Raw genomic sequence first — 70975 nt, 5'->3', positions numbered from 1 at the left:
TTCTCTGGAAATAAGTTCCTTGATTATTTGAAAAGATTGCTCAATAATTTTAACTCAATCTGATCCCAAGGAAAACAGTTCGACACTCCCGAAGATTATGAACCATACTCCTGTGTTAAAAGATAGGAATATGGTTCATAACTTCGGGCACGTCGAGTTATTAACCCTCCGTATACTATGAGGGGTAGGTGACCGACCCCAGAGCTATATTTCGATTAATTGCGCCGTAGTTCTTAGCGGTATAGAACCAAGCTTCTTGGAATAGGTTCCTTGGTCATCTGAGAAGATTCTGTAAAAATTTGAAATCACTAGAAAAGCAAAGAAAACTAGAAAAAAAAGTTATTATAACGAAAATGTAAGAAGAGAGAATTCAAAAATTTGTATAACGGTTAATTTTATTCTTTTTTCTCATCACTTTGCCACTCTTTGTTTCTTTCTAGACGATTCTAACCCCAAAAAACTCATTGCAAAAATCATCAAAAATCCATTAAAAATTTATTTTTGTGTACTAAAATCGACAAAAGACTACATAGGGAGTACCAAAGAGTCTATTAAAGCTCATTTAACTGAAAGAATTTGCTTTTTTTGTGAAAAATTCTATGGGGTCGGTCAAATACCACAATAGTAATGCGCGTAAGTGTTTTGGTCACAGTATACGGAGGGTTAACAAAAATGTAAAAACCAGGAATTTGAAAATTGGCGTAACGGTCAAATTCACTTGTTGTCTTTCACATTCCTATAAATACTCTCACATTTTTTTCTAAAGAATTTTAAGCTACTAAAAATTCGGGAAAAATTGCTCTTTCTTCCTCGACTGTTCAGTAAACTTTACGAAAATTCTGTGCATAACCTTCCTTTAGAAAAAATCACTAAAAATCCATTTTTGAATTCAGTTTTTTTTGCAGTAAAATATGTAAACAGAAGTCTTAGATTTGTCCAAGAAGTCAATCAAAATTCATTTAATCGAAAAAAATCCTTAATTTGCTATAAAATTTATAAGGTCGGTCACATACCTCATGGTAATGCGCGTAAATGTTTAGTTCCCAGCGTACAGAGGGTTAATATTAAAATACCTGCTGTGAGATTGATTTTATTACCTAATTAATTTTTAGAAGTTATTTTTTTTAAGAGTATAAGAATGAAAAATTCTTATTGAGGAATTCAAAGATTCATAAAAAGAATCCTAATGGAGCTTTCAATTCAAAATGAGAGCTTTTCAATTTAATTTTCCCTGAGAGAATAGAAATCTCTCACACCTTATTCTAGATATTATTCTAGAGATCATTGCGCCATGCAATAAAATCTCTCATCAAGCAAGCAATATTAATGCGTTCTATTTTAAGTTAATCCATACAGCAATAAATTTCGCAATTGGCTTTTGGCCTTATCTCCCCAGTTGAGATTAGCAATGCAAGTGAAATCCAAAGTGTTTGGCGCACAAACCGTCTCTTTGGTTATTTATTCTGTGCCATGTCAATTTCATAATCAATTCTATCATATTTGAGCATTATTGATTGCACTGGTAAAAGTACTTTGAGTGGCACCAATTTGGAAAATTCCGACTCGAATGTGAATCACGAGTAAAGATTAAAAGACAGAGTTTTTTTTTTCCTTCGTATAGTTGGTGAGTTATTTGGCTTTTGGGATGGATTTTAATCGAAAGGGGGGTTTGTGCGACACTCTGTTAAAAAAAAATGAATCAATTGAAAGTGTCGTCAACGAGCATGAAAATTGGTTTTAGCGATATAATGCTGCGTTATCGGAGCCGTCTACTTGTCAATTAAATCAAGAACCATGAAGCTATTTTCCAGGTATATTCGAGTGCTTTTGGTGGCTTTATCTATCAACGAGAAATTAGCCGACAAAGCATTCAATATTTTTTTTCCGCTCTCTTCCACAAATATCGCATTTGTATTTGATCGCGACATTGCCCACCGTCCCTGCCCCGCGTCTGGATAATGTTTCAGAGAGAAGAACATGGGCTATATACCCAGTGGATGGTGCGAGTTTTTTTTTTACCAAGAGGCAAACCAATGAAATTATTGAGCGACATAGCAAGACGCGAGAAGGTGAAAATGTATCAAGAAAACACGCGGGAGAATTTGATTTTCCAAGCAATAATTCCTTATCTGTGTGCTCGCACGGTGAATTTACATCGTATGGCAATTGAGGGGCGGGCAGGTGGGTTTACACCTAAGCGGGGTTGACGCGGGGGCCGGGAAATGGGGCACCGGGAGTACCTCTATTAATGTGATTTTCTCCTGCGCCGAGAGCACCATCGCACTTAGACACATCGGCAAACACGTGAAGTGTTGTTGTTTTAATAAATCAGAACACGATGGTATAGCGCTAAAGCGATAAATCAAGGTTTAGTTAGATCATCCACGGCGAGATATCGCTGGAGTGGCAATAAATGGCGCGATTGTGGAACAATAAAATAATTAAACTTCCGTCGCTGTCGTAAAAGATCCACAATACTGCTGAGCTAACAAACTTCTCTCACACAAACTGCCCACTTGAGGTAGAAAAAGGAGCGACAACTGTGAGAAAGTTTAAGCATAAATATTGCTGACATATTTGTTTTTACAAAATCTCTCACGTGGGATATATTTGGACCTACATGTAGTAAATCCTATTTGAAGAAGTCGCCATGATGTGTTAAATTGGACCCAATGGGCTATCTTTACATATCTTCGTCCTTTTAGGGATTTTAGGGATCAAAAGATGGTCCAGGTAAAGGAAGTCCCGACTAGCTATTAAGCTAGATATTGCAAAATTTAAATAATTTAGGATTTTGAAAAATTAGAAGCCTAATTTTTTATTCATTGAAAAGTTCAAAAGACATAAACTTCCAAAAACATTTCTTAAAATGGATATAAAGAAATCAGAAGATTTTTAGTTTTTTTTTCATAATTGAATTTTTGTTATGATCGGAATAGAATTTAGGCTTTCCGAGCTATACTTTCGATTTAATAAATTAGGATTATAAAAATAATAGATTTTTCTTTTTTTTTTCAGTCCAAATCTTGATCTAGCTTTAAAAATTTGTTCTTTTTTTTCAAAAAATATGTTTTTATTATGAAACAAAATGCATTATTGCTTTATTGCTAAAGTGGTTTAATGCGGTTCAAAGTACGTTTAAGGGTTAAAGGATTACCGATGTGTGGAGGAAAATACTTTCAAATACTATTGATGACTAACGACATGCTAATGATATATAAAAGAAAAAAATAAAAAAATAATGAAATAAAAATAATAATTAATTAAAATAATAAATAAAAATAAAATACAATGGTTCGAAGGCCTAATTTGCTTGAAATCTTAAAATTTCAGTACAAAATTCAAAGATTTCAACGGTTTCTTGGTCGCTAAATAAGGCACATTATTAGTGAAATAAACTCAGTGATAAAATTTTTCCATTTTCCTCTAAAATTTCTCTTTTTTCATTTTAAGGCAAAAATTGTCCCTTTATGAAGATCTTGAAGCAAATTAATAAACAAATTAAATTAATCTTAAAACATACATAAATATAAGTAATAGGAGTACTAATTCTGTATCACTTACAGTACCATGTACGTACATACGAAGGATCCCTTCTATCCTTGCACCTTTGGCTGGTTTTTGTAGGTCCTGTTGTGACCTTCCTTATTGCTTAGTCCTTCTGGGTCATTTTTTTGTCCTTCACTTTTCGGGAAAAGTGATCCTCAGCACATCCATGCGCTTGTGCAATAAATAATGCGGCCATTGTAAAAATCATCCCATTTGCCGTGTTTAACTAATCCCTCGAAGGTATATATACAAAAGTCACCCGAAGGAAGAGGATGGGAGAGAATGAAAAATTTACCTGTCTTCAATTTCTTGTTAAATAATCTTTTTATCCATTCTTTAGTAAAAGGAGAGAACAAAGGTCGGAGTGATAAATTTTGACTAAAGTCAATCCTGTAATCCATTTTAACAAAAAATCACACGGTGAGTTTTTGATGGTTTTTGTGAGGGATTTCTCTCATTCTTGGGGACCCTTTTTGAGGGCTATTTCTGAGGTATCCTTGAAGGGAAACACACCAAACGATGTATAAATTTTTGACTTTGCTTTACCTGAGGGATTGTCCCTGTGTTCCTTCTTCTTTTCACCCATGCGCTGAAGGTTAAACTAAATTTTCGATAATCGCTGTGAGCCTTCAGGAGTTTACACATAATATTTCAGCTTTAGCCACCTTTTCGTCTCAATTCCTCAAACATTTTTTTTTCAATACTTCTTATGTGCACAAAATCATCTTCGGCGGAACTTCTTTTACATTCCCATATAGGGTTGCCTTTTGCCATTGAGCGCCTCTTTCTTTTCCCTTCTTGGTCTCTCCCACTCCATATTCTGTAGTTCCTACAGGCAATGGGTAGGGTGTGGGGGATCGTCGTGCAAGAAAAAAAACCACCCCACAATCGAATTTAAGAAGCAAATCGCCTGAGAAAATAGCTCGATTTCCGCGAGGGTGGAAATGGTGAGGAAAATTCCTCAAGTTGAGAACTTTTCAACTGGTCACACTTTGTGGGATAACTGTGAATGGGACATAAGGGGGCGGTTTTTGCTTGGATACACCCCCACGGAGATACTCCGTTGGAGCAGGGATAGCTGCTTGCGCGCGCACACGGATTCCTCCCGCCACCAAAACGTTTGCCCATGTGATAATAAATATATCCTGGGTGAGAAACAATAATTGCCAAGTCCCTTTTGCAATTGCCAGCAATTGCAATATTTTCCTTACCAACTCACAAGGAGCCCTCAGTGTGTGAGAAATTTAAATAAGAATTTCTGCATCCTTTTTTATTACAATTGCAGCATATAGACGACCAAGTAAATGAAGGCAAAATATTCTTTCTCTAAGCGATAATTTGAGAAGTTTTGCATTTTCCAAGAAGACAATTTTGGGGGTTCAGCCTTTTCTTGATTTTCCTTGAATTTTAAGCAAACGATTCCCTGATTGTTTCCTAAATTGGGATGTGCCTAACCTTAAAGGTAAATGCCGCCTTGCAAATCACAATGATTTACGGTTTAATGGCGTATTTACCGTATTTACAATTGGATAGGTATGTACCTGAAAAAATGTAATTTAGCTATTCTAAGACTTGCCTTTAACGAAATGAATTACAGAATCTTTGCATTAGGACAAATACTTTTGTTAAAAATAAAAAAAAACTGAACAGAAAAATCTAACGAAGGTTGACTTTTTCCATATTTTTTTGTTTAATGGTTGATTAAAAATATAGATGAAATATCTTGAAAATAAATGAAAATTCTTTCAATTAAATATTGGATATTCCATTAAGAATTTCTAATGATTTTTCCTTTTAATTGAAAGTTTTCTTTTTAAAGTTACAAATTTTTTTTAATTCTACAAGTCACTTTAGTTAAAACGGTTTAACATCTCTGATTTAATGACATTTTTCTAAAACAGTTTAACCGATAGTTAGAGATTTTTAAAATGATTAATCAGTAAGGCTTTAAGAATTAAAGATTAAAAGTTTCTTAAGCTTTATTGGTTAATTGTTTTAAAATTGTCAAAATATAAAAATCGATTAAACAGATTTAGCAAAAAATAAGAGTCAGAGGTTTAACAAACAGGTTTAACTAAAATAATTTGCCAAATTTAAAAGATTTTTGTAATTTTTCTAAGTTTAACTAACAAGCTTTATACTCGAGTCCTTTAAATAAGGTGATATAAATTAAAGACTTATCTACATTACCGTTCCTTTAAAGATTCTATCAACTTATATTTTAAGCTGAACCTCGTATGTGTGATAGGCATAAGTAGAAAAACTCATGCGCAACACAAGTGCGTATACAACTGTAATAAAGGTATTAGGTAAAAATTCCCTTAGAAATTTGCAAAATTTAACGTACTTACACCATAAGTTTATTGCGGTATTTTTATCGTTTTATGGTTTAGCCTTTAGCAGGTAAACAATCTCACCAAAGTTTTAACTTTTTTTGTCATATTAAACTGCTAAAAAATATTCTTTTTTTTTTCTTGCTTTTTTTTTCTGGAAGTTAGAAAGGTATAATTGGATGTCAAAAGAGACCTTTTTGAGCTTTATCAGATTTCTAAATGATTTCTTGGCGGTAAAAGCTCGTTAACCACATATCGTGGAATCTTTAAGTTTGTGCTTTGAAGTGGTGTGTACTTAATTAGTTTGGGGGAGGAAAAAGGGAAAAGGCAAAAATCAAAAAGCCGCCCAAATGTATCGGTTAAGAAAATCAACAATTAGCTCGCATTTAATCGTTTTTTTTTCCAAGGAAATCAAATATCTCCAATTCGAAAAGAGATATGGACGAGTTGCTTTGCGATTGCCGTCCGATAGGGTGGTAAAGTGTATTAAATCAATTAACGTGGCATCTTTAAAGCATTGCTCGCATTGGTACAAAGTGAAATATGGGAAAATGTGTCGCCTTTTTTCACATTTTCCAGCACACCACCACAATGGCAAATTCACTGCGTACGAGGAATTTGTCGTGTATACTCTGAGGGATGTGGTGGGTTGGGGTGTGAGACGTTGGACGACAAATACGAGACTTCCTGCCGAAACGGGGAGTTTGCACACGGAGGTAGGTTATATAGACATACATATATATCGTAATATGTACATAACTTCCTTGCGCGGGTGAAATTTGTAATTTTGACGCATTTCCAATGTAAACACTGAACACATACAGGCAACGCCATCGTGTTCCTTTTATCACACAGGTAGAGTACAAAGCTGCATTACCTAATTAAAATTAATTACCTGCGTTATCAGATCACTCAAGATTAGATTATGGCTTAAAAACGAACACCTTTTGCCGTGTGCGTCGTGTTGATGAAACACGAGAAATTTTGGTGTCTTTCCTGTGTGTTTATATTAATAAACATGCTGCCATTGACTGAGGCGAGGGGGGCGGCAGGTGGTGCGAGGGGCGCCCATAGCACTGGGGATGGCTTAAGAAAATAAAAGGAGTCACTGCAGTGGGTGGTTATGGGTGCGCGAGATAATTGGTATACAATTAACCGAAAAAAGTCCATATCAAGTTTGTTGTTGGAGCAAAAGAGCCAAGAGAGATGATTATATTTTTCTCCACTCCATTTGGCTGCTATTATCTCTGTAATACCACAAGCAAATAAGACATTTTATTTCACACAATAATCTAAATTCCTCGGGCTAGAATTTTCGAGGTCCACACAGCGCATCATCACAGCCGAATTGCGCTCTCATGTGGATTCTTCATCGTTTCTTTTTTTTTATTAGAGGTACTCTACATACAAAATTTGTGTCGACGCGAGATGGGGAATTAGGTAATCCCTGCGTGAAAAATATCAGGATTACCTAGCACTTGCCTTATTACACACAATATTGACACGACCTTATAAAAATTATGTTATATATGAACGGGGTATGATGGTGGAAGAAGAGCAAGAGATGATGAGTGTTTTAGGGTGTCACAATAAACGAATCGCAGTTTGAGAGTTTGAATCATAAAAAATATAACTCCGTCGTATTTTTTAGCTGTGTTTCTTTCAGACACAGCTTTTGTGTACCGAGCAAAATCGAAAGTCGTCAGATCGGGCTCAAACTTGGGATGAGCACGAATTAGGGTCCCTACATTCCAAAAAACGTATGCGCCAAAAAAAAAAATTGTCCGGCCGGCCGTCCGGCCGGCCGGCCGTCCGGATTATAAACTTAAATTGCAAGAGAACGGTAATAGATAGAGACTTGCGGTAAACGGCAAAGTTTAAATATCGACCGGAAGAAATCCGATTATGAAGTCAAATCCACCCCCCCACCCCCCCGTCCGCCATTTTGAATAACCTCAAAATTTTGTTTTCGCTATATCTCAGCCCCAGTAATAGCTAAAAATCTGAAATTTTTATATGTTGTAGGGGACATCAATACCTTTTCAACGATACCTCATTTTCGAAAATCGGTCAAGCCGTTTAGCCAATATGGCCGCCACAATTTTTCATCGAAAATCGACCATAACTCGAAAACGGCTTGACCGATTTTGATCAACCCGGGGTCAAATGAAAGATCTCAACAAACCCTACAACTCTCTAGAACATCCGAAGTTTCAAAAGTGACCGCTAGGGGGCCAAAAATCAAAAACAAAATTTTCGATGAGTTTTCGATTAATATCTCGAAAACGCCATTATCGATTTGCTTCATTTTTTGATATGTTATAGCTGACCATATTATCTAGCTCCATGCCAAAAATGAAGAAAATCTATGTCTCCGTTCTCGAGATATAGCCTTCCAAAGTTGGCATGTCATATCTCGGGTTCTACAAGTCCGATTTTGATCAACTCAAGTGCAAATGAAAGGTTTCATGAAGCCATACAAATGTGTAGAACATTGCAACTTCGAAAAATGACCGCGAGAGGCGCTAAAGTCAAAATCAAAATTTTCGAAAGTTTCGAACTCGAATATTTCGAAAATGCCATTATCGATTTACTTCATATTTTAATATATTATAGTTGAGGTTAAGACCTTTCCAACGATAGCTCAAACTCGAAAATCTATGGAGCCGTTCCCGAGATATGACGTTTTAAAGATTTCTTGGGGGATGACTTTTCAACTTTTTCGGACTTTGCGCGTATTTAAATGAATTTGCGTTATAGTTTGCTCTCACAAAATTGGTACACTGAAAGAAACACAGCTCTCGTAAGCTTGGTCAGCTTACCAGTACATTTCTTCTTCATCTTTCTCGGAGTTTCTTCGTCAATTTGTGTGTAGACAAATCCTCATCATTTAAACGAGGTAAAAGATACCACAAGGTGAGCTAGGAGAGTGGGGAGGGTGCTAATAAATGAATGAGAATTTTTGTGGATACGATAGAATCTGAATTAGATTAAAAATCTATATTATATATAGGAGAAACTCTCGGGAGGTTAGTAAACTTTCATTAGAATAATTTTTATTATAAATTTTCCTAACAATATAGAGAATAGGATCGATTCTGTCAAAAATCTTTTATTTTTTTAACCCTTTAATTCATTTATTTGTTCTTTTATTTTCTTACATTATAAAAGTTGTAAGATTTTGACAGTTAATGGGGTTGATTCTGATAAAAATCTTTTCTTTTTGAACAGAACTTAAATGCTTTTGTAAGATTTTTAAATTTTTCTATTGTCGTTGTATAAAAGAAAAATAAAGAACTTGTTGTTCTAGAAAACAGTCAGAAAGATCTTTAATCAGCACTGAAAAAGCAATTTTCTTTAAAAAATTGAATAAAGAAACAAAGATAATGTTATAAGATTTTATAAGATAAGATTTTTATAAGATTTTATGTCTTATAAGATTTTTTCCAGAAAACCAAAAATCTTATAATTGACGAATTGTAAGAAAAAAAAAAGATTCGTATTAGAATCAACCCCAATGTTTCTTTTTAATCGTTCTAGCCATTCTATGGAAGTAACACAAAGGCTTTGATCTTACGGAAAAAAATCATTTTGATTTTTAAAGATCATGAAAGATTTTTCATATAATACGAAAAAAATCTTAAATCTGATGATAAGGAAATAAAATAAAAGTTTTTTTTTAACAGACTCGATCTAAATAATTAAATTTGAAAGAAAACACATTTTAATTGAATTTTTTTATAATGAAAAATGGATTTTTCTAGGCCATTCAATTATAATTCAATTCTTTTCAAATTTCCCAATATTTGAAGACAAGATATTGAATACAAAGTAATTTTCATAACTGAAAAACTAGAATTTATTTTTTTTCTTTTTATTTTTTTTGAGAATGAAAAATTTGTTATTCAATAATAATTTTTTTCTGGAGGGTAGTATGAGGAATTTTTATTTTCTGTATGAGTAGGACTGCCAAAACATCTGTCAAGGTCTGCAACATTTTTTTTTAAAAAGAAATAAATCTTTTAATAGACTCCTTAAGTTGTTAATTACCTATTTGTATTTCTGTTTTCTTTGGCAGTTTTATTAAAAAAATTAAAGAAAATTAAATTCAGAATAATTTGGAAATTGTAATTCTGAAAACAATAAAAAGGATTTAGTAAGTTAAGTTAAGGAAAATTTTTATATTTTTTCCATTGCAAACATGGAACTTGCGGGATTGAAAATAAGTTTGAAAAATTTAAAGAAAAAAAAATATTTTCTTGGAAAATAAGACCTATTTCTTAACATTTATGAGTCATTTATTATTTAAAATTATATGGTTTTGAAAATTTGGAAATTTTTTGAATAAAACTTTTTCAATTGTCTTTAAAATCTTTAATTTTTGCATTTTAAAATTTAATTCCGTCTGTTCAGACGGTTCAGACTTTCAAGAAAATTACTCTGATTAATTAATTTATGTAGCAAGATAATGAATCTTATGAGAAACTCATCGGTTGGCTAATAAGAAAGAAACATTTCTGAATGATTCATCAGAACTTCTTGCCGCTGAGTTGTTTTGTCAATAAGATTAAAGTCGGGGCTTTATCATTCCCTTGAGTTTTAATTATTAGAAAAATATGTTCTAAATACGATTCTTTAAAGAAGATTTCTGCAGAGTTCTGAGTTTTATTTCAAACAATTTCTAGCTTAAATTGCAATGAATTCTTACTTTACACATTCAACTAAATAAACGTTTCATTATGACTTTGATATAGGTTCTATATTCATACAACATGGAACTTCAAGAGCTTTTACCAATCCTTACGGAGAAAAGCTAATTAAACTTTTCATGAATTCATGAGTAAAAGGAATTACGGACAGAGACGTAGTGAAAATTTCAAACAAAGAATTACTGCAAATTACACCAAAGCTCGTTGTGTGTGTAATAAGATGAGCTTTTAATATGGGTTCATCATAATTATGTATTCATGACTCGTTCTTCGGGGGGTGATTTTGGGAATTTCCAAAGATTTTCCCATAATTCGGGGCACCTTCGACGACTGCTGATTCCCACATTCCTGGGAAATGCAATAAATTATTGAGTAATTTTGAGAGGATGTATATAGTCTACGGAGGGAGAGTCTTGGGGGAGGTGAGATCTTCTGTGAGGAAGTCCCTCCATACAGCAAGTTGAGGGAAAATGGGGCAATAAATTTCCAATGTGCATAAATGTCGTTTAGGGGGCAAAGTGATGGCCATACCCTCGAAGGAACTCCGATGAGGTCGCACGGAGTTGTTGCGAAAGCTTCTCTCTCTCGGTGCTGTGGGGCAGATTGCGAAAGCTCCGTACGGGATAAAATGCAAGATGTTGTGAGCTTTACCCAATATAGCAAGATGATGATGTGCAATAAAAGCGTCTTCCCTTATAGTCCAATCAAAATCGATGGGCGGAGCTTTTTGGCTATCATAAATCCAAGAAAATCTCCTAATGTCTTTTATTTTCCTTTTTCCCGCAGTGCCAATTGGCGAATTTCACCTCCTTCGTGGTCCTCGGAGGTTTTTTTTCGGGGTAGTTGCACGGAGCGGGGGAGATTTTTTTTTCATTGCGCTGGGGGGATGTGGGGGGTGCCGTGTGGTGGTAAATAGTTGATGATTTTTCAGCTCCAACACTGCTTATTCGCGGGCGGGGGATGCAGATTGTGGGAACGTGCAGAGTGCGAAAGAGATGGGCTTTGAAGCGCGCGGGGGAAGCATATTCTGTGTGTGAAGCCCCCCATACCACTGGGGTGCTAAAGGGGGGTTGTATGGGGCAGTAACTTTTCTCAGTGTAATGCGCGCGCATTAGCTGGGTACTTTGGGGTGGTTTGGGGTGATCTTATCCCCGACTGCCGGCCGATTAGGCACCGATTAAGCACCGAAGCACCCGCTGGTGTCGTGCTCTCGCGCACATCGTCCCTCACCATTCTTCACCGGCTGCGGGAATGAGATGGCGCGCCATGGAGTGTGGTTTGAGTGCGCCTCAGCGGAGCTCTGGTTAGTTGCGCGATAACTTCCGTGTGGGCTAGACGTGCCTGTGCTCCTGGTGTGCCGTATTCACTGTGCAATGCGTGCCAGGGACGTGTGAGAACATCCGAAAAATCAACCCTAATCAACCACACATTTACACACGCGGGGTTGGGGGTCACTGGCATCCCCAACATCGGGACATTCGCTGTAATCCCAGCTTCCAGCAGTTTGCTGCTGGATTTCGCATGCAGTGGTTGTTCGCTCCAGCGCTGCCGTGTGCTTTTGCCCAACAACCAACACCCACCCCTCACAATATAGTGCGATAGCTTTTTGCGTGGGATTTTGGCGCGTTTCGTGTGACGAACCCCAAAAAAAGAATTTTTTCTTCAAGAAAAAAAAAATTAAAAGATTTTCATTTTTGAGACTGAAGTGATTTGCTGAAAGCTGTGAGTTGTGGCATCAGGAATCTTAGCACTTCACGAGGCTCTCTCCCGGGCGGGTGGCATGGATTTTCAGAGTGCAATGGAGACCTTTGCCGAAGCGTGGGTCGCCGCAAATGCTGGACAGCAGGTGAGATTAAGCTCCAACCCACTAAACCCTCGCACTGCTGTGGGGATTACAAAATCTAAAAAAAAAACTCAATTCGTTTTCTTTATAATCTCTCCCGCCCTCTCCCCCGTTCAAATCTCAGCCGTTAATCCGAGATGACGTTCAGAATTTCCCAAAAAAAAAAGAAATCCTCATCACGATTGTTGCACCTCAGTGTGGTGATTTTTTTTTGCAAAAGCGCTAGAATCAGCACGACAGTGAATGTATTTTATCTATCTAAATGAGTGCTGTATGAGAGAGATTAGGGTGTTCATTAGCGTGCTTTTCAGCTCTCCTTGGAATTAGCTCTACCACGTACCCCGCGTGCACCCGCGAATGGAATTTAATTTGCTTCCTCCACCCGAAAATCCACATTCATCGGCATATTGTGGCAGAAAATCCATTTCTCAAGCGCGCCTCTCTCGCGGTCCGAGGAAGAGTGAGAGAGAGACGGGCGTTAAATCTGAAAATAAATTTAATCCGGGATTAAGTGTTTGAGAAATGCCTCGCAGTCATTTTATTAGCATTAAACACAAAAATCACACAGAGTGAGATTTCTTTTTTTTCATCATCTTCAGTGCGATTTAGAGACGGCGCGGAATCATTTGGAATCGCATTTATTAATAATTTTTATTGTTGGTCTGAATTACGTGCCTCATCTCTTGGGGATCTTCCTTCGTCGAGGCTCACGAATTACGCGCGGGATTTTTTTTTCTTTCACATCTTCTTCAGTAAAGTTCTTTTATCTCACAAACTTCTCACCACAAAACTCTTTTCTCAAAACGGATCAAGCTAAAGTCTTCTCCTCCCCTCCCCCCCAGCATAAGAGCCGTTGGAAGATGTCGAAAATGCAATAAAGAAATTAATTATTTAAATCCTCATCGGATTAAGACAATTTATAATGATTATTCGTATGCGGATAGTTTTGTAAAAATATTTTGTACTCACATTCATCCCAATGTATTGGATGGTGCGGAGGTGATGGAACAAAAAGAAAAATATATATGTATATAATCGCAATTCTGGCGGGATTTGACGACAAAATTATAACTATGATTTATGCTTCGCATCAGTGGCTCACCACACACAGGATTAATCTGCCCGTGTGATGCGTATTGCGCATCTCAAAGGTATGACCGTAAAGAAAATTAATAAGAGAGAAAAAAACCCACCTGAATCCACCACAATCGGTGCATTAGTTGGTATAAACCAAGGTAAACCATGGGGCCAATAAAATTGGCAAATCCATAGGAAAATTGGTGTGTACTTAGCGCGATATCTCAACCTTCTTAATACCCATGCGGATAACAGTTTTATAGCCAATTTATATTGGTAAATCTTCAACGGGGGAATTAGCTACTTCTCTAGATAATATTTTTTTTTACACCACAAACACCATCCACTGCGTCAATAAGTTTATGATGGGGATAGTGAGGGTTTCGGTCACGCCAATTTTTCGGGAATCTTTCACTTGAGCGTGATATCGCCGTGAAAATGGGATCAATGTTCAGTGGGTTTTATGGGCTAATCTCTACTGAGATAGACAATTTCCTGTGACACCCATTTTAACGCATTCCACGAGAATTTTCGTTGAAAGAAATATCTTATTTAAATATATTATTGTTCTTTGGTTTTCTTGGGGGTTGGGCCACCTACCAAGCGCGTCCCCGGGTGGTGGATAGGGGAACGGCTGCGTTGGGTTAATACCGTCCGCAGTTAGCATTAGGTATAGCTAGTAGTACGTGTTGGTGAAGTGCTCTTCACGCCCACGATAAACCTATGGTCAAACCTATGCCGCGAACCAGCCCATTTCCGTCCACGCCGGATAATGCAGGTTTAGCTTGGGGCTACCTTCCCCTTCTTGTAAAAAAACCCCTGGTGAGAATGAATTAAGGAGCCTCGGATCTGGACTGATACACCGACGACGACCAAAGCCTAGTAAACCGGACAATGATTTACGCATTTTCTCATGGAACGTGCGCTCCCTGTATAGAGCTCGCGCGGCAGCGCAACTGGCCGATACCCTGTCCCAATATAAGGCTGACATCACCGCCATCCAAGAAATGCGCTGGACAGGACAAGGTGTTCTGGAGAAGCGTGACTATAATATCTATTATAGTTGCCATCCTAAACATCATATGCTCGGCGTGGGCTTCCTGGTCAGCCGTAAAGTGAAGCCCGCGGTAATCGGCTTCAAACCGATAAGTGAGAGGCTGTGCACTCTGCGCGTGCGAGGCAAATTCCAGAACATCAGCCTCATAAATGTTCATGCCCCTACGGAGGATTCCAGCGAGTCGGAAAAGGATAACCTCTACGATTTGGTGGAACAAGCCCTCAACGCCTGCCCAAGATATGATGTCAAAATCGTTCTTGGGGACATGAATGCAAAGATAGGGAGGGAACCAGTCCACAGGCGGTATACTGGTGACCATAGCTTGCATGAGAACTCCAATGACAATGGACAACGCATCATCAATCTCGCCGCTGCACACAACCTGGTGGTTGGGAGTACCCGGTTCGCGCGGAAAAACATCTACAAAGCCACTTGGGCTTCACCGGATGGAATAACCTTCAACCAGATTGACCACGTGCTGATCGACCGCCGACATCAAACGTCCCTACTGAACGTGAGAACGTTCCGTGGAGCAAACGTCGATTCTGACCACTTCCTCGTTGGGGCTGTGTTCAGAGCTCGGGTGGCCACCTTCAAAGGGGTGGCAGCAACAAAGTCGGTGAAGATCAACATAGAAGCACTGAAAAATGAGCAGCTTCGTGCAAAATATGCAGAGGAAGTTGATGCCGCCCTTGCAAATAATGCAAGTGGACCTGGAGACGGGATGCCCATCAACGACATGTGGGAGCATGTTAAGAGCGTCGTCATTGGGAAGGCCTCCACCACCCTTGGCCTCGGTCGGAAAGCAGATCGGAACGACTGGTTCGACGATGAATGCAAGCTAGCCACTGAGCAAAAGAATGCAGCATACCGAGCTATGCTGAGTTCAAGAACACGATCACGCGTGGAGTCTTATCGGGATCTCAGAAGAAAGGAGAGAAAAGTTCACCGACGGAAAAAAGAAGCTTGGGAAAAAGAACTAGTCTGTGAACTAGAAGGATACAGGAAGCAGCCGCACCAGGCGCGGAGATTTTACCAGCGTGTTCGCGGGATGAAACCGTATACACCGAAGTGTTCATCTTGCAGGGACAAACAGGGAAACCTGGTCTCCGATCAGGAGGGCATCCTGGAGCGTTGGGCTGAGCATTTTGATGAACTACTGAATGGGCAGCTCGAGGACGAGGTGACGATTCCACACCTTCAAGCCAACAATGACATGCTGGATCCACCGAGCATGGATGAGACTATGGCTGCGATTCGGCGGCTCAAGCACAATAGAGCGCCGGGGCCTGACGGAATCGCATCAGAGCTGCTCCAATGTGGGGGGGACCGTTTGCACTCAGGTCTCCATCAATTGGTGCTCAGAGTGTGGGACGAGGAGGTGATGCCAGCGGATTGGAAAATAGGCGTCATCTGTCCTATATTCAAGAAAGGAGATATCACCAAGTGCAGCCAATATAGAGGTATCACGCTGTTGAGTACCGCCTATAAGATATTCTCCTCTATCCTACTTGGTCGGATAGCCCCATACGCCCAAGCCGCAATTGGAAACTATCAGTGCGGCTTCACCCCAGGAAAATCAACAGCCGACCAAATCTTTTCCCTGAGGCAATGCATGGAGAAGATGAGAGAGTATGACCAAGTTCTCCACCATCTCTTTATCGACTTCAAGGCGGCCTACGACAGCATAGCCAGGGTGAAACTCTACGTTGCCATGAGGGAATTAGGCATCCCTGAAAAGTTGATAAGACTGACCAGAATGACCATGACCGATGTGAGGAGCAGAGTAAAGGTGGACGGATCGCTTTCAAGGGAGTTCCACGTCAAAAATGGACTCAGACAGGGGGACGGACTCTCGTGCGTTCTCTTCAACCTGGCACTTGAGAAAGCGATTCGAGACTCCGGCGTGCGCATGAGGGGGACCATACTCAATAAGTCCACGCAGCTTCTCGCGTATGCTGACGATATAGACATCATGGGGCGCAATTCCCGTGATGTCAAAGAGTCCTTCACCCAGATTGAACGCTCTGCGCAAGATTTGGGGCTGCACATCAACGAGGACAAAACAAAATATATGGTGGCATCGTCAGCAAAAACGCCAACTACGACTCCAACTTCATCTACGGAGAACATTGGTCAAGTAGAAGTCGGAAACTACAGATTTGAGGTCGTAGAATCCTTCGTCTACCTTGGGTCCACAATAACAGCCGACAACAACACCACCACCGAAGTCCGCGCGCGGCTGTTAAAAGCAAACAAGGCCTACTTCAGTCTATCAAGACTCTTCAGATCCAAACACCTGTCCATCAAGACAAAGCTCCTGCTGTACAAGGTCATGATCTTGCCAGTACTCACATACTCATCCGAGACCTGGCCACTTAGCAAAAGTGAATGCGAACTCCTGTCCGTATTCGAAAGAAGGATCCTGCGAAGGATTTTTGGCCCAGTATGTGAGGGAGGACAATTCCGCAGTCTATACAACCACGAGGTGTACGAGCGCTACCGAGAGGTAAATGTCGTCAAGCAAATACGCCTTAATAGACTGCGGTGGGCTGGTCATCTAGCACGTATGGATGAAGACGACCCAGCTCGGAAAGTCCTCTGGGGTAGAGTCTATGGCACGAGGCGACGAGGAAGGCCCAGCCTCAGATGGATCGACGGCGTGGACCAGGACGCCAAGTCAATAGGGGTGCCGAACTGGCGGACAGTGGCGCGGGATAGGGACAGATGGAGGAGGATCCTCGATCAGGCCAAGGCTGGAGACCAGCTGTAGTGCCGGTTAAGTAGTAAGTAAGTAAGTAGTTCTTTGGTTTTTGTGGTCTTGGAAGGTTTTAGAGATTATCTCGTAACAATTCATTTCCTTGTGGGGAATTAAAGCTTAGAGGAAGATGGCTAATATCGGACAATGAAAAGTTTTTCTAAAAGAATATTTTATGTACACTCTAAGTCGAAATATTAGTAAACTGCTACTAAAGTCTGTAGTAATGGAACATTTACTAAAAAATTTAGTAGTTATAACAGAAAAATTTAGTTATGTTGCCTGGAATCACTAAAATCTTTTGTCATCTTTACTAAAATTTCATTTGGCTCTGATATTTTAGTGAAGGTAACTAAAATTTTTATTTATATTGCTCTTTTACTAAAGTATATAATTTTCTTTATTATTCAACTGAGTTTTTTTTAAACATACTATGTAAGTCAAATGTAATGAATTCAACTTTAATTATCCTTTTAAAATTATTAAAACAAGTTTAAAATTGAACATTTTATCAATTATTATTAATAAAATTAAGATGTTAATTTTAGTCTTCAACAAAACTGAACTGACACTTTTTTTTAATATTCAAAGACATTTAGTTAACACTTGGAGGATTTTGCTGGCCACCGTGGCCAATTCGACTGTTTTTAAATTAATCGCCACAGAATAAAATCTATTAAACATATTGTGATAAATTCTACATCCTTTGTGTAGGGAAGTTCAATTATTACAAGTTCATCGAAAGAAAACTTGGAAAAACATTTTCTTTCTAGAGAAAATTAAGGTCAAAGTTTTGATGTTAGAAACGTCGATCCTCCAAGTGTTAAAAAAAAAAACTTTATTTCAAAATTTAATTCTCATATTACATGTTTATTATAAAGTATTTAATAAAATTGAGTTTTTATAAATATTTAAAAATACCTATAACTTTTCTCTAACATTCGTTTTATGGAATTTATATAAATGGAAACATTTCTATCTAGTTTTCAAAACTCATTTATTGGACCTATGAAATTTTGGAAATTTTGTTATTGAAAATTCCAATAATTCTTAGCCCCTTCTCTATACTTGTCGAGCCTAAAGAGTAGATATAATGTATGTAGGTAAGCTCAAATGAAAATAGAAGTTGAGTAAATGACTTTGTTCTCTTCTCAATCCTCTACAAAAATTCTTAGTTAAACTATACAAAAGAACTTGGTGGGCATGAGGAATGAAAGAAATGAAAAGAGTCGCGCGCAAAAACGCATTCTTTAATCTATCATTAAGTTAATCCAGTGAGCAATGTGTTTGTGCGTTTTGGGGTTTAAGTCCCTCCATTACTGATGGATTGATTTATAGCGTTTAGGTGGCTTTAATTCATACTCACGCCCCATAATCGCTTTTTATTTATTGAGGTGTTTCATATGTGGAAATATATAGGAATGAGAACGTGGGTAACAGCATTTTTCTGATTAGGAGATTAATATCAAATGAGAGATTAATTTTTGGACTCTTTGTCACACTGAAGCTCACATTTTTTTCTTTAACCGAAAAAAAATCATTCTTCTGTCACGCGGGTCTTGGGGAATTTTTCTTGCACCCAAAGGAACCTCTTTTCACAAAATACACCAATTAACCGTCAACTTATTGCTCTCATCATACGCCGTGTGTCAATTAAAATGTTACCTCCGGTGGCCCCCTCATTTTCACCTTCAACTCCCAGTTGTAACACAGTGAGGTTTCGCAGAAAGGTCTCTCGTGTTGAAGGGTTAAAAAACAACCGGATAAAAGATGGAATTCTTTTAAATTAAGAATTGAAAATTTTTAAAGTAAAGAAGTTCTAAAAAAAAGAATAGAAAATTTTGCTTGTTATTTAGCATCTTCCACCGTTTAAGGGTTTACAGAAATCTTCTAATTAATTGAAGAAAGTATAAATTAAGATCAAAATCTTTTGTTAATCTAAATGATAAAGAATACTTGAGTAAAACCAAGACTGAAACCCAAGTTCGAATGTATCTAACTCAAAATCGTAAAGAAACCGACAACAAAACCGTTTAGGGTTGTTGAAAAAATAAAAAAAATTCTTTTCTAATAAAATTATGCAAAAAAAAAATGAAAATTAGGGGCCATATTCAGCGTAAAAGATAAAAGAATTTTGGTATTTACCATAAAAAAACTAGTCTCAAAACTTTTATAAAGTCTCCAAAAATAAAAAATAAAATAAAATAGAATTGGTATTCAAGGTAAAAGTTTTCAGCGAGTTTTCTCTTTTATCATAAAAATGAATTTTGGAGGTCCTTTTATGAGCGTTTTAAGCTATTTTATGCCATTTGATAATGTGAAAAATTATGAATCTGACAGATATTGATCTCTAACTAAAATTATGAAGGCAAAATCATGTTTTTTTTTAGTTTTCGCTGATTATTAACTAAATAATTAATTATTAAATAAAAACAAATAATTAAAAAACCAATTCTTCTCATCCTGTATTTGATAAACTCTTCACAGTTTTGTGGAATAATTTGTAATGACCATTTTAAAGATTTTGCTCATTTTACGACAAAAGTTCATACAACAAAAGTAAATGATTTTTTACGCTGAATATGGCCCTAAAACAAAATTATTTAAACTCCTTATTGAGCCTAGTGCGAAACCTCACTGTAATTCCGCCATACATGGGTATGTAGTGTAAATAAATTCGAGTGTGTGGTGAAGAGTGGATGATGGTTAAGGAGTCACGAGGAGGGGCATGATACGGTCTCATTTCAATTCACACCGAATTCACAATATCAACAACCGGCCACCCCTATAATGCAATCGGCTATTGTTGTAGCATGACGTTCTCACTGTAGCGTTTCTCCGCGGCCGCCTGGTTTATAATTCCTCGAGAGTTTTGGGCTCTGAGGGCGGTTAGTGAGTACATAACATACAATGCTACATATAAAGAGTGATCGGAGGGAACATAACTTTTTATCCGTTATACCAAAATTGGCCAAATGCATCGGCGGTGTCCAGAATTGTGAGCAGTCAGACGTGGGGCGATGGGAATGTCTTTTTTTGCGGGAGTAAAATAAAACAGGTGCACATGTTGTTCAGGAAGTGATAACAACATTCGACAAGAAGGTTATACCTACACACAATTATTCACGTATAAGCGGGATGCGTCTCATTCTGCCACCTCTTTGTTGCCTTTGACCCTCTTTCACGTGGAATCCCCACATTATTTAAAAATGAATTGAATTTCATGTCTGACTGCCACCAAATGACTCGTAAAAACGATGAGCGGTGGGTTATTAATCAGCAAAACTCTTTGTGATGAGATAACACCGAGAAATTGTGTGTGAAAATTCCATCGAATTTTTACCGGCAATATATTCCTCCTCCCCAAGGAAGTATTACTTAAATAGGGGTTGTATAAGTCATTTGAGCGGAACGGTTCTATGAAGTAGCTTCAGAGAGAGAGTCAAAACTCCCCCAAACTACATCGGAGACACTCACTGCCAATTTATCGCTGACAAATTGTACTTAATAGGAAAATTTTCATAGGTATTCAACAGTTTAAACTTTATTTTTTCTGGCTATCCAACAGCAGCCCTTTTATCCCTTTCGAAGACATTTTATTATAAGGCATAAGGGTGACATTCCTTCCACTTCTGCACCATATGACAGAGAGAATGAAAAATCCCTCTCATAACTATGTACATACACATATGTATGTAATTTATTCACAAACGTAGTTTATTCATTGAAGAATTGCTCCTTAATTTAATTCCTTCTCTCACATTAAGTATAAGGTAATTCGACGTGAATACAATGGGTGTGTGTATTTTGAAATGGGGTGTAATTGGAAGCAAAAGGACCTCAGACTACTTCACCGGGAGAGATGTCTGTAGTGACTGATTTACGACCTATTTTGAGTTCCGGGGGCAATATTAGGAAAAAGAAGAATTTTTCTTTGGGAAGAATTTTTTGTGTCCAAATTGAATAATTTTTTTAAAGGAGTTTAGTCACTGTTGTATGGAAAAATTCTTCATTTGAAGAAACAATGAGGAAATAGGTAATGTTATTGATGAGTAAAAAGTATAAGAAATAGTAAAAGAGTTTTCTGATTTTTCCCTAGAATTGACGGGAAATGATCAACAAAGATTTTTCGAAAAATGCAAATAATGACGTCACACACAAATCTATTTTCTTTTATCTTTTTTAATGTAAGAATCATTAATTTTGATTTGATAATTTATTAATGATTTTTGATAATTAATATACATTTTTCATTCATTAAAAGAGACAAAAATCATAATGGTGACGTCATTATTTGTATTTTTCAGCAAATATTTGACGTATTTTTTTTTTGGATAATCTTTGTGGTAAATGGGAAATCTTTTAACGATTTCTTATTCTTTATTTTCATCCTCTACAAAATTAACTGTGTACCGATTCTTCTTTCGAAACATGAATTTTCCACACAACTCTGACTAAACTCCTTTAGCGTGAGTTTTTTTTAATAAAAAAAATTAGGTCCTTTTAGTTTATTTAAATGCCTCAGATTTAAAGCGAAAAATCCACCCACAATTCGTCAAAAAAATCGTCTAAAATTTCAAATTTTGTGTTTATCTTTGCACAGAATAAAATTCTTTCAACGCTAAAGAATGTCTTTCATCTGTGGCTCAATGGTTTTAGTAATTCAGCCTAGTTTGCAAAATTCTTCTAATTCACATTGCCAACTGTTACTATTCATATGATCGCTTAATTAACCTTCCCCTAATGAATTTATCTTTGTACTCAGCTGGCTGATCTCTTCCACTGGCAACTATCCCACGGATTAGATCTTTTTGAATTGTTGAAAAAAAAAAACAAGCATCCCTCTGTGCTGATCAGCTTAATCGAGATAATTCCAACACACCGGAAGGGCTAAAAAAAATTCACTCTCTTTTACCCTCGGGAGGGTTAGATGACAAATATGGGGAGTGTTTTTTCTGTTCATTTTATATATAATTTCCCAACTGACAAAGGAAGCACCTCACTGACAAAAAAAGAAATTAGAGCGAGATGGGAATAAAACACTATTTTATCCCAATCTACCCCTTTTAATGTGAAAAACTGTTGGTGTGTAACAAAATGCAGGTAGGGCGCAGTTTGTTTCTTTTTTTTTGCGGATGTTACGGGAAAAAGAGCATTTTATCGCCCTCCTTTTTCCTATCCGGAATGCCCCTGTGGAGGAAATTGTCGAAAAAATTCATTTCGATACGACCAATTTCATGGGCAATGATTAACGTTCTTCCCGCACTGCCCGATTGCTGGGGAAAGGCGCGTTTTCTTGACCCAACGAGAAGTCTTTAATTTTTTTTTCAATTTCATTTCATGCAAGATCGATAAGCAAAAAAACTGCGATGCAATGTTTGGGTGGTTAAGCACTGGTGGGAAGAAAAAAATAAATAAACACACAACGGGCGGTATTTCAGGTGAGGAGGCACGAGGGGAGCTGTGCCGTGGTGGATTTCGTACAATGTGGGGATCAAGTGGGAATCTTGTCAGTGGTAATCAAAAGGCGGGCCGCCGTTTGATTTCAAAGCCGTTGCGCGATTAGCGGAGGCTACGGGCAATCCTTTAATGCTAACACCCCGTCTTTTGGGAACTTTATAGCGAAGCTTTGGCTTTTGTTGATCGGATTATTCGGTTTTAAGAGCTACTTTTACCTCCTCCAATATTCCCTCACCTGTGTTGTTTTTTTTATTCGTGTTACTCTACGTGAGTATCGGCGTGTGTGAGTATATATTGCTCTTCCATGTGGCTCAGTATCTCTAGATTAGCGCAGCTATGCCTTTTATGTGTGCCGTTCTTCACCAAAAAATAAAGAAGCCGTCCCTCCCGCATGTCTGACCCTACCTGTACTCAATATGGGTTTTTGGAGAGGAAAATGCACTAAACCCCCAGCACCAGATAATGCTCTACCTTAGTGCGGATTTTGCAAAGCTGCTAAGGATTTTTGTATTGTGACACAATATTTTCTTTGACTTTTCCATATCTTACGGATTTTCCCATGAGCGACCTATAAAAATTTATTGCAGGCAATTTCTCTTGTTGACCGCGTCAAGTTTTTCCTCTCATTCAATCCTTTGGAATCATTCAATCCAGATGAATGTTATCTATATAAAAAAATTGAGGGCTTCACTGTTGAAGTTGTAAAGAGAATTAAAATTTTTAGAATTTTTCTTTGGAGAATAATATTCTTTTTTTTTTAATTAGCGGTGATTATGTGAACGAAAATCTTCCGATCTTTAAAGAGTGTTTTTCAAAAGTATTTTCATCAAAATATTTAAGCCAAAAAAGTACTAAATTAAAGTTCAAAATAACCAAAAATTCTTTGAAGAAAGAATCATAGCTAAAAAGGCTCAGATTAAAGACTAGAAGCCTTAAAACTACTAAATTCAAGTTTGAAGTGTATCTATTTTTTTAATTTCATTTCTTTGCGCTATCTTGTTAACCCTTGAAGGATTTTGCTGGACAAAGTGGCCAATTCGACTTTTTTCAAGCGCCATAGAATTAAAATCTACTTAATATTTCGTGATAAATTCTACATCTTTATGTCGGGAAGGTCAATTACTTCAAGTTCGCTTGGAAGAAGCGAAAAGAAAACTTGGAAAAACATTTTCTTTTGAGAAAATTAAGGTCAAAGTTTTGAGGTTAGAAACCTCGATCCTCCAAGTGTTAAACATTGCTTACAGAAAATAAGCATGAAGATGGGATTTCTTAAGAAAATACGTTATTTGCTGGTACTAGTTACGTTTTTTCTCTAATAAAATATTTAAATGCAGAAATTTTATTCAAAAATATTTTTTTTGCATTTACAAATTACTTTTTTTTATCCCTATCGAAATATTAAACAAAGAAACACTTTTTTTAGCTTGGAGAAGAAGCTGAATGAACCGCTCCGACTCTTAGGTGAATTCCTAAAAGATAACAGGATTGCGGTATAATTGTAAATCAATTGTAGGTGGTGGCGGTCCACATGGGTCAATAGACCCGAAGACCTTAGGGAGGGGTGGGTGTTAAAAAAAAAACACTTTTTTTTTACAAAATTGCTTACAATATTTACTTTATTTTTAGTGAATCTCCTTAATATTCTTTTACTGAGCATAAAATCTGAAGAAACTATTTTTTTTACTGTTAAATTTCAATGCTGAGACAGAATTAAAAAAAATAAATAAATATCTTTATTTCCAATTTTATCAACATTAATAATATTATTAATCTTTACTGAGAAAAAAATCTTATCTCAACTTACTTCCTTGGAGTACTTTAGGTCAATTAAAAAAAATATGGTGCACTTACCGAAAATGCTTGCAATGCTCGAAATCCTTCTGAAAAAAAAGGAACTGCGACATGTCCCAGAAGAAGGGAAAAAAATTAATCAAATTTACGATCGTATTCTTTGTGGTTGTTTTCACTTTGGGAAGAAATCAAAATCGTATCCAATCGCTAAACACCAATCGACACGGAACTCATAAAGTGTTATCAAAATAAATTAAAATGATTAATTTCCCAATATGTATCGCCACTTTAGAGGCACATACAAAATTGTTGGGGGTTCTCTCGGAGCGGGGCAGGTAGTATAGATTGAAATTTGCCGCACGACACCTTCTGATAACGATTTGAGCGCGGAAAAAACGCGCGCTACTAAATCCAATTAATAAAAAAGCATTTTAATCTTTCTGTTTTTCTCCACACTCTGTGGACGGGTCGCGGTTTAGACCACCAAACGCCTCTATCAATTGGTTGCTGATGATGTCTTTTGGTGTAAAATATATAGATAAATTTCGGTTAGCTGGTCAGCGAGCGTGAAATGGGTGATTGTTTGTATTTGTGTTAAACAGAAAAATCATTTTGTGTGTAAATTAGAAAAACGTTAGACTATAAAAGTGAATAAACTCCTTTTTGAACATCTATGGATTTTAAAAGATATATTTATTTATTTAATAAAGGGGGTGCCATCATAGCTGATGATTCCCCTGTAAAAAGATATATAAATTATTTCAAGACGAATTAAAATGTTTTTTAAAAAAATAATTAACTTTCTTCAAAAATTTTCTTAATCCAGATTTGTCTGAATTTTTTGAAATTAAGAGCGAAATATGACTTCAAAATCGTCTAGAAAAGTCAATTTTAAACCGAAATTCTTGAAATTTCGTGTAAGAAGTTCTAAAACACTTCATTAAACCGAATGTATTTAACTTTTATGAAGATAAAAACATTTTATGCTATTTTTAATGCACTCAAAATGAAGAATAAAATTTTCTAGTGTGGACAAATCTGGATTAAAAGAAGTTTAAATTTAATTAAAAATGAATTTAGAAAATATTATTCAACATTCAAAAATCAATTAAATAAAATAATTTTAAGATTTATTTTATAAAAAAAGATAAAATAGAAAAATTCTGTCAGATTTGGAGATCACTGAGATCTCTGATCCTCAGAGCACATTTTTTCTTGCACAACGCGAATAGATGATGATAGAAAGGTGAGAGAGATAATTCACATTAATGCGCCAAAGCGATGGATGGATTGCATGAAGAAGTGGTGGTCTGCGAGAATCAATTTGGCAATTTCTATTGGATTTCAAGCCCCCAAATCCCGTAGACACAATTCCCAATTGAATTTGGCTCCCGGTGCAGCGTGGGGCACACGCATTGATGAGGTATGCGCAGTACTTTTTTATTCATCTAGCCCCGCTGCAACAAACGTGATGGATGCTGCACAAATCCATCTCTTCAGGTGAATTGAAAGGCGAAATGCTGCAAAAGACGATGTATTGGCAAAAAAGTGATGTTGTCTTCGAGATGGTTATTTCATCTTTCTGTTTGGCGGATGTTCCACCTAGCGGCTACCGAATTCCACTGTGTATTTAGTCGAGTGCGACACATGATAATGCCCTCGGGAGTTGGTACAGGAGGGAGATGAAGATGCGAGGATATGAAGGGGATCATTGGGTTGAATGCAAAGCAAAAAAAAAACTTGCATTATCGATTGATTGCCCAAAGAGTCGCTTGTTTCGGGGGCCCTTTTTGCCCCTTTTCCCTCTCTCAGCCGACGATGGTAGTTTAACTCACGATAGTTGTTAATTTCTTGCCACCAATCGCCACCATTTAATCTCTCCTCTCCTTTCTGCTTGATTCTCCTTTGAACAGCACCATCGTGGTGTGGTGCGGGGAGCTCTGTGCCAGGACGCGCAAGTACCTCGACACTGTCCATCATTTTCGGAGGCACCCAAATTCCACCGGTGGACGCACAAATATCCAATCAGGGCGACTTGGGGCCTATAATTAGTCCCGAAACTGTCTGATCATGCTCGGTATTAAACAATGTTTAACGATCATCCCAATGGGTCCCACTGGCATGGACCGCGATGCACATTTAACATAATCTACCTTACGCGCTCTGGCTCTCTTCGTCATATCCCCAAGGCGCATCCCATGCGAAGATTGCAATGCGTGGAGGAAGAAATCGATGCACTTTGCATTTATTTTGTCTCTGCCTCCATTGCCCCGCGATCAATGATCGCGCACAGTGGCAATTTCGGGGGGGCAATCTATATGTTGTATTATGTGTGTGCTACCATCAAAACCGGGGCCATGTCCATCCTCGCACTTTTGTCCACTTCTGCGCGCGGTCCATTCGGACAAGTCGCGCTTGAGAAATGCGGGGCAAAAACTAGATTGATTTAATTTCGTACCTGGGCCCCGGCAACGTGATTCCACAAGGGGCAATAACACGCAGGAAAAATCAAAAAATGCAAGCATGTTTCAAGTACCCACCGCGAATCATCGTCATGAATGTGTAACGATAAATGGTATTTACGCGACAAAAACTCGCATCCGATGGTTGTGGCTCCGCTCGAAATTGCGCCCTTATGCGTTTGCTCCTCAGCCTGTGCATCTTGATCCGCACGATTGGGGGTCAGAGCGGGGAGGCAAATGACAATTCGGAATTTTGTGACTGTCCATCTTCGAGGGCCAGATGCTTAATTATTGATTGAGATGTTTTTCTTCCCTCAGCACTCTTATTCGTGTTTTTATCTCTCATCTCATTTTGAGAGATAGCATCAACTATCTTCCCAACCCTCGTCCCACCACCTCCCCGCACGGGATGCTGTACCACATGGAAATTTGCACATTATATGGGCAATTAAGTATGCCACATAATGTACCAGTAGTCATCCTCTTGATTGACTAGGCGAAACCTCGTTCTTTGCATCTTTAAATCCCCGCATGCGGTTCGCATAAAGCGTTTCTTAACCCCCCCTTCCAACACATTTGGCGGGAAAAGCACTTGGCGGGAAAATGTGTGTGTGCGAAAAGGTGCTAGAATTTCCCACAAGCCGGATGTATTTTTCACTCCTCTTCCATTCTTTACCACATCAGGCATTCTTTGCGAATTATGATGTGCATCCGTTGGTGAAATTTTCACGCGGTCGCATTGAGTGCCCCCAAGGCACTGCGTTGAATGCCATGTGGTGTACCTTTTTTTGCCTCGAAAAAAAGAAAAGATCTCCTGACAATAATTAGGGTTAATCTGCATAATAAGTACTTAACTATACATGATATAGAACTTAATCAAAAATGCCAAAAGAATGAACGTTTATGGAAAATTGAGGAGAGAATACTCTGGCTGGAGACTTCTTAAGATGCATTCCTTTCGGACGAGATTAACATGATATATAAAATCATTTTGATTATATTAATTATAATTGACATAAATGGTGGTTGGATACCTACTAAAGGAACTGATGAAGCTGTTGAAACAGTCAGATAGGCTCAAAGGGTTCCAAAAAGAGGAAAATAAGGTGCAAAAAAGAAAATTCTCAATGCAAAGATGAGCTGAAGAATAGTAGGGGATACCGGGGTACAAAAAAAGTCAATTTGCATATATTCTTATCTGCAGGATTCCCCAAGGGCAAGAAAATTTCCTCGATAGGTCATTCTTATAGGAAATTTCCTGACCTACAACTTTGTTTCAGACCGCTTTTCCCTATCTCCACGGGAAATATGAGTTTTCGAGCTCTTCCTGAACCTTCTGACATTTTTTTAAACTCGGTGGGTAAATATAGTCACCAGTGGGGTAAATAAAGTCATTGGAATTTTCTTACATTTCTAATGATTTTCCACCTGAGAGATTGATAGTATTGATAGCTAAACTTCTCACCTCTTGATCTGTTACAAGGAATTTCACTTTTGTACCCATTAAAACAAAATTTTGCGATAATCTCAATACACAAGAGTTTGGGAAATGGGCCAAAAAGTTATTTTCTCTTTTAACTCTTAAAGTATGATCGGATAACCTCCAAATTACAGTGAAATATTGTAGGTTGGTTGGGCTTCTCACCATAATTTTTTCCCGATTTTTCCGATTTATAAGTTTGAAGAAATAGCATTTCAAAATTCCAAAATGACTTTTTTTACCCCAGTCTCCCCTAGTAAGAGAAAAATGCTCCCAAAAGTACTAATAGATTAATTATTTTTGAGAATTTGACACATAAAGTTTGAAAAATATCATTTTTTTTTAAAATAAATTTCATGATTCGACGAAAGGATGATCATTTCAATTCAAAGAAAATTAATTATGCTTAACTCAAAGAGTCTTATGCATTCTACATGAATTTATCCCCTTGCATGTAACTGAAATTAACTTTTAAATTATTCTAGTTCATGGTTAAAGATCCAAGAAAAGTGTGATCATTTTGTATATTTCCCAGAGCTTTTCCGGAAAATGACCACGCCTTTCTGTGGTCTGGAGCCCTATATCTTAGGCGGACTAACGTCATACAACATGAATAAGACTCTTTGCACACAAAAATGCCAATATCAATAAATTTATAATTAAATTTAATAATTTTCCTGCATTCCATTCATGCCATTCACAATCAATTTGCAATTTGTTCGAGAATCAAGAAAGCAAAAAGAAGAAAAGAATTTCTTTCAAAGAAATTATTCCTGTAGTGTACCCTTTTCACCCAAAACCTGCTTTCCCTTTATGCTCCCCATTAACATTCCATATGGCAAGATTGAGAGTAAACTCCCCGCGATATTAAAGGCACATAAACACTGTATTTTTCATTCAAGTTTTGTGCCACTGTATTCAAGTGGAATGTCATCGAATTTTTCCAATGGAAAAATCCATCTGCAATTCGTGTAAATTGTTTTGGGATCAAAAATTAAATTCGTTCTTGCGGGAGCTTCCATCTAATTGGGGAAAATTCCATTCGAGCGGGGGGCTGTTCTCTGTGATCAAAAAGAAAAGGTCTTCCAATTAATTTTTGCTGCAGAGCATCGAGAGTAGTGGAGGAAACGCACTGTGCGAGAATGAGAATGGGAGTGAAGGAGATTAAAAATGCTGTATGCGTGCATTTAATGCGCCACCCGGGTGTGATTAACCCGACAGTTTTGGGAAGGAAGTAAATCTGTCTCAGGCACTTATCATGAATCCAGTTCCGGTGACAGTGATAATGCCATTTTGTAAATTGAATTGCATGTTAAATAATGCAGTAGACGAGATAGTTAAAAGATTATTTGTATATGTATGCAGAGAGTATGCGCTTTGGAGGTCTTTGGCTTAAGAACAGGATGGCTCTCTCGGGGTGTGTGGTGTGATAAATTTTAATCACTTAACACGATGTTTATGAGACTGTTGATTCATCCATTGAGTGCTCTATATGTATGCTATAATAATGCTACGCAATGGATTGAGATGTCATGTGGATTGTGGGAATGCCACTAAATGAATGATGATTGCTTAGAATAGACTAGACAATATTCATCTCATCATCCCGTAGGAGTCGCCTCCTGGGTGTAAGATGAGCTGCTGCCTGCCTACCTACCTACCCTTCCCCCTGCGCCCTGTGTGAAGCACCCTGTGGGAGAGGGTGGATGGGAAAAATTAATGAGCAATTCACTTGTGATGTACACCTCATGGGCTAATCTTTGGCTGAAACTTTCGACTTCCGTCTTCTTCGTATAATGATTTATGAACTACGCCATGAAACTTCCTCTCTCTCTCATGGCTATAGCCACTGGCGAAGCAAAAGGATATTTTGCAAAAGTTCCCCCATCCGTGTAAAATGGGTGAAAATTTGAAAGAGAAAACTTTAATCTCAATGGTGGAAGCCCCTCGTGCGTCCCGCAATGTAAAAATTTCTCACCAGAGACCAATTCTTTGAGACAATAGCGATGGCGCGTTGTTGTTTTCATCTCCGCACTGATGGTGGAATTTGTCCATTTCTCAAGATTGACGATTGACACATTTTACTTATGGTGTGAGGACGAATCACATTTCATGTTCAATTGGAGATATTCGTGATTCTACTTAACATCGATTGACCCCCAGATTAGAGCCGTATATTACAAGTGAAAGAGCTCAAGCTGGTTGTATGGTGACGCAAACACTCAAATATTAATTTTGTGTCAATGCAAAACGCCATCAGAGATGAACTATTCTCGTGGATCTGGAGCACCAGGCTGGCCTGACAAAGTCAATATCATAATACACAACCACATGAGCCCATGCAACATTGAGCAAGCAGACATGGACGCACCTCCGTTGAAATATTCATTTAGATGCAAAGGAAAATCCTCACAATATGGTCAAACCAAATGCTTGTCTTCATCACCTTGAGATGGTGTTGCCCCTGAAGATTTAATGCTTAATTCCTCACCTATAGGGAATTCCCTCATGGATTTTCTAATATATACACTATGCAATAGCTTATGAGAAATTTTATAAATTAAATAAGGAGTCTCTTCATTTTTAGGGGATTTTTTTCTTATCAAAAAAAGAAAAATATTTTTTTGCGGATCTAACACTTTAGAAAACTTTAAGAGGAAGAAGAATTAGGGTAATGCTTTATTTGGGAAAATTTTTCCATATTCTTCCACCTAGTTCTAGTAAAAAAAAAGAAAATTTCTTTGGTTTTTCTTGAATTCTTTATAATTCTTCACAATATTTTAGATTAGCTGTTTTAATTTGTATTTTATTATTTTATCATGAGGTTCACATCGTGAATAAACTCCTTTCTGAACATAAAATTTATCTAATGAAAGAGATTCTTCATTGATACATTATTATGTAGAATAATTGATCATTCAATGAACACGGTTAATTTTTAAAGATGATCAAAAATGAATAAAAATCCTAAAAGAGAAATTTTCCACTAGGATTAGTTGTGGAAAGCTAGTAGAGATTTGCTCAAAAATGAAAAGAATTACATCATAATTTTTCTTTTAAAATATAAAATTATGACGCAATTTTTGCAATTTTTTGAGAAAAGAATTTTTTCATTAATCAGTGACTAAACTCCTTTTCTGGTTTCTCGGCTAGAAACTGAAATTTTCTTGTTTCGTGTTCTTATTTCTTTTAATTATTTTTAGCTCAAAATAATTGAGAAAATCTTTCAGATAATTAGAGCTTCTTCTATAACCTAAATTTTTCAAGAATTTATTATTATCTACTTTACTATACTTAAGAAAAATTAATTTTTTTAGGCAATTTTCATGGCTCTAAACGCTCTAAATAAAAAAATCTACATTTCCGTTAAGTTTAAAAATTCCCACGCCTGCATTTCTATGCCAATAACGCCATTGTGAATTTATTTTCCTGCACTTTTACTTTAAGTTTAAGAGCGAACTTTTCACAATTTTCTTATCACAAATCATCCACGAGACTGTAATTTATTTAGCGAGAAAATTCCATAAATTCAACGTTGAAGTGATCCTCTAAAGTAGTGTCGCGACGAGAATTGCTTATAGACATCGATATTGAGGCCTTGTGTGGCGCGCTTAGATGTTAATTAGGTGTCATCAGATATAAATTGATACAGATTTGATAGGAGAGTCCCCACAGGCGCGTAGTGGGATAAATAATTCGGAATTAGAGTAAATTAATCTTAATTGCCATAAATCTATCACGATGAATTTCGCGTGACACCCGAATGTTTTTTTTTGTATGCTTTTCAGACTCAAGCCCTTGCGCTCACGAGGTCAAAAACACCCAAAGATGAGCAACCATCGCCACCGAGTGGGCAGGATGCGAGGAGTCCACGTGAGCGCTCGAGGAGTCCAAAGTATCGTCCATCCTCGAATGCATCGTCGAGTCATGCAAATCAAGAGCAACTGCCCACTGCTGCCATTGCAACCACCCCAACACCCGCATCCAACTACTTTGGCCTTGCCGCCAAGGGTGGTGTTACGGGGCCAAATGTTCAGAGTGGAAATATCACGGAAAATGGAACAACACAGAGCAACAATTCCCCACCAGTCGACAGGAAGGATTTTGATTTTTCCAAAGTAAATTGTAAGTAGAAGAAAAGAATTTTCTTTTGAATATTGAAAATTTAATCATTCTGCCCCTTTAAATCCCTAAAAAAAACATACTAAAAATCATAAACAATAATCGTAATTTCTTTTGAAAATTCCCCATTTATGCGTAAATGCGGAAAATCTTTCTATAAAGCCCCCCTGGAACATTTTAGGTGTGTGTAAATATTGCAAATCTGTCATACATTGTGGTGAAAATATCAATTTTGGGGATGCAATGGGGTTCTCTCTGGGGGGAAAATGCGTGTATATAAATGGAAAATACTCATTGATTTTGGGTCACATATAGAGGCGCTTTTGCAATTTTCGCGCGATTAATCAATTGGCCGGTCCCAATACTGCATACAATCCTTTCGTGTTGCTCGGAATTTGTTTACGCGCGTAATATTTATTGTGCAGATTAAAGGCACCCAATGCACCCGGACTATCTCCAATAATATGAATGACGCACCTGATTTTATTAAATAAATTACCGATATTTACGCATTTATGTATCCCCCAGCAGGCAGTGTGCAAATATTTGGACGACGTCTCACAATATTTTGGTTGCTTTTTCAATTTGTGCGGATATGCACTCGAAATTCCCTATATATAGTACACATACATATATAGCAGCAGCACATGCAACCCCCCCATTCCCCAATCTTAATCCCTAATCCTATTTCCCATCCCTCATGGTATTCATGAAGGGTGAATGGTGCCGAAACTGAAATCAATTCCACATTCTCTGAGCTTTTGCGCCCAAAGCCCTTGGGAAGGATATGTGTGTGCCTGTATGTGTGTGTATCTCCTGTAGAACTCAATATATAATAGTACCTAAGTATATAGAATGAAGTAAATCCACCATCTGAAATGGGGATGCGATAATCTCTCTTCGGGAGCTCCTGGCATGGGGACACAAAAGGTTCAGCGCGGCGGGATTTACGTCAGAAGATGGGATAAAGCTTTCCGGATTATAATGCGAAAATCTCCTAGCAAATCCGCACAAGCTGAAAGCTCACAAATCCACCCCATCCGTGGCATATGAAATAATTTATACTCTCGATATAGATTCAGTGAGATGCGATGCCCATGATGCAGATCATTATATGGGAAACTAGTCAACCCGAGCCCCCAATCACGTGTGAGCAAACTCAATTTTAAGTTGTAAAAGGGGGGCATATATTACGGTACCCTGAAAAATTCTAAAAATAAAAAAATCCCGTTATCTGACCCTTCAGCAGGTAGAAAATGGGAAAAAAACAATTTTTCTGTGGGGGCGCTATAAAGGGGGGTTGGGGCGGAATCCCATATAGCGCTTGCAACTCGTATTGACCCCCTCTACCCCCATACCAAATTTCATCAAGATCGGCCCAGCCGTTTCGGAGGAGTTCATGTGCCACAGACAGACAGACAAACATTTTCAGCTTTATATATTAAGATATCTTTGATATGTTGGGATGATTTTTGGAAAGCTTTGATTTCTCCCCGCATCCATATTAAATTCTCTCTTTTGTGGATGATGGCAACGCGGGCGGGTGGGGGAAGTGGGAGAGGTTTAGCTACAATATTCGGGGGAGAGGGGATGGTGGTTCCGGGATCATGCGAGGATGCTGGAGGATGCGGCTCTAAAACTGAAAACAGCATTGGGAATAAGTGAGAGGGAGAGTGTGGTGAATTGTAGATGAAGAGACGCGCGGGTAAATGCAAAGAGCACGGAAATCTGTGTATTGAAATCCCAAGGATTAGAGATTTATGTTCGACCTCCACACACAGAGAGTCCTGGGTTGCAGTGGAGAGCTTCGTCTCATTCACCAGTCAGCCCACCTCGTCCTCTCGACTGGACATTGTTCCCCAAAACTCAATACACGGGCAAGTCGGCTTATTTTATCCCTCCTGCCATGCACCATGAAATGCTGAATTTGGAGTATTTCATTTCCACCCCCCACCCCCCAAAAGAGCCCACACCACCTCCCCACTATACACATATATGGGTGTACGTACACCCCCATGGTCACCATGGATGTTGCATCGGATGGCTAAGCGCTAAGCGGGATTGTAGCGAAAATCCGGTGCTGAATGATGGGGTTGATAGAAAACCTCCCCTTTACATTCGCATCATTCATGGGCACACACATCCATCCCCTTTTTACATAATACACAACCAGGATGGCTACATGTGATGCAACAACGTTGACGGCTCATCAGAGATTTTGTGTCAGGGCCAAACAGGTAAATCCGTTGGAATACAAACGAAATCCCTGAGCGAGGAGCTACATATACAGCAAAAGGATGAAAGAAAAAAACACCATCCTTCCCATTGCACTAACACAATTCCTTTCTCACACTCGCGCGCATTATGAGATTATCCCCGACGATAGACCCTTGCAGGGGATATAAAAGCCTCGGCTGGGAAGGGGTATGGGCAGCACATGGTGCAATCTCTCTATCATTCTGAATTAAATTGTCATCATCCTTCAGCTCACGATGGGTGCTTTATTCACTCAATGAAGTGCATTTGGAAACGTGATAAAAAGGAAAGTGATGATTTTCCACTGAAAAACACCTCAGATGGTGAACAGAGAGGTGTTTGCACCAGTTATACAATGTTTTGATTTTTTGCTTTAGATTAAATTCTTTAAAAATTAAATTACTGGGACAAATCTGAAAATCCTGGTTATAATAAGATATTCTGGATTTTGTCGGCAGACAAAATCCTGGTTATAATAAGATATTCTGGATTTTGTCGGCAGACAAAATCCTGGTTATATTAGGATATTCTGGATTTTGTCGGCAGACAAAATCCTGGTTATAATAAGATATTCTGGATTTTGTCGGCAGACAAAATCCTGGTTATAATAAGATATTCTGGATTTTGTCGGCAGACAAAATCCTGGTTATAATAAGATATTCTGGATTTTGTCGGCAGACAAAATCCAGGTTATATTAAGATATTCTGGATTTTGTCGGCAGACAAAATCCTGGTTATAATAAGATATTCTGGATTTTGTCGGCAGACAAAATCCTGGTTATAATAAGATATTCTGGATTTTGTCGGCAGACAAAATCCAGGTTATATTAAGATATTCTGGATTTTGTCGGCAGACAAAATCCTGGTTATAATAAGATATTCTGGATTTTGTCGGCAGACAAAATCCTGGTTATAATAAGATATTCTGGATTTTGTCGGCAGACAAAATCCTGGTTATAATAAGATATTCTGGATTTTGTCGGCAGACAAAATCCTGGTTATAATAAGATATTCTGGATTTTGTCGGCAGACAAAATCCTGGTTATAATAAGATATTCTGGATTTTGTCGGCAGACAAAATCCTGGTTTTAATAAGATATTCTGGATTTTGTCGGCAGACAAAATCCAGGTTATATTAAGATATTCTGGATTTTGTCGGCAGACAAAATCCAGGTTATATTAAGATATTCTGGATTTTGTCGGCAGACAAAATCCTGGTTATAATAAGATATTCTGGATTTTGTCGGCAGACAAAATCCTGGTTATAATAAGATATTCTGGATTTTGTCGGCAGACAAAATCCTGGTTATAATAAGATATTCTGGATTTTGTCGGCAGACAAAATCCAGCTTATATTAAGATATTCTGGATTTTGTCGGCAGACAAAATCCTGGTTATAATAAGATATTCTGGATTTTGTCGGCAGACAAAATCCTGGTTATAATAAGATATTCTGGATTTTGTCGGCAGACAAAATCCAGGTTATATTAAGATATTCTGGATTTTGTCGGCAGACAAAATCCAGGTTATATTAAGATATTCTGGATTTTGTCGGCAGACAAAATCCTGGTTATAATAAGATATTCTGGATTTTGTCGGCAGACAAAATCCTGGTTATAATAAGATATTCTGGATTTTGTCGGCAGACAAAATCCTGGTTATAATAAGATATTCTGGATTTTGTCGGCAGACAAAATCCAGGTTATATTAAGATATTCTGGATTTTGTCGGCAGACAAAATCCTGGTTATAATAAGATATTCTGGATTTTGTCGGCAGACAAAATCCTGGTTATAATAAGATATTCTGGATTTTGTCGGCAGACAAAATCCTGGTTATAATAACACATTTAACATGTTTAACACATTTTTTTTTATCATGATTCATAAACCAGGTAATGGACTGTAGAACACTCCCTTTCCCTAAAATTCAAAAATAAAAAAATGTGATCAATTTCCGTGCCTCTCAAAATATTTCACCATCGACACCCAATAAATATAATTTGATTCCCAGCGTGTCAATGAATAGCGTGGAATCCCTGTGAGATATTTACTGAATACTGGAGGAATTTTTTGGGTACGTACCTTTGGGTACCACACCATGAGTGAATGCCGGTGTGGCAGGAAGGAAGAGGCGAGAACCAACACTCATATGGATTTCAAACATCATTAGGGTTCTGTATGATGCCATTGAGCGACCCTTTTATTGCTATTTTATTTCATTCAGCACTGCTGAATAGAAGAACTCAAATCCTCGATGCATTTCATACAAAATAAATTTTCTTATTCGAGATTTACGGATTTGAATACACAATCCGGAGGGTCTCGTCTTTTGTCGAAAAAAAAAACTCCGCGTTCGTTGAATGGGAAGAAAAACAGCGTGGTGTATTGTATGTTATGGGATGGTAAATCCCCTTTTGGATTAATCTCTAACCGACTCTAATTTGCTGAGAATGCATTCTGATGGGTTTTATGGAGAGGATTTTGAAAATCTTCTCCTCGCACTATATATCATGTCGTTTTTGGCATAGTCCAATGATTTTTGTGACTACATACGCAATTTGTGCGCCCCTGTGGACTTTGAGAAAAATCACTCATTCGATTCGCATTATGTTAGCACCATGCATAGGAAATTCGGTCGAGCCATTCATAATACATTGGCAAAGAGGATGGAGAGACAGAGAGTGTCCTGAAGATTGGATAGAGAGAGTCTGGCAGGAAGAGTGTTAGTTGAGCGGCAAAATATCGAGTGAAGCATTGTACGAGAGGGGGTTTGTGTGCCTTTATCCCTTTATCTGGATTTCCTATAATCCCATCAGCCGGAGCGGGCTTATGGATAACGGATTTACGTTACTCACCCCACATACATACATTTTCCCACCACCCCAAGTGAGTATTGTACTCTGTCGCCGTATGTAGGTATTATATATAATGTTCTCCACTTCCCTATCCTTCCTATGTACATATATCCTTCCTGCCATGTGAAAATGTCCCTGTGTTTTGCGACTGCCAGGCCAGGATTCATCCTATATACATCACCGTGTTTTTTTGCCCCATTTCACGAGTCTAGCAGATCTTGTTTCACTTTCTCGCCAATTGTGTGAATGTTTTTGACTTCTTGGCTCTTTTTGCACATCCATTGCAATACTGTCGAAGTATTTTGTTCAAAGTTCCTTGAACATAATATTTAGTTTTTAACTTTAAAATAATTTTTAATGATTTGTGTTCCGAGGATTTAAATTATTTAACGTATTTTTTTTTAAAGAAAATTAAATCAACACAATTTAACAAAAAAGTATTCTAAATGTATATTCACCGTAAATCTAATTTAATCCAAATAAAATATCCAATATAGTATTGATTTAAATTTCATAGACGAGCGTTGATTTGATTTTGAAAATGATTGGCCATCAGCTTTGCGTTTAGATTCCATTTTCGGTTCTCATACAATTTTTAGATACTCGCAGCCTAGCAAATATTATAACAAAATCCCCCTGGTGGACAAATAAATTCGGAAACAAATCGCATTTGGGTGGCGAGCGCCTCCCCACACCCACTCAAACCATCCCTTTTTGACCACCTTTTGCACCGACGAAAGAGATAGAGTCGCACGGAACGAATCACATTTAATCCTCGAGCCTCGCTAATGCTCTAATTCCTGCTATGTGTTAATCCTGAACAACACAGTATTATGTACTGCCGTACGGGTCATATACACTATCTATATGGTATACTACCTGATTTATCTGATGCCTCGCGCATGCAACAGAGCGCCAGCTGTTGATGATGTGGACTACGGCATCGGAGGGGTTTATACCGGCAGCACACATAGAGTATAAGAGATTCGAGAGTGTTTGGCATTTTATATGGCTGGCTATGCTGGAGATGGTGACGTGAGGAAAATTTACATCAATCCATGCTCAATATTTCCAGATAAACTCTCTCTCTCTCTCGGCTTAAGCTCCCTTCACATTCACTCAACTTCGCATAAATCCTTCCCTTTAACCCTCTCTCCAGCTGATTTACAAAGATATTTAGGCGTGAGAGATTTTTTTTATTCTGGAAATAAACTTCAGAGTTCTTAAAGAACTATCAGGGATGGATTATGAGGATTTTAGAACCTACAATAGTTAATGATAAATTGTTTGATTACGTATTTGTTATTTGTGTATTGACGCTGAGAAGGCGAAAACATATTTTCTCAACCTTTTCAATAAAGGAGTTTATTCATCGGTCTATGGAAAACTTCCACAGGGTTAAAAAACTCACATTTTGAAACATTTTTCAATAATCTTCGCCGACTTTCTTCTATGCTGTCCCTGTGGAAAATGGAAAGTTTCTTTAGCAATTTCTTAAGCTTTTTTAACACTTGGAGGGCCCAACATATGGTCTAACGCGGAGGACTAAGTACCAGTTGATAAAATATGCTCAATAAATAATTATTAATCAGTTTATTCAACGAGGATTGAAAGTTTCACTAATTCTTGATCTTTTTCAAGCATTCCTGCACATAAGGGATGGTCACGTTATTTTGGAAACTCTATCGAGCTAAAATAACATTTTGCTGTGTACTCAGTGACGTCACCGTACCACGTGGCACATCACTTTGTTCACATTTTTGACAACTAGCGCCACGATTGCTGATACTCGGAATTAAGATTTAACACCGAAAAAAACAGTTTTTGATCGATTTTGTTCGCCCGAGTTTCCAAAATAACGTGACCATCCCTTAATTACTAAATATTTAATTGAGAAAATCGTCACTGAAAAAAAATTGCATAGAATCGATGCAAAAATGCCAATTCAAACGACTTTTTTAGCTGCAGATTTGCTTAATTTATTATTGTGCCTAAATCATCACAAACTTTGATTTTTCAAGTAACTTTTTGGTCACTTCCGGCAATAAAATTAGTTCATATTAATGATTTTCACCGAGGAAAAGTGAACAAAAGTACTTTTGAGAAATATGGAGAAACATAACCTCAAAACAATGGCTAAAATGTATGGGATTTTGACTGGTAATGAGTACCAATTTCATCTTCCGCGTTGGTTTCTGACTTTGATCTCAATTATCTCCCAAAGAAAAGACTTTTCTCGAGATTTTCTTTCTGTTAAGTCCTCCAAGTGTTAATGCACTACAAATAAAATGGGTCAAAAATGGGCCATGAATGAGGAAGTTTTTCATAGACAGATGAATAAACTCCTTTTGAAATAAACTAATATGATAAAATTGGTAATTAAGGGAATTTTTATTTTTATTTTTATCGCGTGAGACCCATTTCATACAGTGCGCATAACATCCTTTTATTTTAATTAACAATTCAATATTTCATGAAAATTATTAGAAGGCATACAATCATGATTCTTCTAATAAAATATCCTATTTAAATGGTAATTAAATTCATATTGCAACCAAACGCCCCTCTCTCTCCTTTTTATCACATATATATTAATTATATATAATTTGCACTACGTTGTACCGGAGATTTTTATATAATTGATTTTTTTTAATATAAAATAAAATCCCTAACAACATGTAATACGCTTATGCTTGCAAAGTGGGCTTATGCATTTAAATTTAATATCAATATAGTTTTGTGCCCCATAAATCTCTTCGCAAAAGATTACCGCAAAATAATATAAGTTGTAATTAACAGGTGGGGTGGGGGAGGAGGATGGACATCATTTTCAATTTTTGATTGCAATCAAATGGGAATATTTGTGTGTGGAAAATTCTCAAATGAATTTCCGGGGGATTGGATAAATGTGTGTGCCCATCAGTTTGGAAAATATCGCATATTACGGGTGTGGAGAAAAATAAAATGTTGATGGAGTTCCTGGTGATGCATTTTGTCATGCTAATTGGAATAATTAATAAAATTACCCATAAGCTCATTACCACCTGTAATCTCATGCAATAAAATATTTCGTGGTGTGTTTTTAACTTTGTCCACCCACTTTTGCAGCTCCCACCGCGCGCCATTCTTTCTATTGGTTTCACGCAATCACCGCAATGGGTGCTAAATTAGGGGTTGGTATGGGGTCACGGTGTGGTTTACGCGTGATCCCACCCGTCCATTCCCCCCGGGCGTCCCTCCAACTTTGTCTATATACGCATTTGTTGCAACACGAAGGTCCCTTCGGAAGTTTATGTGTGAACAATTTTGAATAATTGGCATCCATCCCCTCCCTCCCCGTGACTGACGGCGCACATAGGGAATATTTTGAGGTGGTTGCGTTGACAATGTTGGCCCCATCATATTCCACAGGTATTAATAGCGCATTCACAGGGTGGTGTTCTATGGAGTGACCGTTTTTTCCACACCCCCGCATCTGCGGGATTTTCCACACACACACCCCCAAAATTGAAAAGGGTTGTGAAATAATTATTTTAAATGAATAATTTGCGGTTTATTTGCAACCCCACCATATAGCACTTTATTAAATCAAAAGTATGCGAATCATAAAATACAAAATTACATTGATATTTATTTGAACAAAAAGAACCTACCCCTATTCCTAAAAAAGCCCTCTACCACATAAAATAATTTCTATGTTTTCTAATAATTACTATACCAAATTTTCATTTGACAAAATATTAATTCAATTGTGGTTTGTTTTTGACAAAAGTTTTGCATTAAATGGGAATTAAAATTTGGTATATTTTTTTCATCATTGTCACTCATGTGTGACGTCGAGGGGGGTTGTATAGTATAATATATTTTCCAATCAATTGGAAATTTATTAACAAAGAGAGCTTGTATGGAGATTTTCCAAGAATTTCCTCAATTTCCGTTAGGATTTGTGGGTGAAAGTTTTCATGACAAGGTGATGATTTTGGAGCTGATGGGGGTGGTAAATCGGTAATTCATAATAATAATATAAAGCTCAATATGAAGAATCAACAATGGAAAAGAGGTATTATTCATTAATAAATCATAGCATGAATTTATAATGCAAGTCTATAAAATTCTTCGATTCTCTACCCCATAAGCTGGATCAAATAGCTACATAAGCGCATAGGGAATTTTGAAAGTATATATATGAATATATAGTGCACAGGAGTGTGGCAAAAGGGGTGGCTAAAGGATGAAGGAGATGGGAATAAGTTTTGAGGAGATACGTAAAGGTTTTCCAACAAATCCGCCTGGATGCCTTAATCCTGTTAGACTTTGGGGGTATTGTATACCGGGGCGCTACAGCTCTCCTCCACTCCTCACCCCCAATCCCTACCTTACGAACATGAAATAGCCCCTGATTTAACTAGAGAAAAGGGGATGAATTGTGAAAGTGTAGTGGAGAATTTGAACTTGGATTTCACTCTGTGGTTCCATCTTAAGAAAATCACCTCAAATCTCTTTGCTGAAACACTGGTGGTGTAGTGTGAAAATAAAAGAGGTGGAGTGCATGTCTTGCAAAGTGCTCGAAGATTCAATATAAGACAGACTAGAAGAATTATCTAAAAATATTTTTAAGATTAGGTATCTCTTAATTTTATTCTAAAGGAAAAACTCTCAAAATTCCAATTTTGTATGAAAATTCGAGTTTTTCATTAAAACTTCTCTTAAAAAATTTTGCTATAAGAAAATAAGCTGAAAGTTTTAAATCCACAAACATGGAAAAGCTTCCGCGGAAGATGAAAGAACGATGAAAAACATCAGTTTGACTGATGATGAGAACTTAAATCAATTTGTAGGAAAATCCTCCACCCTCTTCACCACCATGCAACGACATACTGCGAAGTATTTTCCGCATAGAGAGACCCACTTCTTCCACCAAATGGATTTCTTTTGCCTCCATGAGATGTGAGGGGTGACGAAGAATTAGATCACGGGAATACCTGCAAAAGAAAACTTGCGGAAATCAATAGAGTATATAGCCTAAGAAGTTTAGAACTTATAATTCGAGTGTCTCCTGCTTATTGGATTAGGGCATAACAATATTTCTGAGAGAGAGAGTCTCGAAGAAATGCCCCGCATTCTTTCAGGTGTGTCAAGCTAGACCCCTAACTGAATTATATAGATATTTTTGAGCTTTGAGATTTTTTTTAAATTCCAAAGAAAAAAATAATAAAATGTTTATTTACGAAAGTAAATGAAAGGGGTGTACCCTGGCTGAATGCGAGACACCCTGTGAATTTTTTATTCAAATATTAGATTTTAATATTTAAAAGAAATAACTTTTGCAAAATATATGGGGTAGATTCATGATAAAATCTTTTCTTTTCTAACAACTTAAAAATTGTTGTTAGATTTGGGCAGATATTATTTTTAAATCGTTCTATAAACGAAAAACAAAGAATTTGTTGTTACATAAATTAGTCAGAAAGATCATTAAAAAGCTCTGAAAAAGAAATTTTTCTTTAAAAACACGAATAAAGTAATAAATAAAATGTTAAAATTTTATAAGATTTTTCTCAGAATACCAAAAATCTTATAACTGACGAATTGTAAGAAGAGAAAAGAAAATATTTATATCAGAATCTACCCCTATATGTATGTATGTACATAATTTTAAATTATAAAATATGTAGCAAATGCATTTTAAAAAATAATTTTCGTTTAGGGTGTAGCTCGACACACCTCAAGAAATCTAAAGGAAGTCTTGTAAAGTGATTGTATTATATTTTGTAACCATCTCCTGAAGGTTTTCTTTGCACGTTGCTAAACCACTCGCACCCCTATCTGACCGAGGGAGGGTGGGTGGATGATAATATATTGAGGTACTCGAAGGGGTTGGAGCCAAAGTTAAGTGTTTGTATTTTGTCTCTGAGTTCAACCTACATCACATTACGCATATCACATCACTTTCGAAAATCTTCTCCTCATGCCAATGAACACAAAATTGGCCAAAGATTATTTTTTTGCTAAATAAAATACATATACACACACTCACGCAATAAAATCATCCTCGCATAATGAATTTCTTTAATCTCAAGAGTATCATTGGGGATTGGAGAGAGAGAGAGGAGAAAATGTCAAAAGAGGGAAAATAATAATGAGATGAAATAAATTATTTGCTATCATTATATTGCGATTATTTGAAATAATCCACTCGATTGACGTGTCTCTTGAGCTCTCTGTCAAAAAATCCCTCCTTGAATTAATTTAATTCTCTATCTTCGCGGGATTTCCTCCGGCTTTTCGCGAAAGGGCGCCCCGCTCTCCCACCTCCCGGCACATTGCTCCCGGGAATCTTCTTCATCGTATTATTTGAACTAAAATCTCATCATCATAAATCCGAGATTTCAAAACCTTCAGCACCGGGTGATTCCTATGGAAAAATTCACAGAGAATTCTGATACTTTGAAAATTGGATGCTTTTTCGCAAAAGACATGAGACACCCTGTGCCGTGAATACACGAGAGAATCGAGTGAAGTTGAAGATATGAAATAATACACTCTCGACCGGATATTGTCGATATCCAATCCCCCAGCCATAACGCTTCACTGTACGTCTTTAATCCCTTCTAAGGAGACCCCTGCCACACACTCCCTTTAGGATTCCTCTTCACCATTTAGACACGATCATGTCCCACAACTGAGGGAAATATTTGTCTGTGTGTAGAGTTGAATTGGCAAAAGGGATGTCTTAAAGATTCAAGCGTTCAATTTTATACGTTAATAAATTACTTAGAGGAATCATTTTTGTGCTTGAATGTAGTTTTTGTATTTTTTATGTAAATTTAAATTTAAATTTCCTAATAATTCTTAGATTGGTTTTTTTTAGTTAAGAAAAGAAGTTTTTAGAGTTTTTTGAGCTTTCAGACTTTTTTGAACCTTCATCAGAGGCAGAAGCTTTTTCTCCTTTTACTCTGCTGTACATTTTGTCTTTCCTTTTTAGCTGTGATTCTTTCGAAGAAAAGAATAGCACAGCTTCTGTGTCCACTCTAAAACTCAAGGTCGTCGGATCGGGCTCAAACTTGGTATGAGCACGAATTAGGGTCCCCACATTCCAAAAAACGTATGCGCCGAAAAACTTTTCCGGCCGTCCGTCCGGCCGTCCGGCCGTAGTTTGGAGCTCAATTACAAGAGAACGGTAATAGATAGAGACTTGCGGTCAACGGCAAAGTTCAATTATCGACTGGAAGTCGTCCAACTATGATATCAAATTCAGCCCCCCACCCCTGCATCCGCCATTTTGAATTTTTTTCAATTTTGTTTTTGCTATATCTCAGCCTCTATTATAGCTAGAGGTCTGAAATTTTAATATGTTGTAGGGGCCCTTAAGACCTTTTCAACGATACTTCATTTCCAAATATCGGACAAGCGGTTTAGCAAATATAGACTTTTATCGAAAGTCGGCCATAACTCCTAAACCGGTTTACCGATTTTAACCAAACCGGTTTTGAATGAAAGATCTCAAAAAGGTCTACAATTATCTATACATAGGAAGTTTCAAAAGTTACCGCTAGAGGGCCTACAATCAAAAACAAAATTTTCGATGAGTTTTCGACCAGTTTTCGATTAATATCTCAAAAACTGGACGATAGATTTCGATTAAATTTTAGTATGTTGTAGGTGATAGACACACCTTTTAACCAAAAAAAAATAAAAAAAATTTATGTCGCGGTTTCTGAGATATAGACCAAAACAGGTTTCCATATGTACCGATTGTTGTAATATTGCCTTATATCGGCTTAACGGTACTTCATAGAGGCTTTTCGATTAAAGTTTCATCAGGTATAGTGGGCATAACCTATCAGATTTTTCTAATTTCAAAATTCAAAATGGCCGCCTTCTGCCATTTTGTTACGTCAACAATTACTTTCACCTATTCACATAATTTTTAAACAAACTATTAGGCGCCCCGCGAAGCGGGGCGCCTTTTATATACATAAAAAATATATAAACATAAAAAATATATATACATAAAAAATATATAAACATATAAAAATATATAAAAATATAAATATTGTACATATGTATATCAGTACAATGATGGTCCAGCAGAAAAGGGAATGTACTGGTAAGTTTCACTTACGGGCTGTGATTCTTCCTTCAGATGACAGTCCAAGTGTGGTGAAAATTGAGGTGGATAAATTTTTAGGAAGGGCTTTCTCACGCATCGAATCACAGCCAACGCGTGTAAATTCTGGGGAAAGGCTTACTCATGCGCGTTGGCTGTGATTCGTTGCGTGAGAAAGCCCTTCCTAAAAATTTATCCACCTCAATTTTCACCACACTTGGACTGTCATCTGAAGGAAGAATCACAGCCCGTAAGTGAAACTTACCAGTACATTCCCTTTTCTGCTGGACCATCATTGTACTGATATACATATGTATTTGACGAATAAACAGTAATTTGTTAAAAGAAAAATATCGGGATGTTCCATAATTTATCTTGCATAAATCCTTATCTGCAGGATTCTCCAAGGGCAAAAAAATTTCCTCGATAGGTCATTTCCATATGAAATTTCCTAGCCTACAACTTTGTCTCAGACCACTTTTCTCTATCTCCCCGGGAAATATGAGTTTTCGAGCTTTTCCTGAACCCTTCCACTTCTGACTCTTTTTTTAAAAACTCGGCGGGTAAATATAGTCACCTTTGGGGTAAATAAAGTCAGTCCAATTTTCCGACATTTCCAATGATTTTCCACCTGAGAGATTGATAGTAGGTGATAGCTAAACTTCTCACCTTTTGATCTGCTACAAGGAATTTCACTTTTATACCCACTAAAACAGAGAATTTTGCAATTTTCTCAAGAATAAATTAATACGCAAAACATTATCAAAAAAAATATTTTCTATAATTTTTTTTAGACTCTGAAACAAAGTTTTTTAATAATAAAACAATGATTTATATACAAAATAAAATATTTATTAATTTATTTGATGAATTTTCATACCCAATACAAGTCATGAAAGATTTTTTTGCGTAATTTACTTCTCCTTGATTTTCACTCCATCATCCCAAATCTTACACGGATGAGGCTGATGATGATGATAGTGAAGCAATGGTGGCATGGCAACTCTGCTCTCATTGCGGGATCCCTCACAAGACAGGGACGCCAGGATGGGTGGAAATCCTCTTGCGTGGTTGGGGTGTGAGGGAATGGAAGCAAGATAGAGAGTGGAAAGATCCTTAAGTCGAAGCGGCTTATCCATTCTAATTAGTATAAGACTCTCTATGCTTTTGCTCTTCCGCTCCACCCCCCAAGGCATGCCCTTTCTTGCATGTACGGGCAAAAGTTGCGGTAGGGGGTAAGCAATTGTGGGGGGTGGGTGAGTTAGTAAAATTTCTAAGCTTTCCTCTAAGGAGGAAATTGCTTAGGGGTTTGAATTTTGATATCTCACCCTGGTAGTGTGGAGATTTTCTTATGGCTCCACACCGCTTTTGGGCTTCTTTTTCTGCCCACTTTTATTTACATCTCAAAAAGCACACACACACACACCGCCTCAGTGTACTCTTAGTTGCTCCTTTGGTGCCTCATCCTCTGCTGGTTAAGGGGATAAATCTACCATAAAGCAAATGGTTAATTAAATAAAGTCATGGGTATGTTTCCCATCTCTCCCTTAGACTAACAGTATAAATCTCATGGGGTATGGGGTGCTCCATACTTCTCACACAGCCACCCAACACCGGTAGTGCTCTTTGGTTGGAGAAACATTGTGTTTTTGGGGAGGCAGTGGCGGCGAGAATCATCGGGGGAGCTGTTGCTCAGGGGAGGGTGGCGTATAAGCTTTGGGGATGTTATTTTAAATCCGGCTTAGGGCTTGATGGGGTTTTTGTCGGTTAGATTTCGCACTAAAAAGGAATCTCCAAGATTAGCCGTCACGAAAGCAACAGATTAACTCCTCTGGCGTGCTGATGAATGTGAGAAATAATGCTCAAATATATTGTTTTTCCATTCAACAAAACATATTACAAATAAACCCTAATGGCCTTAACATTACAGGCCTAAACATTTTCTTTAACAAAAAATATTCTTCCTGCAGCAGGAAGAATTCTCCCACAAACACATAAGAAACCAAAATTACGTCTTTGTCGATGCTGAAAAAAAAAAGAATCTAAAAATCGCAAATATTGATTTAGAGATTAAGCAACTTTCACTGAACCCTTCAGAGTAGTGTCTCTTCCTTTTCGTATATAAGTATCCTTCTCGGCTCTTTCTCTTCGTCTCTCCTTTTTCAATATACAATCCATTGGAATTGAAAGAAATTGTGTAAGGGGTGGGTCACCCCTTTCATCCGCACACATAATCCATTCAGACAAAGGCTATATAGCCGTATAAGAGAATGGAAGCCGCGACAGTTGAAGCATTTCGTTAATCCGTAGAGACCCGACTTGAACCCCCGATGGCACTCAAGAGTTGGAATCTTTCATCCCTTCATCGAGATCGAGGGATGCAAGTAAACTGAAGGGATCTCTCTTTGAGTGTGTGTTTTTTGTGTGTGCGCAAAAACCTCATCTTCCCCCTTCGACGGATTTGTGAGACATAAAACCGGAACACAATACATAGCCAAAAGGAGCACTTGGTGGAGTGAAAGGGTTTCCGGCTCTCTCGGGGTTGGATTCATGACGAGACCACGATGAAGGGCCAAATAGCACAGCATTGCGTAATCTTTGCTTATAATTTTACATTTAATATACAGAAAAAAAATCTTTTGAAAAAATCTTTAAAAAAAGATTCCGCTTCATTGAGGGAAATTAAATTGAACAAAGGAAAAGGAATTTAGGTAAATTTTGAATAAGTCTTGGTGTGGTTGTTTGCAAAATATGATTTAACACAGAATCCTTAATGAAAATTGATTTTTTTTGCTGATTTTTCTAAATGTTTTTTTTTTAGTAAAGAAAAAGGGAAAACATCAAATTAAGAATTTTAAGAGAAGATTCTTAGGGAGAATTTATCGTCGATTAGCAGAACAATTTTCTACGGACTTTTCTACACCCCCTGCGGGCTAAGATTGTATAGATGACATTTTTGCCAAGGTAAAGGTTGAATGTGAAGCTAAACCCCTTTTTTCTGCTTCCCTCAACCCTTCATTTTTATTGATCCAGGGGCTAAGAAGGGGGAGTTATAAAACGTGCTGCTCAAAATCTCAAATTCTCCAAAAGTAATCGGCGTGGAGGGTAATTCGAAAGATAGGGTGGAAATGAGGGATTAAGATTTCAGTTCACCCGCTGTAATAACAGCCGGCAAAAGGGGTAATGTCTCCCTCTCTCCCTCTTTCGTATTTTCTAAACCCCTCTTGGCGATTTTACTTCATTTTTCAAGTGGATAGAGCACTGCTGGAATATTTTCCTCGCATAAAAACCCCCAACCCCTTCGTACAATCGTGATGATTTATTGGAATTTTTATATTCATCGCTAAAATTCTCACTTAATTTTTCTTTTCGCGCTCCCACTTAAATCCACGATTATATTAACCTTCTTTTCCTTGCTGGCTGTTTTTTTGTGCTACTCTCAGCGGTTTCCTTCGCTTTTCGGGGCAAGACGCTTTGCTGCATTGAACGCGGGGGTTGGTGGACGTGGGGAAGTGTTCATCGTAACACTTTCATCGTGATGAACTTGGTGCAAGCTTAAATCTTGTTGGTTCAAAGTTTTAATTCTCCTGAAATCTTGCTCCTTGTGTGCTTGCACCCTCGCCTTAGGGTGGCGCCAACACCGGGGGATGTGATTAAAGTGTTGCCGATGGGTGGAATGATGCGAGAAATGAGGATGAGATTATTCAATTGATGAGGGAGTTAAAATGAAAATATTCCCAACGGAGCACCCCCAACCTCTTCTAGTTTTTGGCAAATCCTTTTCACGCACGTAGATTTTCCAAAATACCGTAATTACCATCAATTTGGCACAACCACAACCCCCTTTCCCAAGGGTGGGATTATTGAGTGATGAAAGCTCTACCGAATGATGATTTTAAAATGTGGAAAAGTTCATTCTTGCATGAGGTGCTTTTTTCCTAAATGGGGCTGTTGTATATGCTGAGGGATTGGGGGTTTGATTTTCCAGGATAGGGATGGAGGTGCTCAGTCTTGTATTATGCCATCGTGACTTGTCGCGAAAGGAAGCTTTTCAGTTGTGGAAGTACCATCAGAGAGTGAATTTGATGGAGTGGAAAATCCACCAATCACGATTCTAGACAGGTGTCATGCGATTTTGTGACGCCATCGTGTTTATTCTGCATCAACCCCCCAAGCACGTGGGGAAATTAACCCAGAAATCATGCCAGAAAATTGTCATCAATTTGTTGCCAAAAATCACTTCTCACCAAAAGATGGATAAAAGCTTCTTCGGCTTATTTTGGAATTGTAAAATTATTAAGGGGGGTGGTAGCTGGAGGCAAATTTATGTCTCTTATCACGTTAGAGATGTGATTTTATAATTTTGTATGCTCTGCAGAAATAAATTATTGAAAAAATGAAATATTTATGATTTTTCAATTTTAAAGTTTTCAATTATCTTAGAAAATTGATTAAAAAATATTGAAAAAGTCTCCAAATATTCTAAATTATTTATTTATTCATTTCAGAATTTTCATTAGGAATTCAAGTTAATATTGAACTCTTCTTATAGATCCTTTGATAGAAGAATAGGGGAGGACGGGGTAATTTGGCCACTTTGGCGGTTTTTGGGATATATCAAGCAAGTTTGGTAGTATGAAGAAAACCAAATAGCCCTATTTTGTAGGAAATTTTCCGGCCTACAACTTCCCCATATAACACTTTTCTCTATCTCGATGAGAAATGGGTGAATTTTCCATTTTCCTGGACCCTTAGCTTAGTGTCCAAATTACCCCGAGCACGGGTAATTTAGACACTTTGGCGCACAAATTATTAAACATGAAAATTTTTGGACAATAAAAAAATTTTATTTTTTTTATTATTTTTTTGGAAGATAGGATATTTATCTAAGATTCGTTTCCAGTAATTTGCCAGATAAAAATATTTAACAGAGTCTCAAACTTTAACATTTTCTGAACCATAAAAAGTTTCTGAAGTCTAAAAAAGGCCATTTTTCAAATTATCGTAAATTTCTTTTTTTAGATAAAATTTTTTATCCTACTTTGCTTATAATCTGTAAGAAAACATTAAAAGGCACAATCACAATAAATATCTTAAATGTGCGTCGGAAAATGTGCCGGAAAAACTCAAGTGGCCAAATTACCCCACTCCAATTTTCCGGATAAAACCATTTCCACAGGAAAATCTGTTTGCGATATCGGAAAATGGATGTCACTATCGTGTTTATGATGGATCAATGACCCTTAATGGCTTAAAAGTTAATTTTTAAGTGTTAAAAATTTTTAGAAAATGACGAATTTCCAAAATGCCAAAAGCACTTGAAAAAGTGAAAAAATGATTTTTCTTAAACAAAAGAAAATCCAATGATCGGATTTTCCTCAAACTTGGTACGATTGATTATCTCTATGGGGAGTATAAACTGTGGAGAAATGGATTTTCTAGCATTTACCATACTTGAGATATTCCCATTAATGACTTTGCCAAAGTGGCCAAATTACCCCGTCTTCCCCTAATTAAAAAGAATTTTATAAATTTGTTTTATTTCTTCTTTAAATTCTTCATCAAAATAAACAGAAAATTATAGCTGAGAAGAAACTCTGAAAAGCACCACTTCCATGCTAATTAGCTACGTTTCGGTCAACACAAAGCTTGACCATGGCATTTAAATTATTGCCGAAATGTCGCTGGACAGAAAAGAAGTCGTACTTTTCACTTTTATAGCTGATTTTCTGAATTATTCAAAAAATAGAATATTAAATTTATTCTAATTTTGCCAGATGCTTCCCCCTCTGAAAAATAACTTCTTAATTCTATGTACTTCTTTTGCACCATCATTGGTGTATTTTCTTTAACAAATTTTCCCCCACTCTTGAACCCTTCGATGCTTTACCTATTCTTGCATGATTTATCCCTCATCCACCTTATTGATGATGATGATGAAAGGTACTCAATTGCGATAGATGTGTCGTCGAATAAAATCTTTGTTGTGTGTACTCACCCCCATCCCCACCCCCTCTCCCTCAAAATCTTCAACATTTTCAGCAATTGTGCCTAACAATTCAGTGGGTGTGGGGTGGGGAGTTGTATGTGGTATTAAGATGATATTATTCATGAATGAACAGTTTCGGAAAATTAATTTTCATACAATCCACATACCTCTCTACACCATTTTCCACCCAAAAACTCTTTAGCCTGTGTGTCCGGCGTAGGGAAGAGGGTCACAGTGGATGGGGGTTGAGGCTCTCGAAGGGATTTATCATGTGTGGGGTATGGGGTACGAGAGGGTGGTGGAAGAAAAGGTAGCCCCGGTATATCCCTTCTTGCATCTAAAATAGTTTTCGAAGCAGATTTTCTCTAAATCTCTGTGGATAAGTCCGAAAGCTAACTGACCGTTCTCTACTTAATGTCACCCTGAAGTGGTCCACCAGAATTTTAACCCACATTCCCCATTCCCCGAAGCTTTTGCACATTGTCCCCAAGCTTGTAGAGAGAAAATCTCCTGGACCATTGATCCTTCCGCAAGTGCCATCCCCCATACCTATCCCATCTAAAAACCACCCCCATCCCCCACTCTAATGTAATTTGATATTTTCCATATATAAAGCGAATAAGAAGGAGAATCTATTCGAGAGAGAATGGATTCTAGTTTGGGGCACACACCAACTAATTCCTGGTCAGAATGGTCAAATCTTCGGTTAAATATTCAAAACTCTGTGGAGGCATAAGGTAGATTTCATTTATAGAGGTTTAACTGGACAAAGGTACTTGAAGCTAAAAGGGTATTATCGAGTTAACATTGGGGATTATATTTGCACAAAATATTCACTGACACCACCACAACTTTCCATCCTCTCCTCCCACCCCCGCTCAGCTTTTCCACAGACTTGATAAACTCACCAACAGTTTTGTGTTTTATTGTCGAATAAATAATACACCAAGCATAGGTACACACGTACATCCCCTGGATGAGTTAATTAAATTCACAAAGTTTCTTTCCTCTCATGGGAATTTACCTTCTCAAGATTTAACTAACACTTTATCTCTTATCAATTTGGATGAAGAGTGTGTGTACGTACAGTCTGTTTGGTTGATGTGAGAGCGAAATATTGATGAATGTGTTTTATTGAATAAGATTAAATAAAAGAAGTTATTCTTTGGTAATTTTCTTTTATTGTTTTTTGATGATTTAAAGTCTTAAATTCTCAGACTATTTGCATAATTTTAAGAGCAAAAGATTTATGTTTAGATTAACTCATAATGATCTGAATCATTCAAACTTTCATGGGTTCAATTCCAAGTAAAGTTTTCTCACAAAAACATTTTTTTTCCTTTAGACTCTTTAAACGATGTAATGCTCTATTTTCATTTAAGGAGAAGTCTAGCATATGAATTTTCCTTGAAAATTCCCAAATAATGAAGCTCATTTGAGTTATATATAGTATCGCACAGAAGAAATGCATTACCTGTGTGTGCGATAGTTGTCAGGGAGCTTTTGATAGGATTTTCCTCAAATTCAACGACGAATTAAACTATTTCTCCGTGTCACATCCCCTTTGTGCTTTCAATTTAAGAGATTTGTCGCAGAGCACTTTTGCCTCTTGAACAAATTCCCCGCCACCCATTGAAGGGGGGCGGCAGAGACTTCTCCTTGTGCAAGCATCAAAAAGGCATTTAGATTTATATTTAAATGGCGTAGCAAGGTAGGAAAATATTGTACTTTGTTGTCTCTTTCATTTGGGGTATTTAGTAACTCATGCTTAATGGTGCTATGCAGGAAAAGAATGTCAAGAAATAATGATCATGACATTTTTTCCTGACATTTTTTTTCATTCCCTCTCACTCCCACTAATGTATTTTCATATCTTTCGTCTTTCTTCCACGCATGGATGACGACATTTTTTTTTTCATGGCATGCTTTTTTAATTGCACACAACATGTTTTTATTTCCTTGAATTTTCTCGACATTTGGGGGTATTTTCCCAAAGAAAAGTGGAAAATGCTTAGCTAAAGAGCCTACAATGCCAGGAAAACAGTGAAAAATCGAAATTTACGGTCATTTATGGGCCAAATATGTGAAAATGTACGAAGTAAAAATCAAAACATTCTTGCCCTGATCAATTTTTACGGGATTCTTTTCTAGATTTTGACCACACAAATCACTTCCTGCAGGTTTTTTGGACCTTCCCACAGGTCATCTGCAACACGGAAGGTCTGTGTGGGGTCAGGGAAATGCTTCCTGGGTGGTGGAATCCCACCTGAACGCGAAAAACTGGTCCGGGAGTGAATGTTTTGCTGTCGAACTTCACTGTTTTCACTTATTTGGCCGATAAATACCCACGATTTTCCACTTTTCACACTTTCACAGGCACTAAGAACACTTCCACAAGCCGCTTTTCACTTTTCCCGAGATAAAATATCACAATTCACAGAGAAAATTGACGAAAAATAAGAAACGTGTTGACTACGCAAGAGCTTGAAAAAGAATGTCGCAAGAACATGTTTTTTTCTGTCATTCTTTTTCCAGCTCTTGTGAAGTCAACGTATTTGTTAGTTTTCTGCAATTTTCTCTGTAAATTGTGATATTTTAGCTCGGGAAAAGTGAAAAGCGGCTTGTGGAAGTGTTCTTAGTGCCTGTGAAAGTGTGAAAAGTGGAAAATCGGGGGTATTTATTGGCCAAATAAGTGAAAACTGTGCAGTTTCTATAGCAAAACATTCACTCCCGGACCAATTTTTTCCGCGTTCAGGTGGGATTCCACCACCCAGGAAGCATTTTCCTGCCCCCCACACAGACCTTCCGTGTTGCAGATGACCTGTGGGAAAGTCCAAAAAACCTGCAGGAAGTGATTTGTGTCGTGAAAATACAGAAAAATATCCCGTAAAAATTGGTCAGGGAAAGAATATTTTGATTTTTCACTTCGCGCATTTTCACATATTTGGCCGCTAAATGACCATAAATTTCCACTTTTCACGGCTTTCCTGGCACTGAGAACACTTCAGCAAAGCCCATTTTCACTTTTTCATGGAAAAATATCCCCAAATACTGAGAAAATAATACGAAATGAAAAACATGTTGAGTGCACAGAAAAGAATGATGAAAATGTCGTCACCATGCGTGGGAGAAAGACGAAAGATAGGAAAATACATTAGTGGGAGTGAGAGGGAATGAAAAAAAATGTCAGGAAAAAATGTCATGATCATTATTTCTTGACATTCTTTTCCTGCATAGCACCATAATACATTCACAAAGGAATTAATAATCCCTGCGTGCATCATATTTCGCTTCTATGCTGATTAATTATTTCCATCCATCATTAGATGATGCCTTTCCGCACTATCTATGTGCAAGGAGGTTTGATTCATGCAAATGATTTTTCATAAGCAGAGAAAACTTCCACAGAACAGCTTCGGTTTAATCCCATTGTGGATTCTTAAGACCTTTCTTGTGTGCATTTCCAATGCTTTATGATGTATATATACAAAGCAATTCCTTTCCTCGTCGAACCAGTACTCTTAAATTTTTTAAGATGGTGTGTATTTTCAATCTGTGACCATTGGAATGGGATGTCTTCAGTCGTTGTGTTTGAAATGATTCGAATTTGCATTAAAGTTTATTTGAGATTATTTTTTCTTTGAAGAATGACTGATGAAATTTTATTTGCTTTTCCGGTCGCCAAGAAAGACGTACTTCCCAAAGCTTTCAACCCTTATCCGGACCTTCCTCAGTGGCTGGAAGTGGGGGAATTTTTTTATTTAACAAAAATTCATTCAAAATAATTTTATATTATTTAATTACTTGGACACTTCTTTCGTCATTAAACGAAATTTTCTACCCCTAGCGACGACCGGGAAAGCAAAGAAAAGTGTCTCACGCTAGTTTCAACACAATGACTGATGAAAGTTGATTAAAAGCTTCAACAAAAAAATTTTTGCGTAAATTTAAATATTCTCTTAATTAAAGAATTCTTTTATTTTCTTCTAATTTATAATTTTTTATGATTTTCACTGATTCTGGGTAAGATTCTTAGATAAAATTGTCTAACCTGTTCAGGGTGACATCTAGTGGCAAATTGATGGTGCAAGGAATGGCAAAAATCACAACATCCTTTTGCAATTATTTATAACTTTTCCGGACATTTCACGCCCATTAACCAGAATTAAAATGTGTTGAGTTCTGATTAATGGAAAAAATTAGCTTACTCTCTATCCCCTAATAAATATTCAGTGGTATTTCTTTAAGAGCAAATTTCATTCCACGGAAGAATTCTCATGCTCTCTGGACTTTTTTCTACCCAAGAATAAATCAGGACTTAGGATTTGCCAAGGGACTCCCTCTAAATTTCTATTATTCTTAAGAGGAACATTTTTCTCTTTATTTTTTGCAGCAAAATCCCTCCCTCTACACTGCATCGTGGAGTCTGTGGCTTCACTGCAATCATCCCTGAGTACCGATGCTCGTGGTCCGTGGAAGAGGAGGTCCAACATTGAAATGGATAGCTATGTGATCGTTCCTGCTGTAACGCAGTTCTGCAATATTGTCAATACTGCCCTCCAGCGGTTGGGCTATTCCCCGGAAACATCCCAAACTGCCCGAGGGAGTATTGTGATCAAGAATTGGAAGCCACTAGCGCTGGAGAAGATCTGCGATAGTCCCCTTGTGACTGTGGGAGATGTTCTGGGTGAATTGACATCTGTGATCACACTGAGGATTGTTATTCTACGCACGAAGCCATCGACTCTGTCGGAGATTAAGGACAAACTCCTCCGGCTACTCATCCTACAATCTCATGCACTCCTGCGTTCCTCTGGCTGCCCACTCGATGAGGTAAGAGTTCTCTTCCTCCTTTTCTTTTTAAAGTTGAAAATCTCCATTCACCCACAACTCTCCCCCATTTACGAGGATTTTATCAATGCTAATCTCGTGCTCTTTTAATCTATGGACACTCTCTTTGGGGCTTTTCTTCCCCTCGAAGGGTAGGAGAGAGCGGTGAGATGATGAACAATTGTAAGAAAAGATAAATATTGACATTATTTTAAAATTTCTTCCGAATCTAATTAATTCGGCACTAAATCTCTTCCATCTTAATCCGCAATCATTAACATTGTTACTTAACAAAGTGCTACGGGGGTGGGGGATGGTGGAAAATCGACGCGACGCCATGGAAAATCACGTTGGTATGCCGCGTGGAAGAAGTTGTATAAACATTTTCCAAACATGTTTTCCACACTGCCGACCACCATTGAATTTTCCCATCTACAACGAGGTTTTCCTCACAGAGATTTGGGATTTTCCTTGAGATATGCACGCGGGGGTTGTATCAAGAGAGAAATTGAATATACATCACACTTTGGAGACACTTTTAAAGGGGCGGCGTGGGGGTGGAGGGTAAAATATCTTGTGTTAAATACTTTATATTCACCCGGAGACTAATAAGATTACTTGCTTGGGGAATAAATTAGAGATCAAAAGATACACAGACACATGAGGCATTCCCCGACATTGCTCCCCGATAAAACTAATATCATTTTATGTATAATTAATCGGATCAGGATAATCAAAATTCCCCGGGGATGCTAAATTTTCCGAGACCTCCCATGCCACATGTGTATGGCGTGGGGGCCTTCATATTGAGAATTAATCTCTCTGACAATGTTTATTCATATGTAGAACGGTTATAAATCTTCTTCGTGTGATTTTCTTGGAGATTTTCCGATTTTCCGATTCCCCGAAGGATTTTCATCTCAACTAATTGATGTTGTTGCTGAAGATTCAAAGAGATTTAAGCTAAAGACATCACTGTTCCATTGCAAACAACTTCGGTTCGAATACTAGTCTGTTCAATTTTTTTTCCTACCCTTTCCACCCATTTTCCACCAAATCTTTAGCTCAGGACCATTATCCATGGAAATATTCTTCTTCAACAGATAACTCTGTCGCAGTTGTGCCGCTCAAACACCTTCCAGAGCCCTTTCCCATTTTCAGCGGAAGCAGCAGATGATATTCGTCGCAAATTTGATTCGTGGTGGTCAAGTCAATTGTCTCCCCAAACAAACCCTTTGGCCCACAAACTCCTTCCCTTTGTCAATCCACCAGCAGCATCGCTGGATTTTTCCAAGACAGCCGAACACCTGCATGCTAGCCACGACGTGATGCTGGACAATCATCATCAGCCACATCACAACATGATCGTTCATCCGGCTCTGCAGACGGTGCATTCGCAGTACCCCAGCCAGAAGACACGGATGCGAACGAGCTTTGATCCCGAAATGGAGCTACCAAAGCTACAGCGTTGGTTCCAGGAGAATCCCCATCCATCCCGCCAGCAAATCCAATCCTATGTGATCCAATTGAATGCCCTTGAATCGCGTCGTGGGCGGAAGCCACTTGATGTGAATAACGTCGTGTATTGGTTTAAGAATGCACGAGCTGCTCAGAAGCGCGCTGAGCTGCGTGGCCAGAGCATGAGTAATGGATTTAGTGGGACAAGTGGGCTCATGATGTCCCAGAGTGGGTATATGAAGAGTCCCCACAGTATCCCCTCTGAGGACATTGACAATCTCTCCCAGCACTCCGATGATCTCGATGATGATCTGGACAGACCACCGTCTCCACAGGTGAGTTAACCAGCGCTTTCCCCTATGCTTGAGCAACGCCATCTATCGCACAAATAAAATCCATTGCAGCTCCCTCTATCGCTGACAACACACGAACGAAATCGTTCACCTGTGAGTGATGACCGTGACACGTCGTCCGTTAAGGTGGAACGCGATCGCGATAGCCCACCGCCAAAACCCCAAAATGGTGCTTCAGAGCAAACATCCGGTGATGCAAATCAGACAACAAATCACAACAGCACCAACCACACTCAAGACTCACGAAGTGACTCACCGAAAACCTCCCCAAAATCCGAAGATCTCGACATGGAGGATTCCGATGTGAATCCCATGGAAGATTTCAGATCCCCATCCCCGGATTCACGGAGAGACCTACCCTTCCCCATGGTGCCCAATTCAATGTTCTCCCATTCCATAATGTACATGAGTCACTACATTCCCACGGCCATGGGGCAGAATCCCCATCATCCGCAGCAGCAGAGCCTAAGCCCGAGTTCCCTGACACAGGGTGGGCTGAATCTGTCGAGTTTGTCCAGCGACGAGAGGCGCAAGAGGAATAGAACCTTCATTGATCCGGTCACGGAGGTGCCGAAGCTTGAGCAGTGGTTTGCAATGAATACTCATCCCTCACATAATTTAATTCTGAAGTACACCGAAGATCTCAATCGCATGCCATACAGGTGAGTTCTTTCTTCCTTTCTTTTCCTGTGTTGTACAAAAAAAATATTTTTTGAATTTTTGAAAAATTAATATTTTGAATCTTCGAAAAATTGAATTTTTTGAATCTTTGAAAATTTGATTTTTTTTAAATCTTTGAGAAATTAAAAAATTGAATTTTAGAATCTTTGAAAAAATAAAAGTTTTTTGAATCCTTAAAATTTTGATTTTTGAAGTCTCTGATAAATTGAAAATTGATTTTTTTATCTTCGAAAAATGAATGTTTTTAATCATTGAAAAACAAATTCTAGGAATCCTTGTAAATTTGATTTTTTGAATGATTAAAAAATGATTTTTTTAAATCTTTGATAAATTGAAAAATTATTTTTTTTTAATCTTTAAAAAATAAGTTTTTTGAATCTGTAAAAAAAATTTTCTGAATTTTTGAAAAATGGATCTTTTGAATCTTTGAAAAAAAAGTTTTTTGATTTTTTGAAAAATTGAATTTTTTGAATAATTAAAAAATGATTTTTCTGAATCTCTAAAAAAAACAATGTCTTTGAATCTTTGAAATTTTCATTTTTAAAATCTTTGATAAATTGAAAAATTGATTTTTTTGAATCTTTGAAAAATGAATGTTTTAAATCGTTCAAAAACAAATTCTATGAATCCTTGTAAATTTTATTTTTTGAATCATTGAAAAATGATTTTGTAGAATCTTTGAAAAATTGTATTTTTTTAATCTTTAAAAAACAAATTCTTTTAATAATAATAATAATAATTTATTACTTCCTTATACAGACAAGTGTTTTTGGGCAAACTCTTTTAATCTTTGAAAAATTGAATTTTTTAAATCTTTGAAAAATAAGTTTTTTAAATCTTTGACAAATTGAAAAATTGATTTTTTGAGTCCCTGAAAAACAAAATGATTTTTAGAATCTTTGCAAAAATGATTTTTTAGATAAAAAAATAAATAAATCTGAACGAATCCGAATTTTTTTTCTGGAAATTCCAGACAAAAGTTCCCTCGACTTGAGAGCAAAAATGTCCAGTTTTGGTTCAAAAATCGCCGAGCCAAATGCAAGCGCCTCAAGATGTCCCTGTATGACACGGCACAGCTCTCGAGTCTCGGTTCGACGTTCCAACAGGAGCTGGAGGAGCGTAAGATGACCTCACTGTATCCGCATAGCGATCGTGATTTGAATTGAGACCTACTCCGGCACCTAAATCCAGCGGTAAGTTGGACACAGGTGGACTATCCGCGGCATGCGGAGCAAAGATATTTAGCAATATAAAATCCCCAATTTAACATTTAAAAAAAAATAGTAACTTTATTCCGCGAATAGTAAAACCCTCAAAATACACGCAGTGAGACTGAGATGTTGAACATCTCGGTTGAAACATAAAGGAAGAATAATCTGATATGTGAAAAATTCTGTAAGATATGAAAATCATGTACAATTTGCAGTTAATTAAAGTATTTTCTCTTTTGTTTTTTTTTTTGACTAAATAAGTGAAAAGAAGGTAATTTGTAGGTATAAAAACTTAACGTATAAATCAATTTTGATGATCGCATACCAAAGAACTAGAAAACAAAACAAAAACATTGGGAGATTGAGGGTAGTGCAGGTGAGTGACTAAAAGTGAAGAAGAAAAAAATTCTTACATGATATGATATATACATAATAATCCATATATTAATGGAAAAGTTCGTTATATACATTTAGTGTTACGTAGATGAAATATTAATTCCAATTCACTTAACTTATTAAATAAGCTTTACTGAAAGGATGAACATTCAAAATTACAATTCATAGAAGTAAATAATGAGGATGATGATGCTACATCGCTTTAGGATAAATTACATAATGCTATATATACATATAAGTATTATAGTTTTCCCTTTTACAATGACCTCTGTTATTGGATTGTGAGGAGAAAGAGATTTTTTTAATTTGCAGATTCTTAGCAGAAATAATGAGTTTTGAATGTTTTTAATTTTTTTTATTAAAATGAATAATATTTTTTTGAGCTGATCTTTGGTATGGTTAAAAACGTTTTCAATTGGTACGTTTTTTATTTGAAAATTAAATAATTTTCTGATTCAAATATTTATTAAAATCTTAAAGAAATGCTTAAAATATTTTGATAAAATTTCAAAATTTCTGAAATGTTGTCACTGATTTCAATAAAATTGATAAGTTTAGAAAGAAAATTAATTTTATCTTATAATTTTTATTTCGTCTCAAACTTAATAAGTTCTGCTTTAATTTAATCTCATCCGATTTTGATAAACTTCATTAAGCTTGGATGCGATTTTTTTTTAACCATTTTATGACACTAAAATTTTTTTTATTTATGCTTTTAACTTAATCGTTTAATCGCTCAATTTAAATTAGTAAAGTGAGTAAAAACTTTGTAAAAAAATAAAAAAAAAAATATCAATTATAACTTGAAGTGTATTAAATCTTACGAAAGAATCTTAAAAACAATTTAACTTCCCAAAAAAAAAATTTTTTTCAAGTTCAAAAATTCATTTATTTCTCCTAGGAATCTGTGCAATATTGTATTTTTTTTTGTTTTGTTTCAACATTTTGTAAATAAATTTCCGTAGCTCTAAAAATGCAAGAAAAGAAATCCAGTGTAACTTATCGATCAATAAAATGAGACAATTATTGACCCTATGGCTCATTCACTTTGGCTTTCACGTGCAGCACCGCACCACCAACAAAGGGTGTCAGCATAACTTCCTGAAAATCCTCTCCAAAATGGTTTAACATGGCGCGCATGATGTATTAAAATCTCTCGAAACCTTTGGGAATTAAATTTACAAAAAAGAACGACTTCCTTGTGCGATAATAAATCAGGATTATTGTCAGATGAGAGCAAAAATAAATTACGGCGAACTTTTGCTGATTCGCCAGCCAGTTTAAATTTATATATTACAACAAACACCACACTTATCCGCTGAACTGGGAGGATTTAGTGGAGGATGCGAAAAGATGAATAAAAGTTTACTCAAGATTCTCAAATTTAGATAAATCTCACCGTCTCTTCGTGCCTTTTGTGGCACAAAATGTGCTTCTGCGAGCAAAACAAATGTCTCACCGCAAAAAAGCCCCCGCGTGTGCCATGGAGGTAAAGTATTTGCGGGGGGTTCTTACCAAATGGAAATGTGAAAAATCTGGCGAGACAGTGGCATCACATTTGATGACAGAAATCTCTCGCTCTCTTACCGGGGGATGCGCCTTTTGGGATGCCTGAAACTTCTCCCCATTCATTTTGTAACCATAGAAAATTCATCTCATGTGCACTCTTCATCAGACAGAATTATCTTGCACTTCCGACATAGCCGTCGAGAGTAACGTAACATCCGTTTCTTATCTGTTTAGTTCTCGATTCGCTTCAAAAGCAGCCCTCCCATCCAATTTCTTTCCGCTGCCACCGAGGGTTGTGCAGCAGAGTGGGTGTGCTCTCAACAATTGCTCCTGACGCATTTCCACTAGAATATTGTATGTTGCCCTTCATTTTATTTAGAATTAAATGCTAAAATTCTGTGCAATAATATTGTCAAGGTGAGTAACAGGGAGGTGAGGGGTTAAAAGGGGGTTAAGTTAGCATGACAAGATAAAAGACCGTTGAGACGGATTTATCAAATTTTTGGATATTTTTGCAGTTTTTACTTTCAAGAGCATAACATTAAGGTTGAAAAAATAAAGCCTTTAAAATTAGTTAATTTCATGTAAAAAAAATTCCACTCAGTAATTCTCTATCAGACAGATAATAATTTATTTTTTTGTGAAGAAAAATCCGATTTTTCAATATTTTCTGAATCTTTGAAAATATTGAAAATTTCAAATAATTTTTAATATTTTTTTAAGTGCCCTTTCATAAAATTCTGTTGGCCCTTCGCTTTAGAAAAAAAAATTCTCTGAAACAATAGTTCCTGACCAAAGAAATTTTCAAATTAGGCATTTAAATATTATTCAAAAATCAATAAAAAATTAATTAGGTACCTAGTTCTAAAAAATGAGAAACAAATAAAATTTTCTTTCCTGAATAGGCAATTTATAACAGAGAAATGGGATAGCTATAAAAAGATTCTATGAAAAATACTTTTTCATTTTAAGCTTAAATTTTTCCTTAAGATGTGTTTTTTTATAGGAAATCTTATCTTTGATCTTAATTTATGAAAATTCATCTTTAAATGCCCGAGAAAATTAAAAAATTAAGTTTGATTAAATCAGGTAAGTTTTTCTTGCCTCATAGAGCAGAAAAATAATTACTTCAAGATTTTTCATAAGACTGTATGAACTAGAAATTTCTGATTAATAGACAAACTTTCTATTGTCAAGAACTAATCATTGCTGAAAGTTTCAGTTGAATCAGTCAAAAAATCTTTGAAGTTTGATGGATATTTAAGCATGATTTTAAGTAAAAAAAAAAGTTTATGTCAAATTGTAATATTTTTATTAATTTGCTAATGAATAAATAAACTCAGTTCAAAAATAAAAATTAAATTCAAGCTTAAATCTCCATCAAACTTCAAGGATTTTTTAACTGATTTAATTGAAATTTTCAAAAATGATTGGTTATTTATTATTTTTTAATAAATAAAATTTATGAAAATTGCTTTTAAGTAAAAAAAAATTAGGTTAATGTGAGATAATAATATTTTATTAATTTGCTAAATGAAATAAAAATAAACTCGGTTTTCTCGGTTTTATAATCAACGAATTTGTTAAAATTAATACAAATTCCCTACCTTCCACCCACAGCTTAAAACTAAATTTTAAAAGAAAGGCAAATTATCAAATCTCTGTCCTTAAAATTATTACAAATCTCTGGAGTTTTAAATTAATTTCTTCTTCACATTTCGTTTAATTTTAAACCTTATTGAGAACTAAGAAAGTTAAATTCTTCTCCTTCTTGGAAAATCCTCAACCCCCTCCCCATTCTAAACATCAGAATGTGGGCTGTGGAGGAGGGTGAAAGTAGATGGGATGCTGTTAGAGATTCACACTCCTCACACAGAGAGAGAGGAGTTGTCTAATGGCGTTATGTAGGAACGGGGGCTGGGGGGTGGTTCACCGTACTTAGCCTAAATATTAACGACGAAGGGGAAAAAGAGGTGAAATATACATATAGGCATGATAATAATAATTCAACTAATACGAATTGATTTATATGCTACAGTGCGATATTTAAGAGAAAACCCACCCATGAAGCGAGCATCGGGGGCTTTTCCTCCAGCTCCCGGCAGAGATTTATTTAAGATATATGAAATTGTTATATGCCGCTTCTTAATAATAATGTGTAAGAAATGGGCGAAAGTGCCAACCCCATAATGGGCTGTGCGGAGGGTGTGAGGTGTGTGAGGGTTTGTGTGGCAATATGAAGGTCTGTGAGCGGGGGTGGTTTGGCCCCAAAGTATGGCCATGAGAATTAATATTTAGTGAAATGGTCCAAGATATCGTTTGAGGATTTTGAAGATGCAATTAACTTGAGGTCCTCATCTTGCGACTTATCCCACTTAATTGTCGAATTAGTTGGTCGAATTTTATCATTCTCCAACCAGAACGCTATGCTATGCGTGGGCAAAACGACTCATGGTGGGATTTTTCTCTAGCATTGACATTAATTGAGTTATTTATGATTGTACTTTTGTGCGGCCATCATGCCCAAAATCATAAATCCCACTCGGTCCACATTTCCACCAGTTTCTTCAGCATAAGGAGCATGAAGAAACTCCCGTTGAATGTGGTGGAGGACGTAGATCAAAAGGAGAATCACTGGTAATTGCGTCGTGGATGCTCCTTCGTGGCATTTTTCATCCCCCCGGCGTGAATTCCTCTCTCTCTCTTGCCATGCTAAACATCCCAGCGAAATTGTAAATAATTTTTATCAATCTCTCTCCCCCGGAAATGAAATGTGGCTTTGCCGTAGTCAGGAGTGTTTAAATAAAAATCAAATTCCATCTGCATATCTTTTCGTTGTTGCTTTATAACCCACACGGAAGCTCAATGCAAAGGAGTCGCTCATGAGGGTGATTCCAGGGTACCATTTTATTATCATTTATTGCGCGATAGAAGCCACTAAACAATGAAATATGGCGAGCTGGGAATAAATTTTAAACTTATTACTCTCTGCCAACCACCCCGCCAACATATAAAGCATGTGGAGGCTGCGGCGCCAAGAAAAATCACTCATGATTTAAAACTTTCGATTAATAACCCACCCATACACCCCCGCAGCTATGAACCACGCCTGTGTGTCTGCTCTCTCCTCTAAGCACACCCAACCATGGCAAAAGTGTTATCTTTTCACATACATTTTCTATATCAATTTTCTCACCATATATACTTTGAAGCTTTTTCGGGCATCTCAGCCGGAAGTTTATTCTACACGAAGAAAATTTAGAGGAAACTTTCGTCTTTTTCTCATTCTTCCTTTTAGGATTTTTTTTGTGATTCTTTTTAAATTAGTTTTCATTTCTTCTTTGGAACTTTTTTTTTTGAGATTCATCGTTAAGAGTTTTCTCTGTTTTTTTTTCAAATTATCTGGAAAGTATTCATTTAGGCGAAATCTCAAAACGAATAATATGGTGTTAGATTTGAACTGAAAAGCGGTTTTGATTGGAGATTTTCATTGTCTTATTTTTATGCATTTCAGGAAATAAAAAAATCAATTTAGGGATAGATTCTGATAAAAATCTTTTCTTTTCTAACAACTTAAAAGTTGTTGTAAGATTCTGACAGATTTTGATAGGACTTTGAAGATTTTGAATCGTTCTATTGTCGTTCTATAAACGAAAAACAAAGATTTCGTTGTCCCAGAAAATATTTAGAAAGATTTTTAAAGAGCCCTGGAAAAGTAATTTTTCTTCAAAAACCCGATTAAAGAAACAAATAAAATGTCTATTAAGATTTTTTCCAGAATACTAAAAATCTTACAAAACTGATGAATTAAAGAAAGAAAAAAATTAGATCAGAATCTACCCTTAAGTCTTTAAGTCTTTAAGTTTTTAATTTTTACTATTTTTATTAACCCTTTAAGGTCCATTGGCTCATACACTGATCCAAAGGCTCGATTTTGAAAATGTTTTATTTTGTATAGTTATTTTATAAATATTGAGTTTAAATTAGTATAGGACTATGTCTTTACAATCCCTGATCTTTTTATGATCACAAAAGGATATCCCCAAGGACTCACAGGATCAGGAAGGACGAAAAACCGAATTTTTGAGTTAGGATTTTTTGCCAAAAATGTTTTTTTTGAGCACAAAGGAACCTCTAAAAATTATTTTTAGTTCAATCAGCTCGCTAGATTAATCGTGGACCTTAAAGGGTTAAAAGAGAAAAGTTTAATAGTTAGGGGAACGTGGCCCAATTCGGACCTCTTAAGACCTTTTTCAATCCTTTTTTACTTAAAACTGATAAAATTTTAAATGTAGAAAGTTATGGAAGTAAAAAGAGCATTTTATGAATTTTTTTCTTATTCTGCGTGGACCTTTGGAGGTTCAAATTGGGCCATGTTCCCCTACAAAATATTTTCAACAATTTCCGACTGAAAGACTAAAAAAAGAATTCGCGAATTACCTAGAAAGAGGTGCTTAGAATAAAAATCTTCGGATCATTCTCCACGATTAGGATTATTCTTAAAAACTCGGATTATTCGCCATAAAATTTTATTTACTCGACTATCTTTTATACCGAATCTATGAATTCTTCGCGACAATTGATATTATCAAATGAAGAACTTGGAAGGACATTAATGTAGGGTTGTTAACCCCTTTAAGGGGTGATCCATTGAAAATTTCCCTTAAACACTTTCATTAGCAAAAATTTGCAGAAAATTGCCCAAAATGAACTTTGTGGGCGTGTGTGGGTGGGGAAAATTGGGGATTAGTTGTGAAAGCTTGTGAAGGAGGAAAGGGATGTTTAGGAGGCATTGGCACCCACCTTGGTACAACAGTGTGGCACCCCCATGGCAAGCAAATCTTATAATAACATTCATGCTTCGTGGTCGTATTTTATCGGAAAAGACACATTTCCTTATACCGTGGAGCGCCATGGCACATGGATGGGGTTAGGAGAGATTAAGAATTTTCATCTCCCGAGCATTTTCCACCTCCGGGGGCTAGAGGAAAGCGACATAAAATATTATTTATTGCAAACACCTCAAGACACGATTTTAAGGGAGGTTTTTGGATTTGAGAAGTTTTAATTTTCCCATTATTCCGCATCTGAAAATCTCATTCATATCACACCGCCGGGATGGGGGTGAGTGGTGCTCCTTTTCCCTGAGATTTATTTCCATCACCCCATTGAAAGGCATCGCGCGCGCCTTCCTTTCTGGGTGAGATTATTTTTCCAAAGATAATCTTCATGTGGATTTGTACGATGAATTATTGCTGATGGGAGTCAAATGAACCAAAAAAAGGGAGATCTTTCGCCTCCTGATTTCACGGCACAACGCGGGGGATATGGCTTCAGTGGCTTCGGTGTGAAAGTATTTGTATTTTGGTACCTTTTCCACAGTGATGGCCACATAAAGAGCGCGTGGGTGTGCAAAAGAAATGAAAATATATGTGAAGATTTTTAATTAATGGATAAAGTTTATGAGAAATTTCACCCACTAAATTTTCCCGGCAGCATCTTCCCACCAACTTCCGCCACCCTTTCTCCGTGAGAGCAAAGTTTTAAGTATGATTAGGTTATTCGGGTGATTTACGATTGTTTTATTGTGTGTTATTTATAATTTTAAGCTGAAAATTATGCTTTATTTTTCACCAAACTTAACTCCTTCGCCCACGCAAAGCATTTTCTCACCCACTTTATCATTTCGCATTGATAACGAAAAAAAATTGTCATTGCGCCGCTAAATGCATTATGTTTTGTTAAACAAATTGCCCAAAGATATCATGAGTAAATCATGGGAATTTTTTGAGGTTGAAAAACAAAGCTTTTCCACCTTTTTCCCGCGCATTGTCCAGCATAAGGCATTTCTTCATTTTCTTTGGCGCGGGAAGAGGAGAGGAAGGTGGATGATGGCAATATAAATTAAGGAGATATTCTTCAAAGGAGGGTGCTGTTGGTACATTCCCTAAGGGGATGCATTAGTGGGGATACAGCGGACTTCTTTGCAAGACTGTGAGTACGGTGGGGGAGACCATCCCACTCCAAGGAAAACTTCAACACAACGTCCCTTGAAATTGTGTGTTCTTGAAGATAAACACAAATTGCTGAAGCTAAGCTGGATGTCGTAGCAATTTATGTGACAATTTTCTTGGGCATTCGGATTAATTTATGAAGGTACCAAATTCACTTATCAGAGCCTCTATTGCTCCCTTGGTTTGTGTATAATGTTCAAACACAATGTTCTTTGTTTTAAATTACTATTTTAAATAAAAATCTGCAAAAAGAATTTTTTTGGGGGATTTTTCTTTTGTTTAGAATAGGGAAAATTCTTCAAGAAATTGCTTATAATTTTCCTTTTAAGTTTTCCACCAAGGTGACTGTAATAATTGGAGCTTCAACGAGAGAGAGGGAAAATCTCGTGGCCCACATAACGAGATTCCCATAATAAATTCCAAGGGTATTTCCTATGCAATATTAAACTGGACGTGGTTACGTGCTCGACTTTCGTACACGGAGAAACTTCCAAGCTTGGGTGGGGGAGGATCTTTGTGCAAGATGTACGCGAGACGGTGTGTAATAGAGCGGGGACTTAGCAGACTTCTTTAATTATTATTTATAGTTGAGCGTAATTAAGAAGAATTATACGTAATAGATTAATTTATTGGTGCGCGCGTTTTCTTCCTCGAACTTGCAATCTCTCACCCAATATCCTCCTCTATGCCAAAGCCATTGGAAGATAAATACCTTTGCCTCGGCGGCAAATACGCCCGAAGTGCGTCTCATGGATTTACCATGATTTATTCCACTTGCCGGCAGAATATTGCTTAAGAATCCTTTTGTCGTTGACAAAATTTTCCGCTCCCATGTGGCTCCTTGAGAATGTGGTGAGCATGTGTGTCGTGGGGGCTTTAATGAGTTACCCTGAGAGAGATACGGACAAGTTTTCCTCCCATTAGGGATGGTTGCACCACGCAATCATCCCTCTAATAATGGGAGGATGCTTGAGATATTCCTTGATGGTCTTATGCATCTTTCTCTTCGAAGCAAGAAAAAAAATATTCCGGAAACAGCCGTTCGCGCGCGTAATCTTCAAATGTGAGGCATTTTCATGCTTTCGATGTTTTCTTTTATTGTTGACAAAGCAATGATGTTTGTGGCGTAAGAATTCCTCTCTCATTACCTGATAAAGCTTCCTCTCATCCCTCCGTGGAGCCATTATCATCTGACGGTTGGCATATTAAGGAATCTCCATGCCGCAAGGGACAATCATCCCCTTTTTTTTTCTCCCATGAGTACGTTAGCATCCGAATTGACGAGCGTACAAAATATCTTATCGATATGCCATTTGAAACGGATTCTTTTAAAACATTTTTTCCCTTCAACCCACCCTCCATTGCGGCTCGCAAATGAGGGTGGAAATTTATGGGAAATGAAATAAAATAAATACACCCAGTGCTCGTGGAAAAAAAACGGGCGATACAACCCCATTATTGTCGCGAATGGAGTCAGGGTGAGAAATGCGAATAGATATGATTGCCGCGAAACAACCCCAATGGCATGGGGTGCCAGCCAACTGAAAAAAAAAACCTCTTTATCAGTGAGAACATATCAGAAAGAATTAGCATTTAGTGTTCGGTTGGCTGTAGAAATTTATTTCTCACCACCAGATTGGCAATGTTGAGCGCATCGAAATGGAAAATTTAATTAAAATTCAATCAGGGAGTTTGGGGGTGATTTTTCACAGCGGCACAACATCCATGAGCCACCATAATCGTAAAAATATTTATTTTTTTTTGCATAGATGGAAAAGAAACATTTTTTTGTGGTATAGATAAGAATTCATATGGAATTAATTAGAAAAGTTCCTCTTGGACAGATCGCGTCAGTGCGCCAGTATCGTCATCCTCGATCTGTTTCCATCCACAGCCCACAGGGGTTGCCACCTTGTATTTTGTGCAAGTTGTATTTATTTTTGAGAAGTTAATTTCCTGTCGAGTGGAAGTTACAAAGTCCGCATGTTTGTCGGGGAGAAGATGCTTTTTCTTCCATGCCAGACTCTTCTTCCGTCTCGATGTTCGGACAAAAGGTACAAAACTCTGGGAAGAATAAACGCGCGGAGTGGGAGAAGATGAGTGGGAAAAAAGCGGAAAAACTGCGGTGATAGTGTGAAAATAAAATTGGAAAACTTCCATTCTGATCCACCTTCCATGCGGGAAACTCGGAGTCTTTTCATCAAGACGCCGCTTCTTTCACCGAAAAGAAGGAGAAGAAGTCTTCTGTATCACCTCCGCAGAAGAATTTCTTTAATATCCTCTTGTAGTTCTTTTTTTTATTCTTTGTGTGGGAAAATCTTCAATGGTAGGTACTTCCTGAAGTAAGTTGATGTATGAAGTTATCAAGAGAAATTCACGGATGTATATTCTTATGCTCTTGAAAAAATATTTATAAGAAATCAGAGATCAAAACTGAAATGAAAATTCATTAAAAAAAAATAGAAAATTAACCATTATGCATTTGTTCAATATTGAGCAATCAGGTTTGACCTGAGATGGATCCGATTGATCAATCCTTAGTCAATAATTGATCAATCAATTGACTGTCTCAATGAACTTATCAATTATTGATCGACAAATCTAATTAATTCAATCATTTTTGATCACTTATCGGCTAATTTACTTGATAAATAATTAAAAATTTTCTCAT

At 37.1% G+C, this 70975-nt stretch overlaps 1 protein-coding gene across 1 annotated transcript; it reads left to right on the top strand.

Annotated features, from left to right (window-relative positions):
- Nucleotides 1-11897: 11897 nt before the first annotated feature.
- LOC129791827 (homeobox protein dve-1) lies at nt 11898-61814 on the top strand. The gene is made up of 6 exons (XM_055830374.1): nt 11898-12437; nt 32308-32644; nt 56246-56685; nt 57786-58475; nt 58545-59155; nt 60148-61814. The coding sequence occupies exons 1-6, from the start codon at nt 12372-12374 to the stop codon at nt 60338-60340; spliced, it is 2337 nt and encodes a 778-aa protein (XP_055686349.1). The 5' UTR covers nt 11898-12371; the 3' UTR covers nt 60341-61814.
- Nucleotides 61815-70975: the final 9161 nt, after the last annotated feature.

This window comes from Lutzomyia longipalpis, chromosome 3 (assembly GCF_024334085.1).
Source record: "Lutzomyia longipalpis isolate SR_M1_2022 chromosome 3, ASM2433408v1".
Taxonomy (NCBI): domain Eukaryota; kingdom Metazoa; phylum Arthropoda; class Insecta; order Diptera; family Psychodidae; genus Lutzomyia; species Lutzomyia longipalpis.
Note: the sequence above shows the minus strand (reverse complement) of the source record. Positions and strands in the feature narration are given on the sequence as shown.

Coding starts and splice junctions, on each gene's coding strand:
- LOC129791827 (XM_055830374.1), top strand. CDS start 12,372: ATGGATTTTCAGAGTGCAATGGAGACCTTTGCCGAAGCGTGGGTCGCC. Junction 56,686..57,785: donor CTGGCTGCCCACTCGATGAG/GTAAGAGTTCTC, acceptor CTTCTTCAACAG/ATAACTCTGTCGCAGTTGTG. Junction 59,156..60,147: donor CTCAATCGCATGCCATACAG/GTGAGTTCTTTC, acceptor TGGAAATTCCAG/ACAAAAGTTCCCTCGACTTG.